General features: G+C 37.6%; 2 protein-coding genes and 1 long non-coding RNA gene across 3 annotated transcripts; all 3 read left to right on the top strand.

Annotated features, from left to right (window-relative positions):
- Positions 1-34,212: 34,212 nt before the first annotated feature.
- LOC149171058 (uncharacterized) lies at positions 34,213-34,854 on the top strand. Its single transcript, XM_089425825.1, has one exon. The coding sequence runs from the start codon at positions 34,213-34,215 to the stop codon at positions 34,852-34,854; it is 642 nt and encodes a 213-aa protein (XP_089281951.1).
- Positions 34,855-46,525: 11,671 nt separating this feature from the next.
- On the top strand, positions 46,526-47,388 carry LOC149171057 (uncharacterized). Its single transcript, XR_016259537.1, has 3 exons — positions 46,526-46,717; positions 46,809-46,872; positions 46,994-47,388. It is a non-coding gene; the product is annotated as an uncharacterized LOC149171057 (long non-coding RNA).
- Positions 47,389-64,100: 16,712 nt separating this feature from the next.
- On the top strand, positions 64,101-64,946 carry LOC149171056 (uncharacterized). Its single transcript, XM_089427422.1, has one exon. The coding sequence runs from the start codon at positions 64,221-64,223 to the stop codon at positions 64,866-64,868; it is 648 nt and encodes a 215-aa protein (XP_089283548.1). The 5' UTR covers positions 64,101-64,220; the 3' UTR covers positions 64,869-64,946.
- Positions 64,947-72,089: the final 7,143 nt, after the last annotated feature.

Genomic DNA, 72,089 nt, shown 5'->3' with positions numbered 1-72,089 from the left:
TCTGCTTTCGACTTGATATAGTCGGGATCAAAAATGACTTGCCTCCTTACAGATTTCCAACGAGGCATCAGAAGATATCCAGCATGTAACCAAGCCTTTCTATACTGCAATAAACGAATTCAGGATGGGCCTACAGGTTTCCACAGCCATATATTGATCTTGATAAAATCCTACAGAGAAACCCAAACCCAACGATCCCAAACAAAAAGTAATAGATGCAATAAAAAACACCCTTGTCCGGAAATGAAATGACCGAACCGAGAAGTAATAGATGCAACGAAAAAAACCCTTGTCCGGAAATGAAATGACCGAACCCATTTAGGGTGACTTGTTCCAAGCATACGAGTGACAAAACCATACACCTTAAATTACCCCACAATAAGATACGAATGGCTCCCTCCCGTTGACAACTTTGATGAACCACGACCTTTATTGTTCCCACGACATTTATTAAAAAACACTGAAATATAGTGCTTGATCCATATACATATGAATCATGATGATATTTATTTAATATTTAGTATACACTATTTACTATTTAGTAATTTACTAGTTATTTTATTAATTTACTACATCAATGATGCTCATAGTTCAATGGTCATTGTTCATGTTATAATTTTTGTTTTTTACTTCAAACAAGTTTGATCATGTTCAAACTTCATATAAGGTAGTTTATGAACTATAAATTTATATGTGTTCAAACTTCAATGTTGACCATATCGTTAATCAAACTTTCCCTCCCTTTGGACCTCAAAGGTGTAGTGAGCAATGAGCACATGAGGGTGAGGTGAGTTTTATATTTCAATACATGATTTATACGTGTCACTCATGTATAATTAAATTAAGTTCCATAGGCTATAACACAATTTACAAGAGATTTAAGTGCTCCAAACTCTCAACAAAGCATGTGAACGCTCGTCACCTACATCTCCAAGTCCAGGTCGATGTGAAGTTGTGAGCATTGCGCTCTAATCTAATGGAATTCCTCACAATACACAACAAGTTGGATTCAAGCGACGAGCAAACTCAACTTCGGTGGTGAACAATAACGAAAAAAGCAAAAAAAAAACCATGTTGTAGGTTTTAAATGCCACTTTTCGTGGGACACGTGTCCTAAGAACCAAAAATGTTAGGGCACGTTTTCGACATGTCCAAAACATGTGTTTCGATTGGAGGACACGAAGAAAACTGTTTTCAATACGTTTTGGGGAGGTTTTTGTGTCGGACACATGAAATACAAAACACGAGACCTGAGGGACGTGTCCTATGACTTATGCTAACAAAAACAATCAGGATAGCAAGATGCACAACTCTGATACCACTATAATATCCCGAACAATGAAATACTGACACATTTAGGTGTTCTAGTTAAAAATAATTGCAAACAAAACACTAAACACAATGGGATTTGGAAATGCAACTTTTATTTATATTAATAACTGAAGGAAATGGTACATGTCCATACAATAAATTTCAAGCCCCTGCAATGGCATGCACAACTGCTTATCAAAAGAGAAGACAAATGCACTGAAGCACAATCGTGGACCCTGGATGGATCCACCAGATAAAATAACACCCACGGAGTTTTCATCCCAGGGATCAAACTGTCCACACCAAGTTCTTAAGAAAAATGCAACAAGATAAATAAACCTGAATTATCCAAATGCTTAGCTTCTATCCCATTTTATAGGCTTGATGGACTCTCTAAAGACCCTATTTCATTACTTTCCCTCGAAAATTGAAGGCAAATACCATCGGTTGATACAATGGGAAAATATCACGGTAAATACCATGGACAGATTTAGTCCATTTTGACCAAATCAAGAAAGGGAATATTACACTTGCATCTATCCAATTTCTATAGTTATCCTTAACCGATAATGGAGGTCTTACATGTACTTTTACAGAAGATTGTGAATAATAAAATACTCTTACAAATTGTTCATACTTTGAATTCTCTAGATCATCCCATCAACATTATTTTCCTACAATCACAATAATATTTTCCAATGCAATAATATTTTCAAAGTAAATATAGATGTTTATGTATTGGAATTGACCTTCCCGAATTTCAATTTTGTAATTAAAAAAAAAAGTTGATGATAGATATTTGGGTTCTTCCTACAAAATAAAGTTGCAATTTATGTTTTGTCACATATCTCTGTTTCTTCCCTCCTTGTATTGCTTTTAGGAGGTAATGTTTTATGATGATTGATTATAGACTTTTTAAAGTCTATGTTTATGCTTCTGGTTTCTACCCTGACTATATGTAATATTGCAACTCACCTAATATTAATACAAATCTTGCTACTTTCGTGCTAAAAGTTGCAATTTATCTCCAACCCTAATCTCATAATTTTTGCATTTAATTTATCTCAAACCCTAATCTCATAATTTTTGCATTTAATCAAGTTGCAAAATTTTAATAAACGGTGTGGAAAATGTAATTGACAATGCGGCCAAATGTCCATGCATACATTTAATTTTTTTTTTTATATAAATTCTTTCAATTTTATGACCATCTCGTTTGATGGCCGTTTTGTTGAATTGTTAGGTTTATTGTCACGATTAATTGACCATCTCGTTTGATGGCCGTTTTGTTGAATTCTTAGGTTTATTGTCCCGATTTGGGGAGGTTTGATGTGCCTATATACAGGAGCGAGGTCTGGATCCCATTGAATCATATGGATTTAGTATAGGGTTTCGTTAGTCGAGTAGTTCAACTCTAACGAAACAATGAAGATATGGACTTGGCAGAGTTGAATCATGAGGGTTGTGTTAATGTTCAAGAAGAGAAGCCTCCATAATAACTATTGGAACCTGACTAAATAACAATGTGGCCATAACCAGGGCTAGACCAGTGAGCGACAAAACACATGCATTGGTTTTCATGTAGAATGTTTGAGGAAAGCAAAGGAATAACGAATAATTAAGTCGATAAGCATATTTATTTCAGAACATGGATTAAGGAATTTTTATTTGTTACCAAATGGATGATTAAGATTTGAGATTGAAGAAATATTCTTAGTAATATACAAGATTCTGCATTTCCCATTGTTTCCATTTCAATCAAATTTATGCATTATTTTTTTCTGCCACTTGACTTGCCTCTCGCCAAATTGTCTTGGGAATGGAATTATTGTCCATTGTTTCATTTTAACCTTAGTTGTTTTATCTCACAGATTTGTTTCCATGCAGGTTTCAATTGATCCGAGATCTATAATGCTATATCATTTGGACTTGTCAATTAAGATAAGTAAATTGTATTTTCACTATTTATGAAACACCTTCTTTATTTATGGAAAAAAATATCTATTTTTTCTAAGTAAATTTTATTTTCTCTTTTTACGAATACTTTATTTATTTATGGAGAAATATATTGATTTTTTCATAATTTAACATTTTATTTAGATGCATTATTAAGCTTATTTTTAAAAATAAATACTTATTAACCTATAACAATTTTTTGTTGGCTTTTTATTCATTGTTGTATTTTTTTAATAACAATGTTTTTTTCACCTTTTTCCATTGACATATTTTATTAATTATAATAGATTTTTTAGTTTAATTATTTAATTGTTGTCATCTTTTTTTTTTTTTCATAAAACTCTTAAATCATACATTGAATGTAACTAAGTTATATGATCACATTCATCCTATAAAAGTTCTCTACTTTTTACACAAGAGGCAATTACTAAAGAGCAATGCTGTATATTACACTTGTTTTAATTATTTTATGATAAAATAATTATTTTAAGCATATAAGTGGTTTAAGGTTTAGAATTTATAGCATTACTCAAAAACCTTGAAGGCATTAAGATTGTGCAAATTACAAAATAAAAAATAAAAATCCAATTGGTATTTTCCATTAAAAACATTAAGCTTGTGCAAATTACAAAATAAACATAAAAAATTAAGAAAAATAAAAAATCCAATTAGTATTTTCCATTTAAAGCATTAAAATTGTAAAAATTACAAAATAAAAATAAAAATTCAAACATGGTATTTTTAAAAAGAAACATATGGATAATCACTAAACTCATTGAAACTACAAAGATAATAATAAAATTAAAATAATTTATAAAATAAAAAATATTAAAAAATATATAAAATAATTATTACAAAGGAGTTGTTTTTATTGGATTTTTTGGACTTCTAGTATTGAAATCTCGGGAAAAATTTGAAGTGAAATGTTGAGTTGTGTTAAAATGGTTTTTCACTATATATATGGATTCGACACCCTCAAAAACCTCTAGGGCACCTGGATTGTGAAGGAGTTACTCATCAAACTTGTAATTTCAATAACTTAAAAAAATCACACTAAAAACAACTCAATTTATTAATATAATTATTAAAAGTTCAATAAAAAACAATTAAGTTAATAAAATGGTTGAATATATTAATGAATCTCATATTATAAAGATGATCCACCTCATTTTCTATTTTTGAATAATAAGGATTGTTACATGGAAATTAGGGGAGATTAATAGTTCATAATTAAAATTTAAAACTTAAATTTTATTAAATAAAAGTCTTAAACAATATTATACATGAACTTTATTAGATTTAAAACATTTAAAATATTATATTAACATTGTTTATATTTTGAAGGTAAAACATTATTATTATCTAATTTTAAGGTCACGGTCAAGCGAGAGACCAAATTGGTATATAAAGAAATAAAAAAATTATTTTAATGTCTATGAGGCTGAAGATAGCCTATAGGACATATTGCTTTTTTATTTGCTTGATGTATTCGGTCGTTTTTCTTGAAGCTTCAAAATAAATGCCCCCAGCTTCTCTACAAACCCCTCACTAAATATATTATCCCAAAAGCTAGCTACCAACATATCTGCATAACTTTCACTGTTGCCTTTGAAGGCCTCACGTTCTAAAATAAAATGTTTTTGTATTTCCACTTTTCAGAAAGAACAAAAAATGCATACTCTTTCCTCCACACTTCCTTTGGCCTTTTCCAGGGCCCTGTTTCACAAGGGAGTTGATGAGAATTATTCCTTAACTAAGCAATAAGAATTTTGGCTCTCTAAGAGATATTGGCCTCTATGCATGTGTTTAGTTGATGACTATGAGTGGGATTAAATACTTCAATATAGTAATTTTTCTTTCTTCCTAGGTCTTTATCCTAAGTACGCTTGTGGAACTTTTCCATAACAAAAGCTTTTATCTATTTGTTGTTTATTTTTTGCATCCAATTTTTTTTTGCTCTTGCGCAATTTATCATTCCTCGCAGCCATTTAACTTGCTAAGTCTACAAAAGCATATGTACTCTACCCCATCTTGTTTTGAACATATGACTTGTAAAGAAAAACACACGCTACTAACCATTATTAAATGCAAAATAAGTAACGAAGAATCAACATTGCAATTTTTCCGAAGGCAAGGGCAGCCTACTTCATTGTGTTCAATGTATGAGATCCAAATTAATATGAAAACGGAATCCAGGACGTTGTTTTTATGTGCTTGGGAGGTATGCTTTGGACTGCGAGTGCTGATTTGATTTCATTGGGCCGTTTGAATGCCCTTTCAACGCCGTTGGCGGTATGTTTTGGACTGCGAGTGCTGATTTGATTTCAGTGGGCTGTTTGAATGCCCTCTCAACGACGTTTACGAATGAAAAATACTTTTAAAAACAACACATTGGATTGTGTTCCCTGGGAAGCTTCCATCATCATGCGGGATTTCCTATGATCCATCCTTTGTCAACTATCCATATATATTTTGTCAGGAATTTTTGGTTATTCCAAACAAAATACAGTGGAAAAATCCTCTGTTTCCACTGTTGAGAATTTTCTGATAAATTCTGAAACAACAAAAAAAATATGAACAGAGAGTAATACTATGTTTTCGGGATTTATGATAATTCAAAAAAAAACACAAGAACAGAGCATAAAATAATACTCTACTTTGCCTCAGGATCAAAAACTGATCAAAACAATACTCTGTTTTAATATAGCGAAAACAGAAAAAAAAAAATCGCTTTGCTGTAACTAGTGTTGCAGCAACGCAGTTTTTTTTTCAGTTGTTGTAACTTGTGTTGCAGCAACGCTATTCGTGGTGTTGCAGCAACGTAAATTTTTTACGTCAAGTATTTTTTGAATTACGGTGTAACAGCAATGGTGATTTGACGTCAAGCTTATTTTTGACTTACGGTGTAACAGCAACAGGCAAAAATAAACTTCTATTTATAAAAAATAAACTAAGTCTTCCTCTCATAGAGGGATTTCCACAACTCCTATTACAAAACATCTTCCTCTTTAACAGAGGGATTTACCAATCTATGCTAAAAAGCATCTTCCTCTTGATAGAGGGATTCACCAAACACTATGCTTAAAAAGCACCTTCCTCTTGACAGAGGGATTCACCAAGGAACACTTCTGTTCCACACAAATAACATTTACCTCTTAACAGAGGAATTCCACCATGCCTGCTTCAGAGGCACTTCAATCTGTCCAAATTGACATTGCTGTGTCTGTCTGATATTTTACACTACTGTGTGTAAAACTTTCAATACATTTATGCTGCTGCATATACAGTTGTCTCAGCACTGTTGTCTCAGCAACTCTTTCTCTCAGCACTGCTGTCTTAGCACTGTGTCTCAGTACTGCTGTTTCAGCATCTCTGTTTCAGCAACTCTATCTCAGCAACTCTATCTCAGCACTGTTGTTTCAGCATCTCTGTCTCACAGCAAACAATCTTAAAACAAAAAACATTCAAATCTGCACTGCTGTGCTTTTCACTATTCTGGAAACATTTTTCTTCACGCTGCTGCGTGCTCTCATCTGCTCTCTATATATTTCCCCTGTTTCTATTTCTATTTCTGTTTCTGCTTCTATTCTTTCTTCACTGCTGTGTCTGCATTTTATAGTGCGGGAAAGGGTCATCACTGCTTTAACTTGCTGATGAAGTTTCTGCTGTACTCTGCTGCTCATAATGAATAAAATCTGATCTTTCTGACATTCTGCTGTGCTTCTTGAGTCGGTTATGTGGAAACCCATAACTGATAAATGTTGCATCGGCTCGAGGCTGGTTCTTTTCTGTTTCAGCCGTTCTGCTCATTAATACAGCTGTTGAGAAGTAATGGTGTAGCACTAGATCTAATCTTTCCTCCTTCGGGAACTCAAAAATAATTAAAGAGTGAAAAGATGGTAATGGCGGTGGCTTAAAAGATTAGGAATAAATGTGGGGCACCGGATCAAGACAAATGAATAAAATAGCTGTTGTTGTTCAACTGTTCACTGCAGTTCTACCGCAGATACGCCGACTCTTTTGTAAGTCCTCTATTGTGGCTCGCTGATGCGATATCGGCGATCACTCATCGGTGATGTCCCGCATCGCTGCTGCTGCACAGCAGTTGGAATTAATATTCCAACACTCCCCTTTTAATTTCAACTGCTAGGCATTCAATCATACCCAAACATTTCATAAAAAACTCAAAATTTTTCTGATCCAATGGTTTGGTCAGAATATCAGCAACCTGCTCCTTCTCTGTTGTCATGGGAGATTTAATTCCATATCTCTTCCTTATAAGAAGATCTTCATCAAAGAATGACTGTTAATACAGTTCAACAATAATGATAAAAAATTACAGGCTCCCCTTTAGTGTATGCATTATCTTCTTTCGGCAGAATCTTCTCAAAAGAAACTTAGATCGGCTGGAGAGCTCAAGGGACTTTCGGACTGTATTTTCTTCCTTCTCCATACTTGTGTAACTTTCTTCTTTTGCATGGGTCTAGCTTGTGTAAAGGCCCATGTCAAGTTACAGTCACGTGCCATATGCCCAATGTTATGACACTTGAAACATTCAACATTGTTCATGAATAAAAATTCATGATTTCTTCTTGCAAAATTGTTTCTTGGAGATTGTCGGAGACTACAACATCTATCTCTATGAAATGCTCTGCAGTCTTTCGCCATATGACCAAAGTTTGAACAAGAATAACAATAACCAAAAAGTGAACTTTGATACCTGGTATATGGAGGTTTCCTTGATGTACTTCCGAAGCCTTTCTACCTTGAAATTCTTTGCTGATAACCATTACCTCTCACATCTTTGTCGTCATCAACATTTCTTCTTGGAGCTAGTTTTCTACTTGGAGTAGGATTTCTTCTATTGCAACCTTGATTTTTCTCCTTGCCTTTGCTGGAACTAGGGGCATCACAATTTCTTTCTGCCTTCTTCACATCTCCTTTGCTTAAGGCATTTTCATTCTTGTTTGTGGGTTCACATACATACCCGAGTCCTGATTTATCATATGGAGATCTGTGATAGCTGAGCATATCATCCAAGGCTTGAGAGCTCTTCAAGATTTTTTTCATCCCTTCAACCTTTTTTCTAAGGAGGACAATCTCTTCTTCCAATCTTTCACACTCATCATTCTTCTTTGTAAGTTGTCTCTCAGTTTCTTCCTTGCTACAAGTAGCTTCAGCTGCTACTATTTTAAGCGAGATGATATCTGTCTTCATTTTGGAGATTTCTTCATCTTTTGCTTGACTGCTCTCCATTATCTTCTCAACTTCTTGTGCCTGCTTCCTGGCTTCTTGTAATTCAGCGTTAAGGGAGGAGACCTCTACCTTGTACTGTCCAATCTCTTCTACAAGTTTGTTCACGCTCTTGTGCCTTTGTTCAAGTTGATTTGACAAGATATCTTCCTGCTTCCTTGCTTTATTCAACTGATTTATCATGGATATGACTTCTTCATGATGCTTCCTTTTGCATTGATCAAGTTCCTTCTTAAGCTTGGCGAGCTCTTCATCCCTTTCTTGTACTTGAAGCTTGATGAGGTCAACCTTCTCATTTTCAGCTTCTATGATGGGTTCAGAATTTCCTTCTTGACTGATTGTCGTGGTCAGTTCTCCCTTTGCATGAAGGTCATGAAGTCTGTCCCATATGTCCCTTGCTGATGAATATGTTCCTATATTCTTCTTTAAAGAATCAGGCAACCCATCCAAAATTGTCTTTGTTGCTTTTGCATTGTGCTCCTTAGATTCTTTATCCATCTTGCTATCATCAATTACTGATTCCCAAATTTCAATCCCTTGAGACTGTAAGATAGTCCTTATTTTTATTTCCCACATATCAAAATTTCCATTAAACCTTGAAGCCTCAAATAGAATTCTTTCAAGTTGATTGTCTTCTATTTTGGGAGTAGAGGGAGACACATTCTTAGCAGGATTGGTGACTTTCTTCTTTGACCTTGCCATTTGACTGAGTATCTTAAAATAACTGATTGTTTCTTCAACAGCAACACAGAAAATTAATCTGAAAAATACCTTGACAGCGTTTTCACTTTGCTAGATAATTTGTTGTAGCAAGAAATCTTCTTTCAGCTTCTTTGATGTCTTCAAAGAGCCTGGACAAGCTCTGATACCATGTCGGGAATTTCTGGTTATTTCAAACAAAATACAGTGGAAAAATCCTCTATTTCCACTGTTGAGAATTTTCTAATAAATTCCGAAACAAAAAAAAAATATGAACAGAGAGTAATACTCTGTTTTCGGGATTTCTGATAATTAAAAAAAAAACACAAGAACAGAGCATAAAATAATACTCTACTTTGCCTCAGGATCAAAAACTGATCAAAATAATACTCTGTTTTAATATAGCGAAAACAGAAAAAAAAATCGCTTTGCTGTAAATGGTGTTGCAGCAAAGCAGTTTTTTTAGTTGCTGTAACTTGTGTTGCATCGACGCTATTCGTGGTGTTGCAGCAACGTAAATTTTTGACGTCAAGTATTTTTTGAATTACGGTGTAACAACAACGGTGATTTGACGTCAAGCTTATTTTTGACTTACGGTGTAATAGCAACAGGCAAAAATAAACTTCTATTTATAAAATAAACTAAGTCTTCCTCTCATAGAGGGATTTCCACAACTCCTATTACAAAACATCTTCCTCTTTAACAGAGGGATTTACCAATCTATGCTAAAAAGCATCTTCCTCTTGATAGAGGGATTCACCAAACACTATGCTTAAAAAGCACCTTCCTCTTGACAAAGGGATTCACCAAGGAACACTTCTGTTCCACACAAATAACATTTACCTCTTAACAGAGGAATTCCACCATGCCTGCTTCAGAGGCACTTCAATCTGTCCAAATTAGCATTGCTGTGTTTGTCTGATATTTTACACTACTGTGTGTAAAACTTTCAATACATTTATGCTGTTGCATATACAGTTGTCTCAGCACTGCTGTCTCAGCAACTCTTTCTCTCAGCACTGCTGTCTCAGCACTGCTGTCTCAACACTGTGTCTCAGTACTGCTGTTTCAGCATCTCTATCTCAGCACTCTGTTTCAGCAACTCTATCTCAGCAACTCTATCTCAGCACTGCTGTTTCAGCATCTGTGTCTCACAGCAAACAATCTTAAAACAAAAAACATTTAAATCTCCACTGCTGTGCTTTTCACTATTCTGGAAACATTTTTCTTCACATTGCTGCATGCTCTCATCTGCTCTCTCTATATTTCCCCTGTTTCTATTTCTATTTCTGTTTCTGCTTCTATTCTTTCTTCACTGTTGTGTCTGCATTTTATAGTGCAGGAAAGGGTCATCATCGCTTTAACTTGCTGATGAAGTTTCTGTTGTACTCTGCTGTTCATAATGAATAAAATCTGATCTTTCTGACATTCTGTTGTGCTTCTTGAGTCGGTTATGTGGAAACCCATAACTGATAAATGCTGCATTGGCTCGAGGCTAGTTCTTTTCTGTTTCAGCCATTCTGCTCATTAATACAGTTGTTGAGAAGTAATGGTGTAGCGCTGGATCTGATCTTTCCTCCTTCGGGAACTCAAAAATAATTAAAGAGTGAAAATATGGTAATGGCGGTGGCTTAAAAGATCAGGAATAAATGTGGGGCGCTGGATCAGGACAAATGAATAAAATAGCTGTTGTTGTTCAACTGTTCACTGCAGTTCTACTGCAGATACGCCGACTCTTTTGTAAGTCCTCTATTGCGGCTCGCTGATGCGATATCGGCGATCACTCATCGGCGATGTCCCGCATCGCTGCTACTGCACAAAAGTTGGAATTAATATTCCAACATATTTGTAGACCATGATGTGGTGGGAAGTAGAAAAAAATAGTAACCTAATTCATTGAATTATGTCTCAAAGGTCCTGAAGGAAGAAGGATCTCTGATACAAAAAAGGTTCATTGCATTATGTCTCAAAGGTCCTGAAGGAAGAAGGGTCTCTGACAAAAAAAAATTTCTCTATTGAAGTATCAGCTGTGTTTCAGTAATAGCATTTGTTTGCCGGGATGGCCGCCTGGCCGCCTGCTCACAAGATTTTCATAATAAGCGAAGAAGAAATCAATATTCGAATGGTGGATTGGCTTCGCCAGGCGCGAAGCGAACCAATAGCAGAACATTGGGTAATGACAGTGATCCCGTAGCTGTTATTGGAACGATCGACAATATGGATAGCAATGAAGAGACGAATGCAGTCAATGAGGTCGAGGTGGAGATGATGCTCATGGGGTTATAAAGTCTCTGGAAGATGAAATTGGGTTGAAGGCTCAAACAGATAATAATTTCGAGTCCACTCATTAAAAACGCAGCACTGATCAGATGGGTTCAAATAAGCAAGGCGGATAAATTGTGGAGGCGAATTCTGAAGTGACGAGTTCGGTGACATCAAATCTAGGAGAGTTCAACTATCATTACGATATTTTTGCAGACCTTGATTTATTCGTAGACCATATTACTCCGGCTGAGTTTTGAATCATGATGAAGTGATTACAAATGATTTTGCACCGCCAAATCACAAAGAATTTGGAATTAGTGGAGCCAATCTAACTTGCGACCACCAATGAGAAAAGATGGTAATTGTAATGTATTGAGAAGTAAGAAACTTTGCCTCGGATTGTATATTAAAAGCATATTCCTTTCAAGAGTGTTTTGAAGCCGTTGTATTTTAACTGGCCTAGTTTTGAAGCTCTCTGTAACATGTAACTCAAAATTGTATCTTATCACAAGATGAAGGCCGATGCGGATGCTTCGTTTTCCCTTAACTGAACTTGTAATTTCCCGTTATTTAATTATTTTTATCCTTTTCAAAAATGTTCTCGCATTTCTGCATACATTTTTTTGAAACGTCGTCGATAAATGATTTAACCGCTCAAAGACTTTTGTAGTCGAACTTATTACTGATTGTCTCAGTTTGACATAGTTCTATTCGGGGAAGATACTATGAAATCACTCTCGATTTCGAACGATTCAATCTACTAATTAGTTAATAGATGTTTTTTATGTTGGAACTACTACACACCTACATGCGAACTCTTAGTTAGAGCATGAGACTACATGCAAGATTCCTTCTACATGATTTACTCCTTGATTTGCTCATTCTTTAACTCCGCAACTGGTTAGTTCTTCAGCATGATTTACTCCTTGATTTGCTCCTTCTTTAACTCTGCAATTGGTTAGTTCTTCTGCATGATTTACTCCTTGATTTGCTCCTTCTTTCACTCCGCAACTGGCTAGTTCTCTCCGGAACTTGTTGTAGGTGTTGAGTCTTCTCATTGATCATCACTATGGTGCATTACCTTGCGATCTTCACCTAGTAATACTATATCATGAGCATTGTAACCTATTTTCTAACGAATCAATCTTTTTTTCTTTCGATTTTCTTTTAGTTTTCTTGCTTTGCAAAGCTGTGTGTTCAACCTTTACTAGCTAGATTCATCTGCAGGTTTTCTAACACATTTACATGGTATCAGATCCCACAGGTTGCTAGATAAAAGGCTCACTAGTGCTTTATTTTGCACGTATTACAGCTTTGAGATCAAAGATCGACAGAAAAATGGAGTTTCACAAAGCATCGATCCTAACACCATACAACTTTCACGAATGGAATGACCAAATGGCTCGATACCTTCATCAAAAAGGGTTGTATAGGATTACCATGGCTACAAAAGTGGAACCCACTTCAAACATAGAGAAATCCAAGTACCTCAACCGTATGGATGAGACCCACGTATCCATATGCATGTGCATCTCTCCAGAGTTGCAGTTTCATCTATCTGTCTGCAATACTCCCAATGAGATTTGGAAAAAGGTTGAAGAACTCTACGGGAAACAGGATGAGATGAAAGGACATATGCTCGAAGTGGAGCTGCTATCATTGGATCCACGGAACTATGACAAAATTCAAGACTTCTTCACCAAATATAATGATCTATTGCTGCAACTTAAGGGTTGTGGAATTGACAAATCCAAGGAGGAGAGTCGTCAAGTTCTCTCTATTATGTCAAAGCTCGGATCGGAATACTCCGTCTTTGTGTCTACATTTCATTCAATAAGGCTCACAACAGGTAAATCCTACACTATGCCTTCTCTCAAAGAATTTATGGAGTCCCTTATTTTTGAATAAGATAAACTCATTGGCATGGGGAAAATCAAACCTCCAAAAGCTCATGCACTTGCTGTGCATGATGGCAGCCATAATTAAAAACACAGATCTGATTCAAATCAGAAAAATCAGCAGCAAAAAGACAAGGGAAAAGCGCATTCCCATCCAAAGAAGGAAGGGTACACCAAGCCCTTCAATGATTCCTCCGGCTCGAGAAATGAGAGAGGGAAGAAAGGAAACAGATGCACCTACTGTCAAAGAGGATTCCATCTAGAATCCTCTTGCATGAAGAAACAAATTGACCAAATGGCAGAAATCCTTCAAAAGCACAACCTTGGGAACCACATCCCTCAGGGCACCAAGTTGAAAACTGAGGATCCGCCACACAGGAAAGGTAACAATTTTCATGCTTTAGTTGCAATTAATTCTTCCCCTGATGCATGGATTATAGATTCTGGTGCATCACATCATATGACTGCTGCAAAAGAAGTCTATTCCTCTTTGGAAGCATGCAAAGGACCTCCCATCCTCATGGGAGATGACTCACCTATTGAGGTCACCGGAAAAGGTAGAGTGGAATTTTTACATGGAAGCTTTGAAGATGTGCTTCATGTTCCAAAACTTTCTGTAAACCTGCTTTCAGTTTATTAGATCACTCATTCAGGCATCGGAAAGAGAGTGGAATTCACTCCAGATGCAGTGAACATATATGACTTACATAGCAGCTCCAAAATTGCAACCGGTGAGGTAAACAATGGAGCAAGACTGTATACATTTTCTGAATTTATTGAATCTGAATCCTCCTTATTGCTTAGAGATGCTAATAATAGTAGTATGCTTTGGCACGAGAGGTTTGGTCACTTAAATTACAGGTATATGAAGCAGCTAAGCAAGGCTTGTCAAATATCAGTTTCTCCAAAGGAGTTTGTGAAGGGTGTGTCCTTGGCAAACATCCTCGAGAAAAGTTTGACACTAGCAAGACTCGTAGAGCATCCTCTCCTCTAGATCTGATCCATAGTGATCTCATGGGGCCTTTTCCTCATACTTCCATCAACAAAGGAAGGTATGTGCTTACATTTATTGATGATTTCTCATGGTATACTTGGGTGTATGTTCTCAAGAACAAATCTGAAGTTTTTGCACACTTTGAAGATTTCAAAGCACTAGTTGAGACATAGTCAGAGAGAAAGATCAAAGCCCTCCATACAGACAATGGGGGGGGAATATCTTAACACAGCACTTCGAAACCTTTGCCTTCAGTCTGGCATACAGTTGTAGTACACAGTTCCATACAATCCGCAACAGAACGGAGTTGCTGAGAGAAAGAACTGATCTCTCAAAGAGATGGCTTCCTGCATGTTGCATGCTAAGTCACTGCCTCATAAGCTATGGGTTGAAGCACTTAATTGTGCTAACTACATCCAGAACAGATCTCCTCATAGGTCTGTCAAGGATCAGACCCCCTTTGAGGCTTGGAGCGGCACTAAACCAGAGGTCACCCACTTCCATGTTTTTGGCTCCTGAGCATGGGCCAGGATCCCCTCTGAAAAGAGGAAAGCTCTTGATCCACAGAGCATTGAGTGCATCTTTGTTGGATACCCTAATGGTGTGAAGGGATACTGACTCCTGATTCCCTCTACAGACAAGCTCATCATTGAGCGAAGTGTCAAATTTGAGGAAAGTCTCTCGCATGCACCTCAATCGCCGCATGCAGACACCTTTTATCTACCTCATGTCCGAGATGATGACTCAGTACACTCAGATGCAGATACAGAGCATGCAGATGCCGAGGTAGAGCATGCAGATGCAGAGACAAAGTCTTCAGATACAAATCTAGTGCATGCAAATGATGATCCACATCCAAGCCCAGATCGGGCTTCCAACAGTGAATCATATTCCCCTATCATAAATCAGAGAACAAGGAGCTTACGTGAGATATATGCACAAGACCACCCAGCTGCTAGAAATGGTCTTGTGGGGGATAATTCTGATCTGCAGAGGACTAGCTCAGAGTTTATTGAGCCTCCTCTTGTCCTCACTGCCACTGAACCATCGCCATCCTGGCATTGTCATTTGGTTCAGTCTTCTGATCCACAGTCTTATGCTGAGGCTGCTAGGCATCCATCTTGGGAATCCGCCATGGAGGAGGAGTATAACTCCCTCCTCGAGAACCAAACCTAGGATCTGGTCCCCCTTCCTTCAGGAAGGAAACTTATCCGATGAAAATGGGTCTACAGGACCAAGAGTGCTGCAGATGGGAAAATCATCAGACGAAAAGCAAGGCTACTAGCCAAAGGCTTCCAACAAGTGCATGGCATTGATTATGACGAGATCTTTGCTCCAGTAGCAAAGATGGATTCCATACGCCTTACACTTGCCATTGCGGCTGCCCAGGGGTGGGAAGTACATCAGATGAATGTGAAGAATGCCTTTCTTCACGGAGACCTATCTAATGAGATCTACATGGAACAACCACATGGTTTCATTCAGGATTCATCTTTGGTCTGCAGACTGAAGAAATCTCTCTACGGCCTTAAGCAGGCCCTGAGAGCTTGGTATGCGAAGATGGATTCTTTTCTCTTATCACAAAAATTTGAAAGATGTAAGTCTGATCTGAATGTTTACATGCTCAGGACACATGATTCTCTTCTTATCTTTGTTTTGTATGTGGATGATCTCTTAATCATTGGCAGCTCGGCTTCAATCATTGTTACAGTCAAGAGGGTCTTGCATGATAGGTTCTTGATGATGGGCATGGGTCCATTACACTTCTTTCTTGGTCTTGAGATCAGCCAGGATGCCACAGGCATCAAACTCTCTGGTTAAGTATGCATGGGATCTCCTCGAGAGATTTCAAATGATTGACTGCAAGCCAACACGGACTCCTTTTCTGTCTCGGGTCCGCCTTGAGGATGGAGGAGACACTCCATTAGTTGACAACACTCTCTACTGACAGCTAGTGGAGAGCTTATTGTACCTCACCCACTCCAGACCAGATCTCTCATATGCAGTAAGGGAAGTTTCCAGATACATGCAGGAGCTGCATGAGCTACACTAGAGTGCTGCCAAGCATGTCCTTCGACATGTGCAAGGCACCATCACCTTCGGGATTCACTATGCAGCAGGCACTACATTGAATCTCCTTGGCTTCACAGATTCTAATTGGGTGGGAGACAACATTGATCGCAAGTCCACCTCCGGATATTCACTCAGTGTAGGATTTGGCCCTATCTGTTGGTCGAGCAAGAAGCAGGCTGCTATTGCTCTCTCTTCAGCTGAGGCCGAGTATAGAGGAGTAGTCAACATCACCATTCAAGCTCTGTGGCTACAACACTTCCTCACTGAGTTGGGCGTCCAGTTCCACCAACCCATTGTCATTTGGTGTGATAACCAGAGCACTCTCAAATTTTGCAGGGATCAAGTACAGCGGCAGCGGATGAAACACATAGAGATCCATATGCGCTACATTAGATACTTAGTACATGATCGGGTCATTTATTTGCAATTTTGTCCTTCAGCAGAATAGACTGCAGACATCTTCACCAAGACATTCACTGAGCAAAAGTTTCACTCTCTGCGCGATCGTCTTGGAGTGAAGGACACAGTTACTTAGCAACTATCTTTTCTTCCTCTTTTCTTTTGATTACATTGTATTTTGAGGGGGGGGTTTTCCCATGAGGTTTTCCCTCTTTCCTCAATTTTAGTACAAGTTGCATTGTATTTTGGGTGACCTTTGGCCTTAGTTTCCAAGGCCCATTTTCTATTTTTCCCCATAGTGGTGTTCAGGGGGGGTGTTGGAACTACTACACACCTACATGCAGACTCTTAGTTAGAGCATGGGACTACATGCAAGATTCCTTCTGCATGATTTACTCCTTGATTTGCTCCTTCTTTAACTCTGCAACTGGTTAGTTCTTCAACATGATTTACTCCCTAATTTGCTCCTTCTTTAACTCCGCAACTGGTTAGTTCTTCTACATGATTTACTCCCTGATTTGCTCCTTCTTTCACTCCGCAACTGGCTAGTTCTCTCTAGAACTTGTTGTAGGTGTTGAGTCTTCTCATTGATCACCACTATGGTGCATTACCTTGAGATCTTCACCCAGTAATGCTATATCATGAGCATTGTAACCTATTTTCTAACGAATCATTTTTTTGTTCTTTCGATTTTCTTTTAGCGTTTTTGCTCTGCAAAGTTGTGTGTTCAAACTTTACTAGCTAGATTCATCTGTGCAGGTTTTCTAACACATTTACATTCTAAAATATTGTGGCCACTTCGTATGAGTTTAATTACTATTCCAATACCATTAAAGAATGAATAAATTTTAATATATACCTCAGTGTATCACACAGAGATTTATGTATGTTTATTTTATCCCATTTTCATTATGGATTTTGAAAATATTTTGGAATTTAAATTATATTTTGGAAGGAAAATTCAGATGTCCATGAAATATTTTGGAATTTGATAAGTATTTAGAAATTTAATAAAACAACGATTGAACTAAACACTTAACATTATCGAAAAATTATATTTTAGAGATCTCTTTATTTAATCATGCATCGAATGAATAACCATGGACTCGAACCAATTAATGTGGAGTCAATTTCAAAGGGTTGATATATTCATATCGTAAGTGTCGTTAAAAGCATAGTTACATACAAAGGAACAATTTTACTATTCTCTTTTCTATATCACACTGATACAACATATTTTTATAACCAATTTCAAATATAAATAGGGAGGGTGAGAGATTCCCTCAACATCCATCTACAAATCTGCAACTAATTCTAATATGATTATGGAAGAATTATCTTTCAACACTCCCCCTTAATTCTTAAATGCATAATTACAATACATATTATAACATTAAAAAAGAAAAAATGATCTTTGTCTCAGTGGTCTTCATCAGCAACTCTACCCACTCTGCAATCATCTCGACTCAACGCTTTATTTCTCTGCATCTTCAAGCTTACCTTACAACTCATTTAAAGTACAACTACTTTTGACCATCGATGATAACAATTGTCAAGTGATGAACCATCCTTTGGACCATCTGTCAGATATTTCACTTCCAGCTATCCATCAATTGTTAAGCAAATGGTCTAAATATTGAATGTGTTCAAATGATAATCTAACAACTTGATGTGCTTCACACACATGGATCTTATTATGTAACTTTTAGACATTGTTCACGGGTCTACGAGTGCCAAGAACAACAAACCATAACAATATAAACACAATCAAACTAGTGATATGTTCAAGTTTTTTGAGTGCCAAAAACCATGAATTCAAATTATGCAACATTGTTCATTAACTGTTCATTAGTCGATTCTTAATTAATTCTGCACCTTTTACAGACATAATAAAAAATTACACAAATCACACAACAAAATCAATAAAAAAGAAACTATCCATAACATCTTAGAGATAATCAACTTTTCTCCTCCACTTCCCTGTCAAAATATGGAGTCCTTTATGTTCCATGAAACATGCAATGCACAAGGCCAAACCATTCTAAATGGCGTACTCAATCCAAAACACATGAAAAACATATGTATATACATTATAAAACACATTTCATTTCACACCCTACACTTTTTGTCTAACAGATTTGTTTCACAGACCAAAGAACGCATCCGAAATGCACGCCTTTAGAGGATCTCCATTTTCACTCAAATAAACCAAAGAAGGCAACCGAAATGCACCCCTTTACGGGGATCTTCATTTTCAGCCCACAAACTACCTTGCTGATTTTAATGTCTGATCTTTGTGTAATTATCAAATTTCCTGTGGAGTAAAAGGAAATTGTGGCTGAGTTTTGCGCTCATGGTGACTGATAACGTTTTAGAAAATATTTAGGAAATTTAATTTTCGCGGAGGGGCAGAGGTTTTTTACTTTTGGGAAGCTACTTTTGGAGCAAAAGGAAGTATTTAGGAAATTTAATTTTCATGAAGGGGCAGAGGTTTTTGACTTTTGCGAAGCTACTTTTAGAGTGAAAGGAAGTATTTAGGAAATTTAATTTTCGCGGAGGGGCAGAGGTTTTTTACTTTTGCGAAGCTACTTTTGGAGCAAAAGGAAGTTTGTCATCCAATGGAGGATCAAATAACTCTGAATTTACTGGAAACTCCTTCGATTCACTGCTACCATCCATTTGCGTCCCTTCATCGGTCCTTGGAGTGAAAGGAAGTTTGTCGTCCAATGGAAGATCCAGTAACTCTGAATTTCCTTCCAGTATTCGAACCACAGTTCTCATTGAAGACCTCAATGCCAGTTTCTTTGAATACACCACAACATTATTTTTATCAATCAATACACTTCTTCCATATCCTCTGTCCTTTTCAATTTCAGTCCTCTCAATCAATTCCTCTATCTTCCCCTTCCTCGCCTTGCTGAAAGTAATAGATGGAAAATACCAGTTATCTGAATCCCCAAAGTTATCCATGTTCTTTCTCCCTATGATAATTTCCAACAACACCATCCTGTAGCTGAACACATCACTCTTATAAAGTCTCTCGTGATCCGGAACCAATTGAAACTGAAAGGTTATAAATATAATTGTGTCCTCCTCCAAGAATAGCAGGTAGATTCAACAAAGGTTATAAATATACTTGTGTCCTCCTCCAAGAATAGCAGGCAGATTCAACATCTTCTTGACTGCACTTAATCAAGCTAACATCTTGCACACAACCCACAACAATTCATATGCTGCTACAATATTTTTACAAACATAATAGCGCATAGAAAACATATAAAATTCTCACATTTACTAATCTACTTATTTATAGAGAAGGATTAGAAATCATGGCAATACATCTTCCTGGCTCTCCCCATTTGGAGTTAAGCTAGAGCATTTAGAGTTAAGCTAGAGGTAGCTCTGATACCATGTTAAAAATAGAAGTACAGACACAAAGGAACAATTTTATTTTTCTTCTTTCTAAATCACACAAATACAACACATATTTATAATGCTCGTAAAATCCACTAATTCCAAATATAAATAGGGAGGTTGAGATATTCTCTTAACATCCACATACAAATATGCAACTAATTCTAAACGTTTTTAAATTTTCTTATTTATTTAGTGATTGTATATTTATGAAATTTGTATTTATTGTTTTAATATTTTATGGTGGTACATTTATTTTTTTATTTATAATTTTTTTGTTTAAAGATATGAAAAATTTAGAAAATTTATTTTAAATATTTTAGGTGTATTTATTTTTAATTATTCTTTTTTATCTATATGAAATTTGAATTTTTTACTCAGCCCACGGGGCTTTCGATTGATGGTGAATGGGTGCACTATTAAGGCACTCCTTGCACTCCTTGTGTCACGCCCCTACACCTGCGGTAGTCTTTCAACTGCTTATAGCGAGGTGCGACACCACCGAACACTTTCTTTTCACCAATACTTATGTTCGTGGACTACGCCTTAATTCACTTTCTCCTACTTAGTTTTTGTTTCGCAACCAAGTATTATTATGTTTATCCTTTATACCAATGAACACCCATACTCATTCATTATCAACAGCAATTATAAACGAAGAAGACAATTGCACAGTATAAAGGGAGGGGCAACTCCCTACAATATGAGGATGCCCGAACCAATATATAATATAAACTTCGCTTTTACAATGTACAAGCTAAATCTTGGGAAACCCCAAATTTACACTTAGTCAATTTTCACAACTTCGGCAAACTCGGTTGCCCACCTTGTCGGCACCTCTGTACGGTCGCCGCACGACTCTCCAACCCGTCATTCACCTCGCCGCACGTCTTTGCCAGTTCGCTCTTCGTTTCTTCGTAAATGCCCAAACCGTGTATCCCTGCCCACACGTAGTCTCGCTTGCTAACTCTTGACAAATGACCAAATCGTATGAACAACACGTAGTACCGCCTGCCCAACTCTACGACCTCCGGTTCCAACCTTCGTTCAACTTCGTGCACACTTGCACGGTGGGTGGGCGCTCACCCGAGTCGCCAAGACAGCCACTCCAAGTCGTCGCACAATGCGAGTGCCACACACCCGTGCACGCCCTTCTCCAACCACCGGGCGCACCCTCGTCCGCACCTTCGCCCAACACCAAGTATGACTTTCCTTCACCGTGCGTTCACCCAAGACCGGCGCATGAGATGTGCGCCTCCCCTCTTGAACTGCGCACTAGAAAACTGCGCACTTCTTCCTTAGAGCGAAGATGTGTGTGATCGAATGATGGTGGAATGACTCCACGCATCCACCAATATATACACAAGCGTGGGAGAAGTCTGGCTGCCCAGCCGACTCACCCAACACCCTAAACGCCATCGCAAATGCTCTCCACATGCATGTCGGTGCCTCCTACACATAGGTCGGCCTCCACGCATGTTAACTCATGTACCACGCATATAAACATGCTTTCTCAGTCATATATGCGCATAAGTGTCATCGCATACTTCAAAGGAGCTCACATAACGTTTAACTGCAGTCGCACACTTCGTCACATGACCATCGCATTGTCGCCACCGCAGCTCGCCCATGTGCGCGTGCCCGAGTCGTGCAGCCCAACTCGCCGTGCACGCCCGCACGCCCGTGCCCAGTTCACCCGCGCACCCGAGGACCTTACATCCTCCTCCACCTGAAATCGTTGTCGTCCTCGACAACATACCATCCTGGTAGCCATCCACCAAGATCATCAATATCCATGATGTCAACTCCTCCACATACTGCAAACAGCCCTGCAACATATGTAGAACTACCATCTCCACCATGTCTCACCTCGGCAACCATCTGTCACCAAGATAACCATACCAAGGTATACACCTCATCGGTATGTCATCCATCAGAGATCATCTCAATCCATGACCATCGATCACTCTGTCACAATCTCCACATGCTGCTCTCCACCATGGAAGGCTGGTCCCTCCATCTAAGCTACATTCCCACTGCAACATCTAGTGTCGACCTCATCATGTGTCATCATGTGAACTGCTACCATGATACTCCAACACAATGCTAACACATCTCTGTACACGCTGCAGCCCAATGTTTGAACTAGTTGGGTAGCTAATCAAACCGTCACGCTCAAACCATGAGAGTGAACATCCTCATGCCACCATCAGTTGTTTCTCAAAACATCCTGCCACATCCTCAACTCGATCAAGAATCCATCTCCATATAAGTGTAAGCCATGCTCAGGTCCATGAAGTAGTCCTCATCCCATCTGCAACATGTTGTTCACGATGTTTAGTGTCAATGTGCTACATGTAATTAGCCACATCTATCCCAACATCATCATCCATGTGTGTATCTCCTCCATATGAGGAGATCATCTCATCAATCTCCAACTCTCGATGTGCCACATCCAGGTCCATGAAGCAACCTCCATCATATCTGCAATTTGTCATTCCTCAAGTCTGCCATAGAAACAAGTATCTACTTGTGTCATCTATCCATGTGCTACCCATGATGATAGATCAATCAGCTCCCATGTCAAAAGATGGTTGAGTCTCGGCTCAACCCATGCCCAAGTGTTGCCACCAAGGCATCATCATCATCGTAACTCCATCACTCCAAAGTGTCTCATATCGATCCTCCACATCAAGTCACTCTTTCAAGCCATTCCCATACATGTACTCAAAAGTATGCACCCCATCCTGCATCAAAGTCTCTGACCTCAGCTCCTCAATGCATCAAATCCTCTAAGTCCACCATGTATGAAGTCCCCAAAAGTCACAACAATCTCATGTCATCATGAGCTCCATAAGTCATCCCCAACCAACACCCTAGCAAGCATACAAGTCTCGGACCAAAGCTCTCTGCAAGATGCCTCATCTCTCCATGTAGTAGGAATGCTTCATAGTCTGCTCATAACTCCATCCAAGTCTGTGGTCTTGTTGTACAAGAGTGCACAACCTCTCCATCGGCTCATAAGTAATAACTCTCCATGTCACACTAGAAAATCCATCTGCACAACATCCCTGCCTTGGCACTCCTCATTGGATGTCCATAAGTGACACCTCTACAAGTGCTCTTGCATAATGTCCTTGCATCAGACTGCCATGCTCCATGTCTCCAACCTGATGTCCATGACTAAGTTACCCATGTAGTCCAACCAAGTAGACCCACCACAACAATCGGTCATCCACATCCAAGTCTACAATCTTCGGTCTAGTGAACTCGTTCACCCAACCATATCATCATCATCACGAGTCCCTTCCATCATAGCTCCCCCACTGAAGGTTCCACCAAGACTTGCTCTTGGTCTCGGCCATAAGAAGTCCACCCAAGCAACTCAAGTGTGTGCCCTTCAATCTGTCCATGAGTCATGCCGGGCACTTAGCCAAAGTGGCTAAAGCATGACCCAATCCTCCACAACGATCATCATGTGCCTCCCTTGTCACGGGCCTTTGTACCTTCTACCATAAGGTCACAAACAACCCCAACAAGTCCTACAACAATCAAAAATCCTTGCTTTTCATCATGATCATGAGGCTCCTCCATATGAGTATCTTCATCCATCCATGTCTGCAAACTGCACGATCCTGGTCCAACTTGATCAATCTCAAGTTCATCCTCCATCATGGTCATGTCTGCAACATCTTCAACTATCACGGCTTCCTCTTCCTTGTTTGCACAATCTGCAACTTCATCTTGCTCCATTGTCCAACCAAGTTGAAGAAGTTCGTCTTCAACATTTTTTTCCAAGACTTCAAGTTCCTTCCGAATCTGGGGATTCTCCTCTTTCAACCTCTTCAACCTGTACAAGGTAAGCAAGAGCTTCCCTTCGCATTCTTCCAAACCTGCCATGTCTTGTCGTTCAGCTTGGCCCAAGCACTAAGCTTCACCCCTGCTAAACCTGTTTTACCATTCACCAGCTTCACCAAGTCCCTTGCAACCATGAACCGGCCCTTGTTCCACTTGTATGTGAAACTAGCTTCCTTCACCTGCAAGTACCTGCTTCCACTGTCACTTCGTCACGAGCAACCTTGCTCACCAGCTCCAACCGAGCTCTGATACCAACTGTCATGCCCCTACACCTGCGGTAGTCTTTCAATCGCTTATAGCGAGGTGCGGCACCACCAAACACTTTCTTTTCACCAATAGTTATGTTCGTGGACTACGCCTTAATTCACTTTCTCCTAATTAGTTTGTGTTTTGCAACCAAGTATTATTATGTTTATCCTTTATACCAATGAACACCTATACTCATTCATTATCAACAACAATTATAAACAAAGAAGACAATTGCACAGTATAAAGGGAGGGGAAACTCCCTACAATATGAGGCTTCCCGAATCAATATATAATATAAACTTCGCTTTTACAATGTACAAGATAAATCTTGGGAAACCCCAAATTTACACTTAGTCAATTTTCATAACTTCGGCAAACTTGGTTGCCCACCTCGTCGGCACCTCCGCACGGTCGCCGCATGACTCTCCAACCCGTCGTTCACCTCATCGCACGTCTTCGCTGGTTCGCTCTTCGTTTGGTCGCAAACGCCCAAACCGTGTATTCCTGCCCACATGGAAAACTCGGTTGCCCACCTCGTCGGCACCTCCGCACAGTCACCGCACGACTCTCCAACCCGTCGTTCACCTCGTCGCACGTCTTCGCCGGTTCGCTCTTTGTTTGGTCGCAAATGCCCAAACCGTGTATCCCTACCCACATGTAGTCTCGCTTGCCAACTCTTGACAAACGCCCAAATCGTATGAACAGCACATAGTACCGCTTGCCCAACTCTACGACCTCCGGTTCCAACCTTTGTTCACCTTTGTGCACACTTGCACGGTGGGCGGGCACTCACCCGAGTTTCCAAGACACCCATGCCAAGTCGTCGCACAATGCAGGCGCCACACACCCGTGCGCGCCCTTCTCCAACCACCGGGCGCACCCTCGCCGGCACCTTTGCCCAACACCAAGTACGACTTTCCTTCACCATGCGTTCACCCAAGACCGGTGCATGAGATGTGCGCCTCCCCTCTTGAACTGCGCACTAGAAAACTGCGCACTTCTTCCTTAGAGCGAAGATGTGTGTGATCGAATGATGGTGGAATGACTCCACGCATCCACCAATATATACACAAGCGTGGGTGAAGTCTAGCTACCCATCCTACTCACCCAACACCCCAAACACCATCGCAAATGCTCTCCACATGCACGCCGGCTCCTCCTACACATAGGTCGGCCTCCACGCATGTTAACTCATGCACCACGCATATAAACATGCTTGCTCACTCATATATGCACATAAGTGTCATCGCATACTTCAAAGGAGCTCACATAATGTTTAACCGCAGTTGCATACTTCGTCGCATGACCGTCGCATTGTCGCCACCGCAGCTCGCCCGTGTACGTGCGCCCGGGTCGTGCAGCCCAACTAGCCGTGCACGCCCGCGTGCCCGTGCCCGTTCACCCGCGCACCCGAGGACCTTACATCCTCCTCCACCTGAAATCGTTGTCGTCCTCAACAACATACCATCTTGGTAGCCATCCACCAAGATCATCAATATCCATGATGTCAACTCCTCCACATACTGCAAACAGCCCTGCAACATATGTAGAACTACCATCTCCACCATGTCTCACCTCGGCAACCATCCGTCACCAAGATAACCATACCAAGGTATACACCTCATCGGTATGTCATCCATCATAGATCATCTCAATCCATGACCATCGATCACTCTGTCACAGTCTCCACATGCTGCTCTCCACCATGGAAGGCTGGTCCCTCCATCTAAGCTACATGCCCACTGCAACATCTCGTGTCGACCTCATCATGTGTCATCATGTGAACTGATGCCATGATACTCCAACACAATGCTAACACATCTCTGTACACGCTGTAGCCCCATGTTTGAACTAGTTGGGTAGCTAATCCAACCGTCACGCTCAAACCATGAGAGTGAACATCCTCATGCCACCATCAGTTGTTTCTCAAAACATCCTGCCACATCCTCAACTCGATCAAGAATCCATCTCCATATAAGTGTAAGCCATGCTCAGGTCCATGAAGTAGTCCTCATCCCATCTGCAACATGTTGTCCATGATGTTTAGTGTCAATGTGCTACATGAAATTAGCCACATCTATCCCAACATCATCATCCATGTGTGTATCTCCTCCATATGAAGAGATCATCTCATCAATCTCCAACTCTCGGTGTGCCACGTCCAGGTCCATGAAGCAACCTCCATCATATCTGCAATGTGTCATTCCTCAAGTCTGCCATAGAAACAAGTATCTACTTGTCTCATCTATCCATGTGCTGCCCATGATCATAGATCAATCAGCTCCCATGTCAAAAAATGGTTGAGTCTCGGCTCAACCAATGCCCAAGTGTTTCCACCAAGGCATCATCATCATCGTAACTCCATCACTCCAAAGTGTCTCATATCGATCCTCCACATCAAGTCACTCTTTCAAGCCATTCCCATACATGTACTCAAAAGTATGCACCCCATCCTGCATCAAAGTCTCTGACCACAGCTCCTCAATGCATCAAATCCTCTAAGTCCACCATGTATGAAGTCCCCAAAAGTCACAACAATCTCATGTCATCATGAGCTCCATAAGTCATCCCCAACCAACACCCTAGCAAGCATACAAGTCTCGGCCCAAAGCTCTCTGCAAGATGCCTCAGCTCTCCATGTAGTAGGAATGCTCCATAGTCTTCTCATAACTCCATCCAAGTTTATGGTCTTGTTGTACATGAGTGCACAACCTCTCCATCGGCTCATAAGTAATAAGTCTCCATGTCACACTAGCAAATCCATCTGCACAACATCCCTGCCTTAGCACTCCTCATTGGATGTCCATAAGTGACACCTCTACAAGTGCTCTTGCATAATGTCCTTGCATCAGACTGCCATGCTCCATGTCTCCAACCTGATGTCCATGACTAAGTTGCCCATGTAGTCCAACCAAGTAGACCCACCACAACAATTAGTCATCCTCATCCAAGTCTGCAATCTTCGGTCTAGTGAACTTGGTCACCCAACCATATCATCATCATCACGAGTCCCTTCCATCATAGCTCCCCGACTGAAGGTTCCACCAAGACTTGCTCTTGGTCTCGGCCATGAGAAGTCCACCAAAGCAACTCAAGTGTGTGCCCTTCAATCTGTCCATGAGTCATGCCGGGCACTTAGCCAAAGTGGCTAAAGCATGACCCAATCCTCGACAATGATCATCATGTTCCTCCCTTGTCACGGGCCTTTGTACCTTCTACCATAAGGTCACAAACAACCCCAACAAGTCCTGCAACAATCAACAATCCTTGCTTTTCATCATGATCATGAGGCTCCTCCATATGAGTATCCTCATCCATCCATGTCTGTAAACTGCACGATCCTGGTCCAACTTGATCAATCTCAAGTTCATCCTCCATCATGGTTATGTCTGCAACATCTTCAACTATCACGGCTTCCTCTTCCTTGTTTGCACAATCTGCAACTTCATCTTGCTCCATTGTCCAACCAAGTTGAAGAAGTTCGTCTTCAACATTTTTTTCCAAGACTTCAAGTTCCTTCTGAATCTGGGGATTCTCCTCTTTCAACCTCTTCAAACTGTACAAGGTAAGCAAGAGCTTCCCTTCACATTCTTCCAAGCCTGCCATGTCTTGTCGTTCAGCTTGGCCCAAGCACTAAGCTTCACCCCTGCTAAACCTGTTTTACCATTCACCAGCTTCACCAAGTCCCCTGCAACCATGAACTGGCCCTTGTTCCACTTGTATGTGAAACTAGGTTCCTTCACCTGCAAGTACTTGCTTCCACTGTCACTTCGTCACGAGCAACCTTGCTTACCAGCTCCAACCGAGCTCTGATACCAGCTGTCACACCCCTACACCTGCGGTAGTCTTTCAACCGCTTATAGCGAGGTGCGGCACCACCAAACACTTTCTTTTCACCAATACTTATGTTCGTGGACTACACCTTAATTCACTTTCTCCTACTTAGTTTGTGTTTCGCAACCAAGTATTATTATGTTTATCCTTTATACCAATGAACACCCATACTCATTCATTATCAACAACAATCATAAACGAAGACAATTGCACAGTATAAAGGGAGGGGAAACTCCCTACAATATGAGGCTGCCCGAATCAATATATAATATAAACTTTGCTTTTACAATGTACAAGTTAAATCTTGGGAAACCCCAAATTTACACTTAGTCAATTTTCACAACTTCAGCAAACTCGGTTGCCCACCTCGTCGGCACCTCCGCACAGTCGCCGCATGACTCTCCAACCCGTCGTTCACCTCGTCGCACGTCTTCACCGGTTTGCTCTTCGTTTGGTCGCAAACGCCCAAATCGTGTATCCCTGCCCACACGGCAAACTCGGTTGCCCACCTCGTCGGCACCTCCGCACGGTCGCCGCACGACTCTCCAACGCATCGTTCACCTCGTCACACGTCTTTGCCGGTTTGCTCTTTGTTTGGTCGCAAACGCCCAAACCGTGTATCCCTGCCAACACGCAGTCTTATTTGCCAACTCTTAACAAATGCCCAAATCGTATGAACAGCAAGTAGTACCGCATGCCCAACTCTACGACCTCCGGTTCCAACCTTCGTTCACCTTCGTGCACACTTGCACGGTGGGCGGGCGCTCACCCGAGTCGCCAAGACACCCACGCCAAGTCATCGCACAATGCGGGCACCACACACCCGTGCACGCCCTTCTCCAACCACGGGCGCACCCTCGCCTGCACCTTCGCCCAACATTAAGTACGACTTTCCTTCATCATGCGTTCACCCAAGACCAGCGCATGAGATGTGCGCCTCCCCTCTTGAACTACGCACTAGAGAACTGCGCACTTCTTCCTTAGAGTGAAGATGTGTGTGATCGAATGATGGTGGAATGACTCCACGCATCCACCAATATATACACAAGCGTGGGTGAAGTCTGGCTGCCCAGCCGACTCACCCAACGCCCCAAACGCCATCGCAAATGCTCTCCACACGCACGTCGGCTCCTCCTACACATAGGTCGGCCTCCACGCATGTTAACTCATGCACCACGCATATAAACATGCTTGCTCACTCATATATGTGCATAAGTGTCATCGCATACTTCAAAGGAGCTCGCATAACGTTTAACCGCAGTCGCACACTTCGTCGGATGACCGTCACATTGTCGCCACCACAACTTGCCCGTGTGCGCGCGCCCGGGTCGTGCAGCCCAACTTGCTGTGCACGCCTGCGCGCCCGGTTCACCCACGCACCCGAGGACCTTACACCTTGTGACAGGTCACTGGTTCAAATCCCCCTTGGGTACTTATCAAAAAAGAAAAAAAAATTACTTATAATGAGTGATACTTTTATAGTGCACCATTCATGGTCAATCAAAGTCCAGTGGACATAGGTGCATTTACTATGTTAATTTTTTTTAGTCCAGTGGACATAGGTGCGCTTACTATGTTAATTTTAATTTATTTTTTTTTATTCTTTGACAATTGCCTATTACCTATGCTTGTTTTAAATATATTTTCTTCTTCATTTTGTTTATTTTAATGGCTATAATAACAATGTAATCTTGGGCTTTTTTTTTTGTCTTCCATGAAGTTGTTTATGTTCTAAAATTATAGATTTATATATATCAGGTTTATGATCTTAGATTTTTTTTGGTACATTTACTTTGTTACTCTCTTTAACTTTTCATTTATTTTTTTAGTGTATTCTTCGTTTAGGTTATAAGAGGTTTAGAATATTTGCATTTCCTTTGTTACTTTATCTGTTAATTATTTATTTTTTATTATATTCTTGGATGAGAGCCTCTTTCTTTTAGATATATTTGTTTTTCCTATATATACATATATATTATGGTTCATTTTCTAATTCTAATTTAATGGTTGTAATAACAAGATTATCATGGCCACACTTTCTTATTTTCCATGTTAATAATATGGAATTTTTAATATCCACCACATTGTTTGTGTTTTCCTTTGTGGTTGTCATATAAAAGGTTTATAACTTTTACCTTAGAATTTTTTTCTTTGGTACATTACTTTTTTACTTTATTAACTTTTCATTTTTTTTAAATACCTTCTTCTATTAGGGTTATATCAAAAAGCTTAGGACATTTATCTTGGAAATTTTTGGTACATTTGCTTTGTTACTTTCTTTCTTTTTTAGTGTATTCTTGGATGAGGGCCTCTTCTTTTACGTAGATTTTTTTCTTTATTTCATCTATTTTATATTTATTTTTTTAGTTTATGGTTTATTCTTCATTTTTGTTTCAATACCTAAAATAACAATGTTATCAAGCCCACACTTGCTTGTTTTCAATGGTAATGTTTCCTTCTTTATATCAGCATGACTTTCGTCATTTTCCTTTAAACCTATATATTCCTAGGGACGATTCTATATAGGCTACCCTAAGCATGCTCTCATGTGGAAACAACCTTAAATGAGCTGTCATAGCTTTACATCTATCATAATGCTTTTCTTCAAAGTCAATGTTTTAATATGGCCACAAGCTAGAATAAAACGTTGTCCATGTGATATTCCTCCCTCTAGTGATGCTTAGTGATTCCATAACCCATGGAATTTTTACATTGCAATTCATGTTTTTAATAAAACTATTTTTCAAATTTCTCAATATAGCTTGACATTCCAAATCTGAGCTTTATTTTGACTAGAAAATTGTGTTGTTATAAAAAATAGATAACATTAATCAATTTGCTGATCAAACCGACGTTGGGGGCCACCACACTTCAAGTATTTCAATAGAATAAGAGAATTTAAATCCAACCATATATATATTTGTTTCCTTTTAGGTCATTTTACACCATTAATTTGAAATCACATTCATATTTTTTCTGACCTTAATTTTTTTCTCTCTACTCATCCATACACAAGAAACGTGGTACTCACTTACGAATTATGCTACAACATTTTGCACAGGTTACACCCAAAAATCCATGGAGTCTTGAATCTTTACTGCATTCAAGGTAGGTCCTTATCACTCCGGCGTCATTGGCAACAACGTCTTCTTTCTCTTAACCTGCAAGTTGATGACGTGCCAGTTGGACCCCTAATCATATTCGTTACCATATATTTACATAAACATCAGGGCCCGTCCCCCGCCGAAGTCAGAAAAAACACAATCACTTCACGTTTGTATCTGTATTTCATATTAACCTGCAAGTTGATGACGTGCCAGTTGGACCCCTAATCATATTCGTTACCATATATTTACATAAACATGAAGGCCCATCCCCTGCCGAAGTCAGAAAAAACACAATCACTTCACGTTTGTATCTGTATTTCATATGGGCTCGCCGAGACTAACGAACACTCTCAACTCGGTGGAAAAGTCACTAAGATTTTGCAAATGGGATGGCTATACATCACCTCACTAATGCAACCCTCCTATTTGAAATTTAAAATTCAAAATTTAAATTTTGAAAGCCTGTGTAGAGCGCTTCATGAATACCTTGGAGGCCAACTTTCTGGCCATGTATTTTTGGTTGTTGATGTCGATTTTGCACGCCTGTGTAGAGTGCTTCATGAATACCTTGGAGGCCAACCTTCTGGCAGTGTATTTTTGGTTGTTGATGTCGAGAATATGTTTGCTTCAAAATAAACCATATAAAGCCAATCTCAGTCAACGTTATTGTTGTTTTACGAATGTCTGGTTGTTGTAGTCCTTCATAAACCATTTCTACTTTCCGAACTCGAGCTAGATTGAAGTGCGAAGCACCATTTTTATTCACGCATAAACGCATCGGGAAGGGAGAAGAGATTACCATCCCTTACTTTGATGTCCTCGTTCCCTTACTGCAGTGCCAAGGTAAGTGCAAGAGTTGGGGCTTTATGAGCTAGATTGAAGTGGGAAGCACCATTTTTATTCACGCATAAACGCATGGGAAAGGAGAAGAGATTACCATCCTTACTTTGATGTCCTCGTTCCCTTACTGCAGTGCCAAGGTAAGTGCAAGAGTTGGGGCTTTGTGTGCAATTGTAGGAGATGCAATTACGGAGCACTCTTTCGGGAATAATATTAAATATAAATTAGATTAAATTATTATTATTATAATAAGCTATTTTATATATAAACAAATAAAATAGAAAAATTCAATTATATAAATTTGATAATATTAATTAAATATATATATGTATATATATATATATATATATATATATTTAAATCAATAATAAAATTTCTTATATGTGGATGTCATTTTGTTTTGGTCTATTTATTTGTTATTTATAATTTTTTGTTTAATTAATCTTTGTAGAAATAAATTTGAACACAAGAATTTTGTTCAATTCGTTGGTGTTTGTTTAAGACTGCCTCATCTTAATTCTTGTCTGGAAGGTTTTTGTGATTACTTAGACAGGTTATAGCCCTACGACAAGTCTGAAGACCTAGCTGCCGAACTCTGGCCGCAGGCCAGCCTCGGCCCCCTCGCTGCAAGATTGGAGCCTGCCTGCTTCTCCCTTACGTGAATCAGAGCTCACCATATCTGGGATATTGGCAAAATCCGCCTGCTTGAACTGGATAGTTTGGGCTGTTGGGAGCAAGCCAGCGTGACCCCGCGGATGCCATGGAATCCAGCGGGGGCTCTGCCCCACCTCCTCCTGAAATATCAGCATTCAAAGCTCTAATAGCCGCAAGTCAGAAACGCCCCCTCACGGCAAGCCAGCAGAAGTTCGTCAAGAAACTTGGATCGATTCCTACGGTTGCCCTTCCTGAAGAAGAAACATGCAAGGCAGCACTGAACCTAGCAGAAAGAGGATTAATAGGCCAGTTCACGGGTCTCTGGCCTTCTCCAAAAGCGATCGAGAACTGGACCCAAAGAAATTGGTCTCCTCTGATTAAAGACGGGGTCAAGAGCTATTTTGTGGGCAAAGGGTTCTTCGTATTTGTCTTTGAGAACCCGGAAGACAGAAGTCTTATCTTCAGAAATGGCCCTTACTTCATGGGACCACAAGGCCTGTATCTTAACAAATGGTCTCCTGACTTCGACCCCTCACAGGATGTTCCCTCCTCTGTCCCAGTGTGGGTGCGCCTTCCCCACCTGCCCCTGCACTGTTGGAATCAAAAAACCCTCCAGATCATTGGTAATGCGCTTGGAAAATACATAGACCAGGCAGCAAGGAAAGACCAGTACACATGCGCCCGAATCTGCGTAGAGGTTGACCTAGAAGAGGGTTTGCCTGAAGCAATAAAGCTCTCTGTTGCTGGGTGGACTCACATACAGGAACTGGATTATGAACAGCTCCCTTTCAAATGCAGACATTGCCATGAGCACGGCCATTTTGCGAAGCATTGCAAGAAAAAAGCAGAAGACCAAATAGACAAAGCAAAAGAGGACCAATGGACTGAAGTTAGAAAGACTGTTCAACAAAAAAAAGGAAACGGAAAAGGGCACACCTCCGGAGCTCCAGGCAGCTTAAAGAGCAACCAAGATATGGATACATTCCCGAAAAACACTGAGAAAGATCAGACCGACAATCAAGAAATGGATGCAATCAGGACTAACAACAAAAAAGATCAGACCGTCATAACAGGCAAGACACAAGAAAAAAAGGCAAATACAGAAGATCCACCACCAAACCAAGAAGGGGGAGAAGCTACTCAAAACGTTGTGCAAGGTAGCCCCTCCAATCCATCATATGCAGAAGTAACAAGGAAAAAGCCAATAGACAGTGCGGGTTCTTCAGAGGATGAAGCCTTTGAACGCCCCTCTAAAAGAGCAGGTAGGAAATCCCGCAAAGAAATAAGGGAAGAGGAAGCTGAGAGACTCAAAGTCCAAGGCAGCCAGTCCACCATAGAAATGTCCATTGGAAGAAATACAAGACCAAGGCCTTCAAAGGGAGGCCCAATCCCCCTCCTCAAGTAAATCATGAAGCTCGTCTCTTGGAACTGTAGAGGTTTGGGGAACCCCTCCAAAGCTGAAGCAGTCATGGATCTCCTGAAAATAGAATCGGCAGACATTCTAATGCTTCAAGAGACGAAGATAGAAGCCCAAGCGCTTCTAGATATTAGCAAGTCAAAGTGGAAGAAAAGTGCAGGCAAAGCAGTAAATTCAAGGGGCTCATCCGGAGGACTGGCAACCCTCTGGTCAAAAGAATCTTTTTCACTCAATAAATCTCACGAAACCCAGCACTGGATATTCACGGAGCTCACACAATATTCAAGTAAGCTGTCTTTCTCTTTATTTAATCTCTATGTCCCTGTTTCTTATACTGAAAAAAGAGAATGCTGGACCTCTCTTTCAGCATTTTTAGTCCAGCATACCCCAAGCAACATAATACTAGCAGGTGATCTCAATATAGTATTGAAAACAAAAGAGAAAAGGGGCGGCTCCACCAACAGAGACCCTATGCTGGCCTTTGTGGAAGAGCTAGCGCAGCATTGGGACCTCTTAGATTTTAAGCCCATTCACGGTCTATATACCTGGTCCAACAACAGAAATGGGACTGAGCATATCTCTGCTCGCTTGGATCGATTTTTGGTACAAGGATCTCTGATCATGGATAAATAGATAATCAAAACAAAAATCTTACCCAAGTTAGCTTCTGATCACAAGCCGATCCAACTGCTCCTTGAAGATGAAGAGAACCTAGGCCCTTTGCCATTCCACTTCAGCCCTTTATGGATTGAGAGAGAAGGATTTTTTGATACTGTTAAAGAAGCCTGGGCCAAGTCATTCTCAGGGTCCCCAAGCTTTGTTTGGGAACAAAAACTAAAAGCCACCAAACAAGTACTGAAGGATTGGATAAGGAAACCAGTTCCTACTCCAAACAGCGTAAGGAAAGAGGCAGTAAGCACATTGGAGACTTTACAAACGGAATTAGAGAGCAAAGAGATCACAGCTGAACTTTTGGAACAAGAAACCAAGGCTCAAGCTGCTACATTCAGATCATTCAGAAAAGAAGAAGAATACTGGCGAATCAAATCAAGGAGTCTGTGGTTAAAGGCAGGTGATCGGAACACCTCCTTTTTCCACAGACAGTACAGAGCCAGGCTGAACAAGAATCACATCTATGAAATAAGGACAGCAGAGGACCAAGTTAGCAAAGGCTTTGCCCAAGTTAAAGCTGCTGCAGATAGCCATTTTCAAAATCTTTTTAGTGGAGGAGCACAGGCTTCCGAGGAGGAAATAGCAGAATTTCTTTCCAACATCCCTCATCTAATCACTCCAAAAGAAAACGCTGCCCTCAACGGAGAAGTAACAGAGGAGGAAATCATTAAAATTATATGGTCCATGGAATCAGATAAGGCGTCGGGCCCAGATGGATTCACGATACACTTCTACAAAGTCTGCTGGAACATCATCAATAGAGATCTCCAAAAAATGATAAAGGGGTTCATGAGAAAAGAAAAGATCGGTGGAGGCACCAACTCTACGTACCTAGCATTAATCCCCAAAGAATCTAACCCAGAAACATTCTCCAGATTTAGACCCATATCGCTGTGTAATGCATCCTACAAAATTCTGGCAAAATTGCTAGCAAGCAGAATCAAGCCATTGCTCAAGAAGCTAATCTCTGGTCCTCAAGGCGGCTTTGTGGAGGGCAGACACATTCTTGACAATGTTATCCAAGTCCAGGAGACAATCCACACCAGCGTGAAGCGAAATGAGAAAGGTATCTTGATTAAACTAGACATGGCAAATGCGTTTGATAGAGTCAATCGCTCTTTTCTCATTAAGGTACTCCTCTCCTTTGGATTCTCGCCTCATTTTGTTCAGCTTATAAATGCGTGCATAAAAAACCCCTGGATCGCCCCCCTGGTCAATGGTCGCCCCTCTAATTTCTTCCAGGCCCGGAGAGGCATTAGGCAAGGATGCCCCCTCTCCCCCTTCCTGTACATTATAATGGCAGACTCCCTCAGCAGAAGGCTCACTGCTGAAAGAATTCTTGGCACTCTTCCTGGACTCAAATCATCCTCTGATGCAGAACCCCAGAACCATGCTCTATTTGCCGATGACTCTCTTCTCCTTGGAGGTGCGTCACCCAGAATCACCAAAGGCTTCGATACAATCTTGAAAGGCTACTGCAGGGTCACAGGTGCTCTCATCAATGAAAAAAAGAGCGAAATTTACAGCTGGAACACAGGACAGCAAGAAACTAACAGCATAGCGGAAATCATGGGATTTAGAGGTCATGCCAATTGGGATCGAATTAAATACCTTGGCCTTCCAATTATCAATGGCGCCAACAGGAGAACGCTCTGGACAGAAATAATATGCAAAATCAAATCCAAGATAGAAGCGATGGGAGGCTACTGGCTTACCAAAGGAGGGAAAACAGTCCTAATCAAAACCCAGCTTTCTGCGTTTCCAATTTATCAAGCCGCCTTCATGCTGGCCCCCAGGAATGTCACGGAGCAAATATCAAAATTGCTACGGGATTTTTTATGGCAAGGCGGGAGAGGGAATGAGAACAAAAGCCATTTAGTGCGCTGGGATACAGTCAGACGGCCGACAGCAGAGGGGGGCCTTCAAATCCGAGACCCCACCCTCGTAAACCTGGCGTTGGGTGGGAAATTACTGTGGAAAATGGCCAGCGATCCAAATCACCAGATCAGCAAAACGATGATGGCAAAATACTCCCGAAATTCCACATTCAGAGGCTTGCAGTTCGACTCCTCTGCCATCGGCACGCAGATATGGAAGCTATGCTGTAAAAATGGCGAATTTTTTAACCAGCATCTATACAGAGTGCCTGGAAACAACCAGAGCCAACATCTGGAGCGACAGAATAATGGGGAATGACCCGTTGGAAGAAAATGAAGCCATAAAGGATATCAGAGAAAGGCTGATGCATGCAGGTAAAATCAGACTTTTTGACATCTCGAATTGGGACAGCAGAGGTGAATGGGCCAGTTGGGATATCAATGGTATCCCAGACTGGCTAATACCACAAAAAATTCGCCTTATTGAATTGCTGGAAGGATCCTCTCCTGACCATCGGCATATAAGAGACAGCTGGGCCTGGGGAACGACTGGAACATACACCACAGCAGCTGGATACAAAGCTCTCCAGAGCCCAAGAAACAGCAGTCATGCACCAGCCTTTTGGAAGGCTGTTTGGGACAATCTAGCTCTGCCCAAAGTGAACTTCTTCTTCTGGACGTTGGTGCACAACAAAATTCTCACTGGCGACAATCTAGAGAAAAGGAATATTTCAGGACCACACAGGTGCGAGTTATGCAGAAGCAACTCTGAAACAGCCCAGCATTTATTCCTAGAGTGCAATTTTGCCAAGGAAGTGTGGGAGCACACCCTCTTGGACCTGCAGATTCCACCGTTTCCCCAAATTACAGTAGCAGAACTGTTTGCCTCCTGGAATAATATCTATCCTCATAGCATTCCCAACAAATCCATCTAGAAAAAAATCTGGACAGCAATTCCAAAATTCGTTTGTTGGCAGATGTGGTTGGCTCGTAATGATCAAATCTTTAATGGAAACAGAAATACTCCTCTTCAAGCTACAGCCAAAGCCAAAGCACTACTCTTGGAAGCAGCGCAACAACAGTATCATAAAGAAGATCCCCTGCTCCTTCCTGAAGAAAGGAGATGGCTCTGCCCACTTGAGCCTTCTCCTCGAAAGCTCCATCTAGCCCCTCAAACAGCTAATCCGAAGTGGAGAATAAGAGAAACTGAGGAAAATTTCACAAATTGGTGGAAATACAAAAATCTCACCACCATCTTCTTTGACGGAGCATCCAAAGGAAACCCCGGGAACGCTGGAGCTGGAGGGGTCATCTACTCTCCGGATGGCATCTCAAGAGACAACTTTTATTGGGGACTAGGACAGAATTCTAACAATCAGGCAGAGATCTATGGCCTACTCAAAGCTTGTCTAATTGCAAGAGAAAAGGGAGTCAAAGATTTCCAAGCCTTTGGCGATTCAGAGATCCTAATCAGAAAGTTAAATGCTGAAGATCTTTTCAACAATGCAAGACTCAACAAACTTCTGGGAAGACTGAAAAGAATCATCCAAGAGTTCACCTCATATAAATTCTATCACATTCTTAGAAACCTGAATGGCGAAGCTGATCAAATGGCGAACAAAGGATGCCCGCTTATGAAAGGACAGTTGTTTATTAATGACGAAAACTTCCACCAACCCCCCTGAAAAGTCTGTAAATCACAAGCAGAATAAGCTTGCTGTTCTCTATGTAATCGGGGCTGCCTCGGCAAAGACCCCACCCCTCTTATTCGAATAAATAAAATCCTACAACCGTTACAGTTAAAAAAAAAATAAAAAAAAATTTGTTTAATCATATGAAAAAAATAAGGAATTTTTTTTAGGTGTATTTTTTTTTAATTATTTTCTCTACTTGAAATTTGAAATTGTCACTTATAATAAGTAACACTTTAATAGTGCACCATTTATGGTTAATCCAAAGGCCAATGGGCATGAGTTCATTTACTATGTTAATTTTTTTTTTTTTAACTTTATTTTTGGAAAAGTACCTGTGCTTCTTTTAAACAGTTTTTCTTCTTCACTTTATTTATTTTATATTATAATTTAATGGATATAATAACAATGTTATAGTGGACAATTTTAATTTTTTGTTTGTCTTTCAAGTTAATGTTGTCTTTTTATCTACATGAAGTTGTTTATGTTCTCAAATTATGGATGTATATATATGAGGTTTATGATCTTAGCTTTTTTTGGTACAATTACTTTGTTACTTTCTTGATTTTTCATTTTTCTTTTAAGTGTATTCTTGGATTAGATTATAAGAGGTTTATAATATTTTCATTTTCTTTGTTACTTTATTTGTTATTTTATTTGTTTTATTATATTCTTGGATGAGAGCCTCTATTTCGTTTAGGTATATTTTCTTCTTTCTATATACACATTTATATTATGGTTTATTTTCTAATTCTATTTTAATGGTTGTAATAACAAGGTTATCATGACCACACTTTCTTATTTTCCATGTTAATAATGTGGCCTTTTTATATCCACTTGATTGTTTGTGTTTTCAATTGTGGTTGTCATATAGAAAGTTTATAACTTTTACCTTAGATTTTTTTCTTTGGTACATTTACTTTGTTACTTTTTTAAAGTTTCATTTTTTTTTTAAATGGCTTCTTCAATTAGGGTTATATAAAAAGGCTTAGGTCATTTATCTTGGAAATTTTTGGTGCATTTACATTGTTACTTTCTTTCTTTTTTAGTGTATTGTTGGATGAGGGCCTCTTCTTTTAGGTGGATTTTCTTCTTTATTTCCTCTATTTTATATTTGTAATTTTTTTATGGTTTATTCTTCATTTTTGTTTTAATAGCTAAAATAACAATGTTATCACAACCACACTTTCTTGTTTTCCATGGTAATGTTTTATTCCTCCTATCAACATGACTTTCATCATGTTCCTTTGTGCCTATACCCTCGTAGGATAATTCTAGATGGGCTAACCTAAGATTTCTCTCATGTGGAAACAACCTTAAATGAGTTGTCATAGCTTTACATATATCATAATGCATTTCTTTAAAGTCAATGTTTTAATATGGCAACAAGCTACAATAAGACATTGCCCATGTTGTAGCCCTCCCTCTATCACTATGAATAGAGTCCCCCTTTAAGGAAATCACCATCTTTTATTATAGGTAGCTCTAGATATGTAGGAAGTGACAATGATGAAGGTTGAGGATGATCACCACCTTTTACTTTGTTGTTATTATGGCACTTAAGCCATCATCTTATCACCTCGTCATTGTTTTGATCATAAGAGGCCAACATTCCATGATATCTCATTGAAGCATTCCATTAAAAAATTCTTATACTCCATGGACATACCTAGTGGTTCCATGACCAATGGAATTTTTACATTGCAATTCATGCATTTAATAAAACTATTTTTAAAATTTCTCATTATAGCTTGGCATTCCAAATCTGAGCTTTATTTTGACTAGAAAATTGTGTTGTTATAAAAAAATGTATAACATTAGTGTCCTCAAAGGAAGACAATCCAATAAATATTAATTAGGAGTTAGGTATTGGAAGTAATGCTTCCACGTGTTGCTCTAAGTTGTCATTGTGAGTTCCCAAGCGTTTATCTAGAAGTTTTTGTTCCCTATATATTAGTTGTAGTCATGATCTAGATGTGTCAAAGTTGGTGATTTATGTCCTATATATGTGTAACTGTTGTGATAAATAAAGATATAAAAGTGTTTTTGGTATTGTGTGTAATTGCTATCTAATCTCCCTTTATTTTCTAACACGGTTTCTAGGAAAATGTGATAAAGCCTTGAGATTATTTCTGTGTAAATAGATAGTGTAAGAGAGTGTTTCATATATTGTCTTGTGTGAGTAAATTTTATTTTATTTTATAAATTTGTTCAATGTGTGTTTGAGCAAGTTTGGATCTTGGGCTAGAAAAATAATACTTGTTGTTTTATTTCCTCGTAGCTTATAAAAACTTGTCAATAGTAACGTCCATAATGGTGGCTTGATCCATCTAAATTCGAAGTAGTTGGTCCTTGTTCCTACATGTTTGTTCCATTTGGAGTTGGCGACAAATGTGAAGTGAAATCCCACTATTTTTCATAGATCAGAGTGACACAACATACTTTTGGGCTTTCGCTTTGCAAAGATCATCCTCAACAGCCGAGAGCAAGACAAACAGGTTTCAGGATGAATTCCCGGGCCAATTGTTGAGGGGATCGTTGTGGCTACAACCACTGTCATTAGAGTGGCATCCCACCATATCATTATTTTGCAAGATGAATGATAATTGTCCCAATCTTCCACTAGAGTCTAGATCAATGCACTCTGGCTATTTCTTGGGTTGTAATTCTTTTAGGCGTTGAGGTTGTTTTGCTTAAAGTGTTTCCTATCATTTCATGTGGCACATGGAGTGGTGTAAAAGCTTGTTCATAACCATGGATCTGACATAGAGATTGATGTTATTAACAGAGACGGGTGACAAGGTGCTTTTTATGCCATAGTGATATCAAAAGATATGGAAAAAAAAATTGCGTTGAGATAGAGGTCGTCTCCTACTCACCTCTGGAAGGTTGTTGCTTAGAAAATCACAAAAGGTTAGCCACTGCAGATGGCTTCCCATTCTTTGTGGATAAAGCATTTGATCTAGTATATGAGCGCTGGAATGAGCAACGCGAATGACAAAAATGAGGGGGTTTTTAATAAGTGCAGACACATGCCAACAATATCATGAGGAAGTTGTGAGGCTTAATGAGGTGATTGTTATTATACAATAGAGATGAAGTTTTATAGATGCAAGAATGCATTGGCCTTGGTCGAGCGAGGGACCTTCTACATTGACCAATCCTTTCGGAAATTACAGGAGCTCATCATTCCATGGATGGATTCTGAGATCGACAAACGTTTTTATGATTGGTAGGACGTACATCAACTACATTGCATAAGGTTCAACTATTCACGAATGAATTGCTAAGAGACTTAAGCTATTTTAATATGTGTGTTTGTTTGTATGTTTGTAGTGTGAGTTGAAGTAGTTTTCTATTTCTTTCAATTATGGTTATAAAAGGGGTGGGTGGTTCTTAAACTGGAAGCCCCAGTTTAAGAAACATCAAATATTGTGTGTTAGTAAGGTCAAATTGTTTGATCAACTTTTGAACACATTCAATATCCAAAGCTCCATCCTAGCAACTAATGGATAACTGAAAGAAAAATATCTGACAGATGGTGGTTGGTCCATAGGATGGTTCATTACTTGACGAATCTTATTGCGGAAACCCCGACTAGCCGAGGTGTTAATATTGATGATCTTGCAATGTTCATCAATGATGGTCAGAGGTGGTTACATTTTAAATGGAGGTCAAGTAACAACTTGAAGATGTGGTGGTAAAAGAACAGTGTTTGCAATATTCGAGAGTGGATGTGAGTGTTGATGAAGACCAGTCACACATAGATTATACTTGTTGTTTTAATTTGTGTTTTCAGTGTTTCCATATAAGCATTAAGGGAGGGTATTGGAAGTAATGCTTCAATTTGTTGTTGTAAGTAGTCATTGTGAGTTCCCAAGAGTCAAACTAGAAGTTGTTGTTCCATATGTATGAGTTGTAGTCATGATCTAGATGCGTCAAAGTTAATGATTTATGTCATATATATGTGTAACTGTCATGATCAATAAAGATGTCAAAGTGTGTTTGGCGTTGTGTGTAACTACTATTTGATCTCTCTCTATTTTCTAACATCATTTTCAACAATCATCTCAAATCCATTTTACATTTGAACCCATCATTCATATCAACTAGAATTTTGTTTGAAAATTATGCCATCATCTCTAGGTTGTTACTTTCTTTAACCTTATCGAAATATCTTATAATGAGGAAAAGTATAAAAGAAAAATAGTACACAAAATAATTACTAAATTATCTTTTCCCACAAATTCTAACTATTTTTCGGTCATATCTGTATTTCTTTGCCCTTGTAAATAAGATTCCAAATTCCTTTATCCTCAATTCCTTAATTATATAAACCTCATCATATGTAAAATGTAATAATAAACCTTTATATTCACATAAAGTTACTCATATTCATGAAGTTGTATAATTTCATAATCTCATAGCTACAATCCTTAGAAAAATACTCTCATGTGTTGGTATTCTTTAGTTTTAAGAAGTTGTTAAAATCATTTCACTAAATTATATCTTAACAATTCTTATATAAATACATTACTAATTAATCAAATCTCCCACTATATTAAATTATATATTAACTAATATCATACAAAACATTATTAGTTAAATAAATAAAACACCAAAACATTATCAATTATACCTTGACAAATGTCTCATGAAAACATATAAATTATACCCTACAAAATGTAAAAAGAAAATTGGCAAGTGAGAAAATATTGCAAGAGATCAATAAGAATGTACCAATTCACCGTATAAGTAACTTTTGTTCCTTTCTCTTTATTTTTGTTTCAATATTTTACTTAATCATATATCTTTCAATATTTTATTTAATGATATGTCTTTTATATATGTATAACCAAATAATCATTTCATATTAACATAATAATCATTATTATTATAATGATAATACCATAATTTTTATTTTTATTTTATATATAATAATTAAAATAATATATATATATATATATATATATATATATATATATATATATATATATATATATATATATATATATATATATATATATATATTTTGATCAAATCTGTTAACACTATTATATCAAATACAATTATTTCATAAATATCACACACATGTTAAAATAACCTTTATAAAATAAAATTTATTTAACTAAACATTTTCGAAATAAGTTAACTTTCACTCAATCAAAAAATATATATATATAAAATAAAATTGTTACAACCATGGTTATTATGTGGTAAATACATTTTATTTATTAACTTGTAATTTTTTTAATTCACTTATTTATTTATTTACATAGACATATTTTTTTCTTTAAATATGTATATATATTTCTTTTTATTGATTTTATATTAAAATTAATTTTCTCATTTGCAAAGATTCCTTTGATTGATATTATTAATACATTCCATTAAAAATACATCAAAAATAAACAAAAACATGAAAAAATCATAACTTGAATATTTTAATTGTGTTATATTTATTTTTGGTGATAAACAACTCCACCTTAGACTGAAATTTCAAATGCCAATACATTTTTATTGAAACTTAGGCTGCGTTATACCTTCACTCAACATTAAAAGGGAGGAAACGAGCATTTCCAACCTGGTTGGGCTGCGTGGAAAATTATTAGTGTCATAAATAATTTGGTACAGCCTTGATTTGGATTTGTGCAGGTTATATGCGTGTCTTCCTAATGGACCCACGTCGTATTATTCCTCATCAATACGATGGCTTGAGTTCCGCAATAAATGGGCAAGGACAAAGGATATATATGATATGTAATGTAACGAGCTAGAAGGTACAATTGAGAATTTCTGCAGGAAAAGTTTTTGGCCATAAACAATTTCGGTAATAATTTAAACGCTGGTAAATATAAACAGCGAGAGATAGTGAGACCAAACAACCATATCAACAAGTTTAACGAATCTGCAATCGGGATAAGCGTTGCCCCTTGTATTCTATCGTCTAGATCCAAAATTCGCTAACATCAAATACAGATTCCCCACTATCAGTAATTAGCTTAGGGCTCCAAGTTTAAAGTTCATATCGACTTTTATTCATTCATAAATACGCCAGTTTCTCTCGTGAACTACCGGTACTTACTCGGGCTATTAATCTATAGTGGTTTTCAAGTTTTTATTTTTTTTAATTTTTGGTTTGGTCATAATTTGATTAGTTGTTTTTAAGTGAAATTCAAGTGTGAATTTTTGGAGTTTTTTAATTTATTTTTGGTTTGGTAATAATTTGATTAGTTGTTTTTAAGTGAGATAGTTTGAAAAAAATTTTGGTTTATTTTCTGATCTAATTAACTTAGAATCCAGTAGAGATTTATTGAAATCACAAATTTGATAAATGAAAAATATACAATAAAAACGCTCCAAATTTTTTTCACTATACCTAATCTATATATGCAATCAAAACAACCAGTTTAAACAAAATAAATCAATATTTTATTACAAAATTTTCCATAAAATTATGACCAAAATTTCACCACAAAATATTTCCACCAAATTCCTACCAAAAAAACCACCAAAAACATTAAAAAAATCTGGCTTAAAAACCACTCATCAAATTAAGCTAAACAGCCTTGAACTTAGCGTCCAATGTGCGAGCACACGTCTTAGCGAAGATGAAGCTACCGAACTCCAACTCAAACATGCTATCGTTACGGTTATTCCTGTACATGTTGCTTCTTCCACGAAATCGCCGTTTGAAAACCTCACTTAATCTCAAAGTTTCCAGGGAACTTACTCATAGCAAAATTATCACTTTCGAGGGTTGGAATATCAAATATCTGTTCAGTATAAAATCAAAATTTTAAGAAAGAGTGTTTGTTTTTTCATGCTTATCATTTTATGTTTTAAAGAAATATAATTATCAAATTATCTGTGTTGTTATATGCATATTTTTTAATATAAATTTTAAAAATATAATAAAAAAATTGTAAATTAAATACTAATAATATTAGACATTTTATGACAATAAATGTTGTTATATTTTAAGAATATGATTTTTAAAAATTAATGTTTCATAAAGAACTTTTGACACTTATATTTACAGATAAATTCAAAATTGCCAAACTCTAAAATGCACTAATAACCTCAAACAACATTAAAGAACAACAACCAATTCTTCTTAAAAAGGTTGAAATGAATTGTGACAATAACACTATGCAACAATTAAATTATAGGAAGGAAAAAAAATGTGTTATAGATACGATTCCCTTAAAAAATAATCATTTCGAAATCATCAAAATATTTTCTATTTAAGGATTTTACTCATTTATTTCCCATGAAATGGCTACCAATGTTTCAACTTCTACGACTAAGGACAAATGTTTTCACATAAAGACCAAACTTCAAAATTTATCTGCGTAAGAAGAATAATTTAATTAAAAAATATATATATGAAATATGAGTATATTGTTAATTACAATTTACTAAGTATTTATATGCCCTATATCTAATATGGCATCATAATGGAATAAATATACAAAAAAAAAAAAAAAATGTAATTAAATACGTACTGTTTAAAATAGAACATTCACCATGACTGTAATTTAAATACCGAACTATCACCATGTGAGCAAATATAATTTTATACAGAACTGGAAATGTTTGTTCCGATGTGATTTTGGTTATAGTATGGTTTTTATATTAAATGTGGATCCTATTCAGTGCGAACCTTCATACCCTCCACGACTATATTCACAAGCTGAAGAAAGGCAATGGGCTTTCTAACGAGCCACTTGTCCCGGCGATACATAAAAGACTTTATCAGTCTTACCATTTAAATCTAGCATACATAATATATGTCTGACTCTCTGAGCGATAATAACTCTTACAATTTGATCTCTCACGCGGCATTGATATCCTGGCTGTCATATCGGCCTGGGTGGAGGCTTCTCCTTGCTATAGTCTTTATGGTGGTACCACTCCTTCGTTGGTCTCGGGACTGGTTCCAGATCGACGACCTCCGTTTGGTGTTTGGATCAGACGGCGGAGAGAAACCTGGCGTTCTATGCCTCGGTAGATACGATGTTGTTCGTCATTCTCTCCTTTCCTGAGCATGGAAACCGCGGCTCCGAAGGGTTTTCTCCATGCCCAGGTGTGAGCAGGTTCTTTTTTTCATAGCTGGTGCGGTAATGTATTGTAATACTGATTCATTGCTGTCAATCCATGGCTCCTGACTGTCTCTGGCCTCCATGGGAGGCGTTCAGCCCCTAGCTCAGCACTCTATAGAGACGAGGGGCTTACACCAAAGGCACCGATCAGGTAATGTTTTAAGGTTCTTTGATTTTTAATTTGCATTGTTTCTCTGTTGTTGCCATACCAAGACCCCTAACTGTCTCTGGTCTTTTGGCAGGTGTATTGGCCTCTGGTTCGACAATCTACGGAGACGAGGGTTCGCGCAAGTAATTTCGAAACAGGTAATTATTGTTTGTTTTGTTTTTGACTCAAAAGCAACCCTTCTTTACTTTCCGTTTGTTTCTGTGATTCACCCTTTTTAATTCGGGTTACTCCTCCCAACTGGGATGGAGGGTTTTACAGGGTTTATTGTTTGGCGCGATTCGATGGTGGGAACTCTTGCTCGGTCCTCTGATCGTGCTACAGTCTCCTCCGGGTACATGAGTTTACTTATATTTCTTAAAGGGGTCCTTTCTTGTTTAGAGGTCTTGGCTGCAATATGGCCTCTATTTGGACACTACTGTGTTTGTTAATGTATTTAACCGATTGTATTTAGAACCATGCCGGCCCTTAAGGGCAGCAGGCTATTGTATCTTTGCGAGGGTTCTTTGAAGTCCTCTGTGCAGTCTATGGTTTAGAACAGTTTCAGTTATCTTCATGCTAGATGCGTCTTTTGTTGTATTTGCCAAAGGTAGGGTTCAAACCTTGGTGCGACTTACTCGGTTGTAGCATTTGTCTAGACAATTGGTGGTGTTATTCGAGATTCCACTATTTTCAAATTGTGGTTATCATATTTACTGTTCAAATGCTTTCTGTGAGTGTTACGGTTCAATAGTTCTTCATCTTCACTCCTTTTATTACAGTTCAATAGTGTTATTTTTCTGATTAAATTGCATTGAAAGGGATAAGGGTATTTTCCCCAATCCGCGAGAGTAGCATGGTGATATTCCTTGTTTACTAGTCATATTCTGTATTTCCCTTTTACTATATCTATTGTTTTCTCTCCGCTTATCAAAATGTGAACGCTATTTTCGTTATGTTTAAGTATATGTGCTTGTTTTGCTCTGTCCCTGTTACGCAGGGTTTGGCCTTCCTAGCAAGGGTTTTTAGCATTCTAAATTTCGCAAGAAAAAATAGACCTGGGTAGCAGTCTGTTTATCTTTACTTTCCTAGAATTTATTTTCAATGCTAAGATATACTTATTTCAAACTTAGTTGTTTTTTCTTTAATAAAGACTACCAATTCTGATAGTGCCTTTACCAGCACACTAAGTAATTTACTTTTCAGCTAATTACATGAAAGATATTTACAGTCTATTATTATAAATTTCCCAGATTAACGCGTCAATCCTACAATTTAATAGCAATTGATATGCATATATATTTATGTAAAAATACATATCAGTTCCTAATTACTTCACAAGAGAATTCCACTTATTGATTCACAATGTCTCCCAGATTTAGTTTGCAACTAAGCCTTGTCGCTCACTATTTTACCTTCCAACCTTGAGACTACTACCTCTTGTAGTCTCCCCCTGAGCTATTCCTGTACACATGAACCTTTTTCTTCTTTTCTATTACGAGATCTTAATATCTCACAGCTATCTGGTCCAAACCAGACGTAGCTATTGAACTCTGCCTAACATCTCAACACAAACTTTCTTTTCTTCTCTTCCTCGGTCTCAGATACCCCTATCCTCTTAATCTTTTTTGAGTAAATACTCAAGAAATTAGTTAGGGAAGATAACTATCTCCCTAACTACTTAACAAGTAAAAGCAATATTTACAAATAACTGCTAATTCACTTCTGCATAATTAATCCAAGAAATAGTTTTATAATTAAAGTAATAACAAATTGTTTGGTTTGCAGTAAATTAAATATTTACATCATTTGGGGATATCACATCTCCCTCGCCTAAGATGTAACATCGTCCCAATGTTTTCCATCTGAAAATAAATTGAGAAAGGTTTCTCTCATAGTTTGCTCATCTTCCCAAGTAGCTTCCTCCGGTCCATAGTGCTGCCATTGCACTTTAACCTGGGTGATAACTCATTTCCGCAGCGTTACTTCTCTCTGATCGAGTATAACCAGTGGCTCGATCAAGAACTCGCCTTCTTTTTCGACCTATAAATAGCAATAAAACCCTTTAAATCGTCAACCAACTTGTTTAATAAATCTAAATTAAAAAAAAATGTTTATTATATACTTTACCAGAATGTCTTTCCAATTGATTATGTGGTTAGCATCATAGATGTATTTCTTAAGTAGAGAAACGTGAAAGACATTGTGCACACGAATATGGCTGGGTAAGGCAAGTTGGTAAGCCACTGGTCCAATTCGGGCTATAATTTAGAAAGAGCTGCAGAATCGTGGTGCTAGTTTAGCACATTCAGTCCACTGTAAAGTGCTTTTCTTAACTCAAACCCGAATGTAAACATGGTCCCCCACCTGGAATTCCTGGAATCTTCTCTTCCGATCAACAAAGTTCTTTTTCTGGCCCTAAGCAACTTTCAAATTAACTCCTACCTTTTTCACCGTCTCCTTCATTTCCTCTAACGTATTTGGTCCTAGCATCAACTTGTCTTCTGGGCCATTCCAACTCAAGGGTGTCTTGCACTTACACCTATATAACACCTCAAAGGGACTCATCTGTAAAGATGTATGGTATACATTGTTATAGGCAAACTCTACCAAGTGTAGGTAGTCCTCCCATTTAAATGGTTGTTGCATTACGTAAGTTTCGCAACATGTCTTCTACTACTTGATTTACTCGCTTCGTCTATCCATCCATTTGAGGATGATACACAGTGCTGAAGTTTAGTGTGCCCAATCTTTCAAAAATGGCTTTCCAGAATTTTGATGTGAATTTCACATCATGGTCGGAAATAATCATTTTATGCATTCCATATAATTTAAAAATGTTAGCAATTTGTACCGGTTTATAAGTTGAATGAACTGGTATGAAATGCACAGATTTGCTCAGTTTGTCCATTACCACCATGATTGAGTCATTTTTCCTTTTAGACATAGGTAGCCTAGTGATGAAATCGATGGATATGGTTTCCCATTTCCATTCAAGAATAGGTAGTGGGTAGAGTAACCTTGTTGGGTGTTTGTGCTCGTCTTTACTTGTTGGCATTCCAGACAACGAACTAAATATTCTGCCACCTCATTCTTCATGCCAGGTTAGAAAAATTCCTTCATAAGGGAAGAAATCATTTTCTGGTATCCCGGGTGTCTGACATAAGGACTCTTATGATATTCATCTAAAATTAAATCTTTAAGAAGTTTCTGGTTAGGCACATATAACCTTTTCCTATAAATCAACAATCCCTCTGTGTTTACCTCATATCTCAATTGTTGTTGATGGATGCTCAGAATTTTTGCTTGCTGCCATAAATGTTTATATACAAAATCTTGCATGTCTGTTTCACAAATTTGTTCATAAAAATTAGTTTATGATTTACTAAAACAAATCTCATACAAGAAATTTACCTTTTGACTTAAGGCATCTGCAACCCGGTTCTCTCTTCCCTTCAAATGTTTGATTTCAAAATAGAATTCGCTTAGGAAGTCAGCCCAATGAGCTTGCCTAGCATTTAAAGTGGGTTGTTTGAAATAGTTTGTTAGACTATGATCATCAGTCATTAACAAAATTTCTTACCCATCAAGTAATTTCACATCTTTAAGGCATGGATAACCGCTGTTAGATCTAATTCCTATGCCGAGTACCTTTGTTCGTATTCTTTAAGCTTCCTTGACTCATAGGAAACAACCCTTCTTTCTTGCATTAATACGCCACCTACACCTTCCTTCATAGCATTCCTACAAACCACGTATTTTTTATTGGGATCCGTAATGCTCAAAATGAGTGTTGTGGTGAGTAGATATTTGAGTTGATCAAAGCTCTTTTGACAGTGAGAGGTCCACTTAAAGGTTTTTCTTTTCTTTCGCAGAGAGGTAATAGGATATGCCACCCTAGAAAAACTTTCCACAAATCGTCTATAATATCCAGCTAGACCCATGAACGATCTTATGTCAGCTACATCTTTCAGTACAGACCACTCCATGATAGTCCTTATTTTCTCTGGATCCACTGCGATTTCATTCTTGGTGATGACATGTCCCAAGTACTGGATTTGATCCTTAAAGAAACCACATTTACTGTACTTAGCGTACAACGGTTGTTCTCTTAGGACTTGCAGAACAATACGGAGATGCTCATTATGTTCTATGTTTTGAGAGTAGATCAGTATGTCATCAATAAATATTAACATGAATTTGTCTAAGAACTGATGAAATATACTTTTCATGAGGCACATGAAGGTCGCTGGGGCATTAGTTAGTCCAAATGGAAACACTACAAATTCATAATGTCCATAACGAGTCTTGAACATAGTTTTTGCTATATCTTCTTCTTTTATTCTGATTTGATGATAGCCCAAGCAGAGATCGATCTTTGAAAATACGGTGGCACCCTTCACCTGATCAAATAACTCATCTATACGTGGAAGGGGGTATTTGTTCTTAACAGTCAGCGTATTTAACTAACGGTAATCCATGCACGTTCACAGGGTTCTGTCCTTCTTAACAAATAGTACTGGAGCTCCCCAAGGGGACACACTGGGACGGATATACTTTTTATCAAGCAATTCTGGAAGCTATATTTTTAATTATGTTAGCTCTGGTATTCTCATTCGGTAAGGGGCTCGGGAGACTGTGGCAGCTCTTGAAATTGTCTCAATAGTGAAATCTATGTCCCTTTTCGGGGGTAGGCTCAAATCTCCTCCGGAAACACATCCAGAAAATTTTGTACCACAGGTATATTATCTAATGAAACGGTTTTATCTTTAGAGTCATCATACCCTACTTGTATTTCATAAACTCGGTAGCCTTTTATGATGCACTTTGCTAATTGGGACGCTGTTATATGTCTCAATTGCTGAGGTTTTTGAATACTTTGAATTTCCTGCCTTTCCTCTTTCTCATCCGAGTAATTAATAGTTTTTTTTTTATAGTTAATGAGGGACCAATGTTTTTCCAACTAGTCCATTCCTATAAGGATGTTGTATGACCCCAGGGATAACACATTCAGATATGCCATGATAGGTTGATTAGCTAATATTAGTGGGAAATTACTTACTTTGGCCAGAACTCTCATTTTTTCTCTTGTTGCTAGTTGTACTAACCAAGTATTTTTAAACTTAATAACTTACAATTTACATTGTTCCACTATATTGGGGCTAATATAACTCAAAGTGGCTCCGGGATCAATTAAAATAGATATTATTTGGTCAAAAACTTTACCTTCAAATTCAACCATGGGTGGCTTAAATTCTCCCTGATGGTCTTCAAGGGCAGCATTAATTTTAGGAATGGTTATTGCCACCTCTCCAACAGTAGATGCTTCTTGTATTTGTGAAATTTGATCATCTCCTTTGTGGTGTGGGTAGGTTTTGGCATAGTGCGAGCCTCCACATCCCCAACACTGTACAGGTGGTCTGTTAGTTAATTCTGCTTCAGTTCTACCAAATTGCTCATTCATCCTAGTTTCGCCTGGTACTTTAAATTTGGGCTGATTCATATTCATATTACAGTTAGTTTGACCCTTATACAATCCTTTGTTTCTTGTTCCCTTGTTCCCCTTGTTGTTGGGAACAAATTTATTTCCCTTTTTGTCAGTCTACCTCTTTCCCATATCTCCCTTTCGTTTGTTTTGTTGGTAGCAGATTTATGCCTTACGAATGACTTTGTCAATGGTTTTTGGGTTTCAAACTCCAGTCGTTCTTTCATGAACAGCGGGAGATTGTTGATAAACTGCTGCACCTTTGATTTTCCTTCACGTATGTAAGGAACATACCGAAGTAATGACGTAAACTTTCTTATGAATTCATCCATGGACATTTGGCCCAGGTGGAGATCATGAAACTCTTTTTCTTTTTCGTCATAAAATATTTTCGTTAGATATTTTTCTTTAAAATATCTTTGAAAATTTTCCCAGATTATGCTTTGTTCATTTTCTCCGCGAACTGTTTTTACTTCCTCCCACCACAAGGTGGCTTTCCCTTGTAGCTGGAAAATGGCCAAATGAGCTTTTAGATTATGGTCATACTCGTACATATGGAAATATTTGTTCATATTGATGAGCCATGCTTCTGCTGGCTCTTCCTGTTCACCATCAAAGAGAGGAAGCTTTATTTTTTGAAACTCCCCTTGAAGTTCCATTTTCTGCCTTTTCTGTGTCTTGTGATCTGACACATTATCTGATTCTTCTTGATGATTTTCTTCACCACCTTCTGTTTCCACATTCTAAGTTCGAAACTCTTGTTCCCCTATCATCTTTCCGTGTTCTGGGCTAGGGACTAGTGGTCGATGATTCTGTCTATCAGATACACTCTTCATACTATTTTCTTGCTCATGTATCAGTGTTTCGTTATCTTCCCATAATCGGGTCATCTCATTCTTCAATTCTTGTAAACTCTCCATGATATCTATATTGGTGTTTCGCAGCTCATCGCCCAGATGCACCCATACCTTAGGATTGCCTTCCTCAAATGATGCTAGTCCTGCTCCCATTATGGACCTCTGTGGTAGATTTCCAATTCTCCTCATGTTGTCTGCTTCCCTACTTCCTCTCTGTGCACATCACCGATGTTGTTATTTTCTTTGTTCCAGAGGTCTCAGTTTTGCAACCTGAGTGCCTTGATACACATCCACAAGTTAAATATACAACAATAAAAACAAATGTAATTAAATACGTACTGTAATTAAAATAGAACATTTACCATGACTGTAATTTAAATACCGAACTATTACTATGTGAGCAAATATAATTTTATACATAACTAGAAATGTTTGTTCCAATGTGAATGGAAGAGTGGAATGAAAATTAGACATTTTTCTAAAGTTTCAGAAAAATCTCCAACGAAGTTTCCATCCCATTATGCTCCAAATATAACCTATGTGAAGCAACATGTTTAATAAGCATACACATTGTTTATATTTAATTTATATGATAGTTAAAACTTTGTACTTTCAAATGTTAAATTTTATAGTGAAAAAAGATAATAAAAGTATTGAGTATTGTAATAATGTTGCTTCATTTTGATAAACCTTTTTATAAGGAGAGTCTTCATCTTCAAGTTGCAATTATATTTCATTGGAAATCAAACATTTTCAAGGATCTTACAAAAGCCTCATGTACATCTTGATGCACAAGTCCCTAAAACACACATATGATCTGATTTGAAAATATGAAATTTAACGTCTTCTCAAGTCAAAACTCAACATAATAAAGGTATTTTGGCTTCAATCCACCACTTGACATGTCTAAGAAGATTCCATACACATTTATAATTATTTTGCAAAAGAAACACAAGTCCTATACAAAGATTAGGAAGAGTAACTTATTAACTCTCATAACTCAGTCACTCTTCTTTACATTGTATTTCTCCATATCCCATATATTACATTCCAATCAATATTATATAATTTACATCTATTTAAAGATATTCTCATTAATGCATCTAGTGTATCCAATCCTAGCCTTGATTTTCTAATGCCCTTGAGTATGTGTTGTTTAAAAAATCCCCTTGCATAATCCACTATACTTACAAGAATATTATTTATAGCTTGCCATAATTTCATCATATCAGGATAAGTTTTGTGCCATTATTTTATGTCATTAAGTGCCTTCCATGCTTCTTTTATGGAGAACCCCTAGCAAGCCAAATTTAATGAATCAATGAAAAGGGTCTATATCTCTTTTACATACTTTTTCATTAAATAAAGGTACAAATCCATCATCCTTTGATATGGTTGGTTGAAAATATTGAAAAAGTTGAAATTTTTTAAAAGCTAACTCTTTGAACTTTTCTTATGAATATGATTCTCTTCTCAACAATTGCAAGGAATGAACAATTTTTTTGCATTAAAATGATGAACATATGGAAATATTTTATTCAAAGAGTCTATGAGATACTTACCATAACCTTATATGAGTTGTTGACAACTCTCTTCTGCAACTCAAATATGAGGTTTCATGGTTTATTTCCTTTCATCGATATAGTCAATTTTTATAACTATGATACATATGTATTATAACTCATTTTTACCTATGACTACCCTTTAATTTTTAATTTCAATATATTCATATTAAGAACCATTTAAAATTTTTGAAATATACTTTCTACACTTTAGAAATGTTTCTTTTCTAAAAAAACATGTAGACAGTGTACTTATAGTTACTTCAAGAGCTAATCCAATATTTGTAATGTCTACATTAGTTTTTTGAAAATTAGTTTTCAATTGGTTCAATACACCTACATCCAACATATAAAAATAAAATTGAATGGAGTAACTTCGTATCTTATCGTACTATGATGATGTTTTCCTTTCATTTTTTGGAAAAGATAAAATTGTTGGCATAAGGGTTACAAGCCTTATACTGACTTCTCCCCTAGATAATCATCTCACTTAATATATTTTTAAAACATCAAGAACATCAATTTTCATGACTTTTAGCAAATCATTAATTTCATTACTTCTATTTCGTGAGCTTTCAACCCATGAATACACTTTGTTCGCGTTTTTTTCGAACATATAATAGTTTGGGTACTTTCTTAGAAGCATCTACTATTAATAGAAACTTACTATGAGCTACAAAATGAATTGTAATAAGATTTGGAATGTTGTTTTTCAAAAATGAAACAAATCCATTTTCATGTCCAATTATTGTTGAAGTTTCATCTATAGAAACAACTATCAAATAATTATACTTAAGTTATCTATCAATTATTAATTGATTAACACTATCATTAATTGTTTTCCCTTTTCATACATGAAATTCGTAAATTGCATAAAATGTGAGATAGGTGACCAAAGACCCATTGAGTCTAAATAGATTGCATAAATAATAAGGTGTTTATATAAGTTTCAATTAGTGCTTTCACCAACCATTAATGATAATAAAGGACTTTCTAGAAGAAAATAATTATCTTGAGATCCAACTCTTTGTAGCATGACCTCATTTGGGACATGCACTAAGAAACAAGGAGTAGATTTTTCTAATAACACTAATATGTGTTTTACAAGGAATGAGTTGAAAGAAGGAAAGGAAATTAAGCACACATAGAGAAGCATAGTAGAGAGAACAATACTATAGTGAGAGACCAAATTCTATTGATAAGTAAAATAGGATAATATTGTAGAAAAAAATTGGTTATAGTGGTGGTAGTTATCTATGAAGGGACATGGATGGTGGTTACATGCATTTTAAAAAGAATGGTATTTTGAAGTAAAGAACAAACCGGGGCCTATAAAACCATAACCCTAGAAGATGAAGTTCCAAAAGGGTTTTGGGCCCCAACATGGTTAGTTGGTACATCAACTTCTCAAAGGCATAAATTTTGCATTAAATATCCATATGGGGCACATCGTATCTAACTAGAGTGAAATATCAAAATATTAGAAATTTTGGCTAGGACCAAGGCATGCCATGCAACCCCTCATCCCCCAAATCACCAAAATACATTATTTGGGTCCTCACAATGGCCTTGGAATTTTGGGACGTGAAGAACCATAGAAAACTATCAAAAATGTATATAATCATTAATCGTGAGGAAGGGTTGGATGGCCACCTATATCCACCTAGATTATCATCCAAGGCCCTCAATCATTAAACTTTCCCTAATTGACTCCATTGCCCAACAAGAGAAATGCACTAGTCTAAGAGGTGTTTATCGTTATAATTGATCTTTCTTCTTTAATTTTATGGTAAATGTGGTTAGGATTATCTTAAAGTCTAGATTTTATCGAAATTTCATGTCCATATCTTATTACCCTATTTGAATGAATTACATTTAATTACATAATAAAAGGTGTAATATAGCATTAACTGCATATGTTAACATTAAAATTAGGGCCAACATGTTGGTATTTATTTTCATGTGCATATTCAACCATTTACAACTATTTTTTACATAAACCTCTCTGGCCTCTTTCAAGCCATATTGATCCTTTCATGATCTCATCCTTTATATGCTATTTTAGTCGAAATATGTGATATTCATTGTGTTTCTTCTATTATTCCTTTGCATCACAAGGAAATATTTTAGTGGACAATCTCACCAATAACTAATGCTTTTGAAACATATCCCTGTGGAACAATCAATTTAGATTTCCAATTTGATGTTAGTACACATGAAACTCATAAAGAGGGGATAAAAAAGCATTAAGAATGAATTGGCTAGTGATACATACTAAACCCAACAGTGAACATGGCTTCTCTAGTGATTTCCCATGGTAAAAATCCAATTTGGGGTAAAATGAGTTCATTTTCACATTGGATTTTGGAGTTCTAACCTTGTTGCAATAAAAATCCCTGCCTATCAATTTTTCAACTATAAATCCTAGGAAATATAGGACATCATTTTTAACACCATATATTCTAGGTAAAATAACTACACCTACTCTTTCTTCTCATGTATTCTGTTTTTAGTTCTACCCACAACTTTATCTCAACGGGACATCAATTTCCTTTGAGAGCTTGACTAATCTTGTGTTGATTCTATAGAGTGATTAAGGAGTTGTTCATTGCTCTATTTTAAATTGAAAAGTGATGATCACTCTATTAAGGTAGACCCAGAGATATTTTATCATAACCCTTAGATCTCATGTTATTTTTTCATAATTTTTTAAGTTTTATTTTAAAGGACATAAGTAATAATTTTTATCATTATTTTTGTAGAAATAGCAACCAAAACAATCAAGTGGAAGGAGAAGGAACATGAAGTGGATGACCTAGTTGCTCTTTGACATAAACCAAAACTAGATGTGCTTTCATATTGTGGAGTTCTCAATTTTTCCACACACAAAACATGAATGGAAAAGTTCCCTTATTGCATAGGCTAATTGGGATGTGGGATCCCAATAAACAATAGTTCAAAATGTAAAATCAAACATTTACACTCATTATTGAGGATATTTATTTATTTACTAGACTATCAAGGAAAGGGGCCTTTATAGTAGTATCAGGTGGCCAAGGACGGGGAGAGGAGATTAAGGATAATTAGATTATATAATATTGTCAACAACAAGCTCAAAAAAGATTTATAGAGCTCCAAATAAAGTAGGTGATGGATGTGACTCTCCATACCATCATGTTTTCCACCACTCAAGTAATAGGATCTATAGGCCCCCACCAAGAATCTAAGGTTCAAGTAGATATAGTAGTGCCGTATCTAAAATAAAGCATTTTCAATTAGAGTTTCATTCAATTGAAAAACTTGAAATGCCATCTAAGAAAACATTGCAGAGAGAAATAAAATCAATTCAATTACAAGAGTATACTAGTATATTTATTTTTCAAGTGAGGACTAGTTATGAGGCTATGAGTATCAACATTATTCAATGGCCCATCTAAGCCATGCATGACCCGATGGACCAACTTGATGGCTTATTTAAGTGTTGGAGAAATTTTCCATTAGTTTAATTAGGACTCCTTTGATTGGTTAAAGGACCAATATGTTATGATTGAAAATCATGAATATTTTGGGATTAACTTCCACTACAACCAGGAACTGGCAATACCACATCATGAGTAGTGGGGTGACTTTAGTATGCAATTTTTTTGGATATTTTTAAATTTTATAGCTTTTTGGTGTTTTTTGCATATGTAATTTACTTTGGATTATGTAATGTTTCCAATGTTTAATTATTGCGTATATGTGTCTAGTATTAGATTGCCTGGATAATCATTATGTCATTGTCACATTGCACCCATTCAGAGAGACATGGAGGACGATACTAAGGGTGAAAGTAAAAATGAGCTATGGGAGGTTATGAGAAAGTTATAAGGTATCATCATGGTGTAACCCCAAGAGTGGATTGAAAAGGTTCATTGATACCTACGATGATAGATAATTGATGTACCCCGCTGTCTTGGTTGCCTCTTAAGACATGTAGCTTGATTTGTTGTATGTTATTATTAGCATGAGGACTAATGCCCATTGTATCCCCTCCTAGAAGTTTTTCTTGTATTCCTAATGGGAGATATAGTATCTGCATCTTGTGTATGGGCTGGAAGCTTGGATCTAAGTGCCTAGTCTTGGCAATGGACTAATTTTGGTAAATGGTGTAGCATCTCTCTCTGTCTCTCTCTCTCTCTCTCTCTCTCTATATATATATATATATATATATATATATATATAGTTTTGTGGCTACTTATGGTGAAAAATGATTTGATTGTTGACCCATATGTTTTTTGACGTACATGCATGCATTTTTAATGATGTTGATTTAATGAGATAAATGCTAACCCAAAACATAATTGGCTAAGGAATTATCTAACATACAATAACCCCTTGGTATGTGTTGATAGATAATGTAATCAAATGATTGTTTAAGGAGATGTACTCACAAGTACCGATGAAGTAACATAAGATTTCTCATGGGAGATAAATGGTTCAATTGTGATACCAAAATTTTGGATTCTATCATAACAAAAAAATGGAATATTAAAAGGGAAATAGCCTTTATTAAGAGATTCATGACTACATTGTATTATGGGGGAATAATCCTTGGCCCACTATTACTTGTTAATTGCAGGGCAGAGGATTATTTCCCCATAACTCACCAATTTGTTAGTGGGTTAGAACATCACCCAAATGGTGAAATAAATATTATTGGTACTATGGTTGACTCCATCCATGAAGCCTCTGCAAACCACTATGGATGCTAACATTTTCCAATCAAATATTAGGTACGGTAAGAAAATAATCTATGTAGTCTATGCATATAAAGAAAAGCGAACACACCATACCACAACATAAGACAATATGCACAAAGAACCACATATCTTTGCGACTTAAACATAGTGCTTCTTAACATAGATCCCATTACAAGACTTCAACAATGGATTTCCCACAATAATCCACTATTTTGTATACCCCTTTTTGCAACACATGTTTAACAATATATATTCCATGCCATATGGATTAAATTTTCACACTACTAACTTATCATGGTCTTGATAATAGAGAAAAATCAAGTATCCTTCTCCTAATACTTGAGGGAGAATAGATTTATCATATTGATCCTTATCTCATTGGCCAACATAGAATCCCAATGTTTTCATTAAGTTGTCCGAAATACAAGATAAATTATTCCTCGACAGAGGTATTATTGGTTTTCCATTGTGTGAGTCTTCTTCCTCTCTAATATTTATAGAGTCATCATTAGTGCTACACAAAGAAAAAATTTAAAGGAAATCAAGTGGAGTATACCTTTCTAGTTAAATTATTTCCCGAACTGATCTACTCAATACCAAATTATGTGTCTCTTCTCCTTATAATTCATATTCTTCTATAAACCTTGATTCACCATCCTTCACTTCAAACTCTACATTATTTGGTTCTTTCTTCCTTGTTGGGACTTCCTATTTGAGAACATATTTGATTTCTCTAAATACAACATCTTGACTATACACAATCTTCCTAATTTATGGGTTCAAACCTTATATCCTTTCAAACCATCTTTACAGCCAATAACGATACACTTATCAACTTTATTATCCAACTTGCTCCTATTTTCCTTTGGAATGTGTACATGAGCATCACATGTAAATATTTTGATATGTTTAAGAGGTGGTTTCTTACTAGGCCATATCTAATGTGAAGTCTTATCATCCAACACTAATCAGGGTGATCTATTTACCAAGTAACAGGTAGTATCCATTTCCCCTTCCTAGAATCCTTGTCCTAATTGAACACCACTGAACATGATCCTTTATTTTTCTATTAATATTTTCTTCATCCTTTCAACAAATTGTCCTACCTTGCCATGTTACTCTTCTTACAGATTCATCAAATTCATTCCCATAAAATTTTCCAACGTTATCTATCCTAAGTTTTGTAATTCTCTTCTATGACTAATTTTCCACAAGTGATCTAGATGGATATTGGTGACCACCATCTATTTCACTAATCCAACAATTATGTATCTTCTACGCAATTTTTTTGGGTTCTTTTGGGACTGAAACTTCTAGGTTCATTTTAAGGCCCTAAATAATTTTTCTTGGCCATTCAAGGGGCTAAGGGTCCCATGGCATGTCCTAGACCCATCCAAAAGTTGTCACGCTTGGATAGGTCTTTCCAATCAGTTGCTCTGTGCCTTAAACAAAGAATGTATGCAAAATTTGTAACTCCACTTCAACTTATAGGGTTAAAATTTTAGACCTCTATGGTTCTTTCTTTATGTTAAAATGTCATTCTTTCATGCTCTTGTGAAAGTGTTTTGTGTAACTCCCATATTTCTCTCTCTCTTTCTCTCTCTGGAGATAACTACCACCATTCCGTCTAGTTTATACTCTACAATATTATGCTATTTTATTTATTAATAAAAGTTTGGTTCTCACTACATTACTGTGCTCTCTTCTATATTTATCTATGGGTATGTTTCATTTCCTTTCCCAATTTTCACTTTGTTCATTGTACAACACATATCAGTGATATCAGAGAAATATGTTGTTTGTAATTTCTTGGTGCATGTCCTCAATGAGGTTAGGATACAAATATTTTTGCCTTGAGCTAGTTTCTCATGGGAATGATCACACTCTTGTTAACCCAAGTGGACTCCCATAGAAAAAGAAAAGGGATATGATGAAGTAAGAGATCCTACCAAGTTGTTGCTCAAGGAAATACTCATGCAATAGAGAAATGAGATGATGAAAAATTGCACCCAGATGCATTAAACATTGCTAATAGCAGTGAAAGAATCTTCAACAAGTGGTAGTTTTTGAGGTACAAAATTATTCAAAATACAGGTTAATGTAGATATCCCCTTAATTGAAACCTAAATAAATACAGAAATGAATAACTCCAAAATTCATTGCTTTCCATCAACTTAAAACTTTTAAAATTCATTATCTTCCATTAAATCAAACATATATATATATAATTGTATAACCTTCGATATCTAATCCTTCAAAATTTAATAACTCTTTCTATTTTTATAAGTACTCAAATTTCTTATATCTTAAACATTTACAATTTATCATAAATTTTAAGAATTAGATTCCTAACATTCCAAAGTGTAATGAATCTTTCTATTTTTCTAAATATTTAAATTTCTTATATCTTAAATATTTACAGTTTATCATAAGTTTTAAGAATTAGATTCCTAACATTCCAAAGTGTAAGAATAAATTAAAAAGTTAACACAAAGCTATATAGCATATTTTTCAATATACAAATTCTTAAGATTGTTGGTATGGTGTGGGTGAAGATAAATATAAATACAAATATGTAATAATTAAATTTCTAACTTCGTAAATTTGAGAACAATGAAACAGAAGTTAAAAACCAGTTAACCTGAAGGTTTATAACATATTTTTCAATCTATAAATTGTTAATATTGTTTGTTTGGCTCGGGTGAAGATAAATATAAATACATAAAGTATTCTTTTTATTTACGGGGTACATATAAATTGTTAATATTGTTTGTATGGCTCGGGTGAAGATAAATATAAATACATGAAATATTATTTTTATTTACAGGGTACATATAAATTGTTAATATTGTTTGTATGGCTCGAGTGAAGATAAATTTAAATACATAAAGTATTCTTTTTATTTCCAGGGTACATGTTACTATTGGAGTGCCATTTTTAGTTTGATTATCTATTTCCAAAATATTTTGGAATTAGCAGTAAAGTTAAATTTAGTGGATTAGCGATGTTCTTACAACACTGTTGTGTATAAATGAATTCATTATCAAAGAAATTAGATGGCACATGCAAAGAAATAAAGATATGAGTAATTATAAAAAAGAAATTGATGGGTATATTTTAATATTAAAATATTATTAAATTGGTATAGTTATTATATAAGTAAATGTGTTAGATTTAAGATTTTTGTGATTTATAGTGTAGAAAAAAGTTTTTCAGATTAATCACATTGTTAAGATTTGGTCTACATTTCGAACCAACCAATATTGTTTATCCTGAGAACTAGGTGAGAAATCAATAGATCATAAAGAATAAATAGTAAGGATGCAACATTGCCCAAAGTTAGTCGTTAAAAACCAACTGTTGGTGAATTAGTTAATAGGTAAAGAAATTAATTGTCATGGAATTAATGGTAAGGAGTTATTTCATTAAAATATTCTATGTTTAGTTGAGAATAGTTGTTAAGGAATAATTAAAAATAAAATATTGAATTTTAATATTATGGAATTAATGTAAAGTAGTTATATATTAATAATTTATATCATCTTATTTGTAGAATTGAGGCTTCTGTGATACATAACAATTATAAGAAGAGTTTCGGCGTAAATCACATGTAGAAAACCTTTGCCGACAGGTTTCTTATAATCATCTTATTTGTTAGAGGTTGACTTATTAGAAAACTAGCTCTTATGAATTTAAAATTTTTATCCCAATATAATCTCATAATTATTAATTTATTAAAATCAAATTTATATTATTCGATAGAGAGATGATTAAGTTCTCCAAAAAGGAAGCCCTGATAAATTAAATCAAATTAGAGTTAAAAGTTAACTAAAAAATAATACTAGAAATTTTATATTGTTATGCCATATAAATGTGGTTGAGATTTTTTTCTTTAATTATTAATTTTAGTTTAATTATTATTTTTTATAAATTTATTTATTTATATAATTAGTATAATAATTTTATTATTTTACTAAATAAATATGAAAAATAAACCTAAATTAAAAAAATAAAAGTGGTTTAGTATTTGAAATTTAAAACAACTTTTTCTATCAAACATCCTTCATTTATCATAAAATTTGGATTAAAAAGAAAGATTAAACCACCAAAATTAAATTCAAATGAAAAATACCTATCAACCTAACAACAATATTTCAATAATATTTCTTATACCCACATTAATTTTAAAAAGCACTCGAGTATGGATATCGGTAATTACGGAAAAAGTCAGATATCACGACAAAAGTATATGACAGCATTGACATTGTACTTTTACTTTTCTGAACTCGCTTGCGCACTGTCATTTGGACCACGCGTTGGATTGCAGTTTCCACGAAGTACACAAAAAGGATGCCAAAGTTGTCGCCATCTTTGTGCAGGTTCATGCGAAAGGGAAACGCACCGCGTCTTGCATCGTATCTAGGAGGTTTAGATCTGCATGACTGAAAAGAGTGGTCAGTTTGAATGAAAATGAACTTGGGTAGCCGTCGTGATATTGCCCACGCGTTTGTTCGACGCGGCTCCTACGAATGCCGTTTTACGTCAACTTCAGTCCTTCGGCCACTGCATTGGCTTTACACGGCTTCTACGGATGCCATTTCAACAAAGCCGGAAAAAGGAAAATGCTTTTGAACACAGAGCGTTGGGTTAGGTTGGATTTGTTGGGGAAACTTCCACCTCCGCTTCTTGGCGGGATCTCTTGTGATTCTTCCGCTGCCAGCGAGCTATATATCGTGGACCAGTTTTGGGCTCACAAATTGCCTCTTTCAACAGCTACCAATCCCTAAGGAATTGAGATAATATAAACAAGACTCTGTATTGTTGTATCTGTTGTTTTTTAATCACAGTATTTCTTTGCGAAATATGGCAGCCTCCAAGCGAGGGAGAGATGAGTATTGGAATGGGGGTTTGGCTTTCAAAGACGCGAAGCGAATCAATGGCGGATTAACCTTAGCGAATGGCAGTGATCTCATGCCGTTGCCCGACAAGATCGATAGTCTGCATGCCAATATTTGTAGTCCAGAAGAGAGGAACGTTGGTATCGTTGGGGATATAAATTTTCTGGAAAATGATACTGGGTTGAAGACCCAATCAGATCATAATATCGACTCCAGCGTTGAGGAGGAGGGCAGTGCTGATCAGATGGGTTCAAGAAAGGAAGGCGAATTAACTGCAGACAGGAGCTCTCAAGTGACCTTGGTGACTTCTGATATAGGAGACTTCACATGTTACGACGATGGTCGCGCAGAGTTTGATTTTTTCATAGACCAGTTTACTCCGGAAGAACTTGGAATCATCATGAACTATGCCGATGGAGATTCAATTCCTGATATTATGTATTTGGATGCCGTGCATAGCTATGTTGAGACCAGGGAAGTTTTCTATGGGTCTCTGTGGGAGGATGATATTTGGCAGTTGAATGAACATCCAGTCATTCAAAACGATTTTGCATTGCCACAGCCAGAAGAATTTGGAATTAATGGAATCGAGGTTCATGACGTTTGGAAGTAGACCATTCGGCGTGTCAACGCCAATTAGAAACGATTGTAATTGAGAAAAAACTTTGCCTCTCTTTGCAAGTTAAAAACATCATCAGTCCCAAGCTACTTCCATTGATCTGTCTTAGGCTTGAAGCATTTGTCACTCAAAATTGTATCTTAGTGCGCGGAAACTTTCGTTTTCATTCTCCTGAACATATGGTTTCGTGTTGTTTAATAATATCTAAGATTTGACAAAACAAGTTTCTCAAGATGTTCGATAAAATATTTAACTGCAACGTAAGGACTTTTCATTGACTATCAGTAATCTAACGGAACAGGATCGTCTCATTTTGATCCAAAAAAATGCACCGACGCCTCCAATCGTCAGATATGTTTTAGAATATTGGGTTTGGTTGATTACATTCGGAACTATCACTAAATAAGCTTATAAAGACTACTATGATACTTAAAGATGTCAATACCCTCCAATGTTCAAAATTAGTCTTTCTCGAGGCATATTGTCACGCCCCAGGGGTAGTCTTTCAACCGCTTTTGGCGAGGTGCCGCACCACCGAACACTTTCTTTTCACCAATACTTATGTTCATGGACTACTTCTAACCATATGTTCTACTTAGTTCGCGTTTCTCAACCAATTAATTATTATGTTTCCTTTATACCAATGAACACCCATAAACATTCATTATCATCAACAATTATACAAGAGGACACAATTGCACAGTATAAAGGGAGGGGCAACTCCTTGAACAATGAATCTGCCCGAATATATTATACAATATTTCAATGTTACAAAGCTTACAAGTATACTTGGGAAACACCAAGTTTCATACTTAGCCAAAATTACAACTTCTCACACCTCCGTGTGATAACCAAGATTCTTTGCCCAAGTCAGGCGGTCGTGCCCTCACATGAGTTGTGTTCCGCACTTCACAACCGAACGTTGTGCATGATGGGCGGGCGACTCCACCAAGTCACCAAGACACCCTTCTCTCCTTTGCACGGTGGTCACACCAACCTCCACTGCGTTCTGTTTGCACGACGGGCGGGCGCTCACCCGAGCCACCCAAGATACCCGTGCCAAGTCTCGGCGCCTTCACCCGCGCCCTCAACTGATAATTGGAACCTGTGCGATATCGCCGTGTATGCCTCCCCAAGAGTGGGCGCATTACGACCTGTGCCTTTTCCTACGACCTGCTCCACCCTTCGCACTTTTCCCTCACTATCATATGTTTCTCCCTCGCATTACTCCATGAATGATCGAGTTCGAATGATGCCTTTCGCTCTAAACTTCATTGTGTATATATATGGTGCATTGGGCAAGTCGTGCTACCCAAGCCAACTTGCCAATGCCCTCACATATCGTTTGATCGCTTTGTTTTATGCTGGTCGGCCAACACTTCTACGCACAATCCGCCACAATATGTGAGGTCGGCCCGTGGGTTGAGCCATCGCTCCCCACACTATAAACCTCTTTCGCTCGTCCTCTAATGCGCATTATAACATGTTGTCACTTCGCACATTTCAGCCATGAGCTCGCACTTCGCATGTTTTCCACTTCACTCGTTTGCCAATCAAACCGTCACACATCGGGTGGGCGTGCTAAGGAACCATAGGTCCTTACATCCTCCTCCACCTGAAGTCATTGTCGTCCTTGAAAAAATCCCATCCTGGTAGCCATCCACCAAGATCGACATCAACAACTGTCTCATCCTTGGTCCATGATATCGACTCCTCCACATACTGCAAACATCCTTGCAACATATGTAGAACTTCCATCTCCATCATGTATCATCCCATCCTGTGAACTGTCCTCCTTGCGTGCCTGATGCTAACATCTCTCCGTCGAACACCAGCTCGGATCATCCTGATGTCAACACACCTATATACACTTCTGGACCCCATGTTTGAACTAGTTGGGTAGCTAATCCAACTGTTACGCTCAAGCCATGAGAGTGAACATCCTTATGCCTTCACCAGTCTATCTCAGATTCTGCCACATCCTGGACTCACCAAGAATCTCTCCCATGCTCAGGTCCATGGAAACTCCATCCCATCTGCAACATGTCATGATGGTTAATGTCAAACCATCCCTGCACCATTTGTCATACTTTTTCAACCTGTTTTAAGGACTCACTGCCATGAGCAGCTAAAAATAAGCCCCATCTTCTATGTCATCTAAGAAGATATAGAGGGAGTAGAGCCTGAAGGCCCACCCTCACTAATAATCTCAATCCATCTGTCTGGATTCTCTATCTCCATCCTCTGTAGATAAGTGACCCGATCCTCCTCTCGGACATTCGGCCTCACATAAGCCTCCTCCTCCTCATCATCATCCTCAAGTTCTTCTAGCCTTCTTGACAAATCCGAGATACTATCAGAAAGTGTCTTGATGACCAATGACTGCTCGGTAAGCTTTGTCTCAATCATAGACAACCGCTTACTCATATCTTCCATTCACTTCTCATCCTCCATTTGCATCACTGCCAGTTTACAATTAGGCCTTGTCACACCAATGGTTGGAACACCAATGGGTACATCTTCCCTTCCATCGTAAATGTACAACTTCTTCAAATGTGGAACAATCATAGCATCAAATTGTTTCAAAAATTCCATCCCCAGTACAGCATCATAGTCATCAATTTGCACTATAGTGAAGTCGAATTTCCCGGTCCACTCACCTAGTGTTGTGTCCACTCTTTCAGCTACACCAAGAACACAATCAGGAGGAAAATTCACTATCTTCATTTGTGCCTTCACCGGTACAAATTTCAGCCCAATCCTTCTCGCAGTATCTTCACTCATGAAGTTGTGAGTAGCCCCACTATCCACCATAGTGAGTATATCAGCACTCCCAATCTTCATCCGAACATACTCCAAACTGTTCCTCTCAGGATCTCTCCGAGAGACCACCTCTGTAGCAGCAGCAGCACCAAGTATCTGCATCATCCCCACAGAAGCTTCTTCATTCTTCGTATTAGATTGTGCAATAGCGGCCACTTTCGGTCTTGAAGGACAATTCTTCACCGTATGTGGTTCAACACATATCCAACACTTCAAGGCTTTCTTTGTCTTCGACTTATCATCCAATTTCGAAGCATCATCCTTCTTCTTCTCTTTCGGCTTATCAGACTTCTTCTTCCTATCATCAGAAGTCTCATCATAATGCTCCACCAACCTGTCCACAACAGCAAAATCTTCCTCAAGTGTCTTAATCTTCTGCCTCTTCACTTCATTGCGTGCCCAAGGCTTCAATCCAATAATGAAGTTGAACACCTTGTCCCTGTCCCCCATGTCAGGAAGTTCCAGAACTGCACTTGCAAACTCTTGCTGATATGTTTGTAGGTTCCCTGTCTGCTTTATGAACTTAATATTCATCCTTGCTTCCCATGTTTCATCCTGAGGACTGGAATGGGTCCGCAAAGCCTTCTTCATGTCATCCCATGAAGTTATGTCGCCAGCACTACCATTGGCAATCTGATCCATCCTCCTTCGCCACCACATCTTAGCATCCTTCGTCAAGAACTGAGCAGCTACCTTCACCTTTGTCTCATCATCGGATAGACCCAAGTGCTCCAAGTATTGCTCCATGTCCCATAGAAAGTTGCCAAGAGTCTTCGCACTCCTTGTACCATCATAAGATTCTGGTTCTTTGACTTTCACATGAGGCACTCCTCTACTTGAGTTATGCCTCACGGCCTTCTTCAACACTGCAATCTTATCTCTGGCTTCATCAAGAGATTTCTACAAGTTCATGATCTTTGCCAAACCTCGATCTCTTGCCTCCTCAATCTCCTTGACCTTCACTTCAAGTTGTGTACACATAAGATCTGTGTACTCGTGTTGAGTCCGGAGTTCATCGAGCTCTTCTCTCATCTTTGAATTGGCCTCTTGATCCTTCTCGACCAAGTCCATCTTCTTAGTCTAGTAAGCCTATAAGTCCTCCATTCTTTCCAACAATTTTTCAATGAATGCCATAGTAGCATCCTTCACACCATGACTAGATCCAACCTGAGATTCACCTTCCATTGCTAACAGTTTCCTTCTTTGCGATTTAGTTTCAACCATCCAACAACTTCACCAAGTTGCCTGCAACCATGAACCAACCCTTGTTCCACTTGTATGTGAACCAACTTCCTTCACCTCCAAGTACCTGCTTCACTATTACCAACTTCCAAGTGTCCTGCAAGACTCCTCCAAGTCTTCAGACTAGCTCTGATACCAACTGTCACACCCCCAAGCTGGCGGTAGTCTTTCAACCGCTCTTGGCGAGGTGCGGCACCACTAAACACTTTCTTTTCACCAATACTTATGTTCATGGACTACGTTTAACCATATGTTCTACTTAGTTCGTGTTTCTCAACCAAGTAACTATTATGTTTCCTTTATACCAATGAACACCCATACACATTCATTATCATTAGCGATTATACAAGAGAGCACAATTGCACAGTATAAAGGGAGGGGCAACTCCTTGAACAATGAGTCTGCCCGAATATATTATACAATCTTTCAATGTTACAAAGCTTACAAGTATACTTGGGAAACACCAAGTTTCATACTTAGCAAAACTTACAACTTCTCACACCTTCGTGTGATAACCAAGATTCTTTGCCCAAGTCGGGTGGGCGCGCCCTCACATGAGCTGCCTTCCGCACTTCACAACCGAACCTTGTGCACAATGGGCGGGCGACTCCACTAAGTCACCAAGACACCCTTGTCTCCTTTGCACGGCGGTCACACCAACCTCCACCTCGTTATGTTTGCACGATGGGCGGGCACTCACCCGAGCCACCCAAGATACCCGTGCCAAGTCTCGGTGCTTTAACCCACGCCCTCAACTGATAACCGGAACCTGTGCGATATAACCGTGTATGCCTGCCCAAGAGTGGGTGCATTATGACCTGTGCCTTTTCCTATGACCTGCTCCACCCTTCGCATTTTTCCCTTTCTATCATATGTTTCTCCCTCGCATTACTCCATGAATGATCGAGTTCGAATGATGCCTTTCACTCTAAACTTCATCGTGTATATATATGGTGCATTGGCAAATTGTGCTAACCAAGCTGACTTGCCAACGCCCTCACATATCATTTGATTGCTTTGTTTTATGCTGGTCAGCCAACACTTCTACGCACAATCCCACAATATGTGAGGTCAGCCCGTGGGTTGAGCCATCACTCCCCACGCTATAAACCTCCTTCGCTCGTCCTCTAATGCGCATTATAACGTGTTGTCACTTCACACATTTCGGCCATGAGCTCGCACTTCGCATGTTTTCCACTTCACTCGTTTGCCAATCAAACTGTCACACATCGGGTGGGCGTGCCAAGGAACCGTAGGTCCTTACACATATGGTCGAAGTTGATAAGAATATGTTGAGTACTCAACTACAACTAGCTAAAAATATCAATCCTCACAGTTATTTGATTTTGTCTACTAGCTATTTTATCTTTAGTAATAAAATATCAAAATAATCTAATAAAAATACACTAACTATATATATATATATATAAATTAGAATTTTTTCTATATAAAATTGATAATCTCAAAATTAACAATGGGAAATTTGAGAATGCTTTATAATATGAGTGTGTCTCTTCTTTAAAAATCATCTTCCTTTTAAACTAGCCTTTGCACGGTACTATCTATCATGCATACTATGATGAAATATGATGAATAAGACTTAACATTACATTACCATGATTTTTTTTTTTTTTGAAGGAATTTCCAAAGTTTATTTTGAACATTAGAAATAATCTACATTATTGTTTAGCTTTATATCTATTGATTTTTCACAAACTTAATGTTTATTTCATAAGAATTTTGTGATTTTTCTTACATATTTTCCAATATTATAAAAGAAAAGAATACATAACTTGATATGAAAATTAATATTTTTTAATTTCTTATAATGTTTTGATTTAATATCCGATTAGATCATGACTTAGAGAAAAAAAGTGATTATAATATAAAGTTCTTTTGTCTCCCTTTAACCATTACCTAATTTCTCTAAAAAGACTATATGACCTTTAATGGTAATGTGGTAGTTGTAGAGATTTTGTATAAATGGGAGGGGTCCCAGGGATTTTGACCATTGTAAATGTGCATAGAGGAAGGAAGCTTCTACCACTAAATGGGGTATAAGTCTAACTATAACATAATAATGATTTATAGATAAAAGAAAAATCTTTGAATTAAAAAATATAAAATGCATCCATACAAGAATAATCACAAGATGTGGAGAAACCATTAAGGTAGGGTAACACCATCACATACTTCTTATATAAGGAATCATTACATAATTTATTCTTGCTACAATATCATACCACCTAGCCTTAAAAATCTCTCTCTCTCTCTCTCTCTCTCACACACACACACATACACACATACATACATATATACATACATATCTATATGGCAACTCGAGAATCAGTAACTTTAGAGGATTGTTCTAGGCAACGCCCAAGATTAAATCACCACAATTGCCATTATTCATCTCAATATTAAGATATTAATTTTTTCTTAACACTTTGAACATATAGGAATTACTCGTCACAATTTTCAATGTGTTCAAATTTTTGCCACATACGCTAACATGTTCTAGGAATAGAACCTGGGTGGAGATAGAATTAAACCCACTAGCTACCACTCAATCTATTTTCCTTTGGATGTATATTTAGTTTATCATAAGTATGATTTTGGATTTATTCTCACTGTTTCTTATTATTACGTTATTTCCTCTAACTACAGAGAGGGCATATTCCATGATTATGACAATATTATAGTAATTATGCCTTTGGGTCCCTCGATAAGTACTCAATATTATACTCCCAAAGTATTTTACATTTCATTTTCCTTGACATATTTAATCCTTGAAATGTGGGAAAAATCAATATAATGTGATCCACTAAGTAATGTAGTTAATTGGTATCAAGAATAAGCATCCATCCATCCTTGTGAAATGTCAACACGCAGTCCAACCACTTTCTTGCCATCTGAATCTTGAATATAATTTGTCCTTTGGTTCCATGTTGTTAACATGTTTTTGGTTCCATATGGGTCGAAAGTAAGTTTTCTAATTCTCAAAACATTTCCTTGATTATTTTTTTTTCTCAACTTGTTGTGGATGGTCATATGTAACAACCTTTGTTATTAGTTTTTGCGATTTGTATTTCGAACATGCGGCTCCTTTGAATAATATAACTTATTATATTTTTCTTCATATTTGTCCTA

The sequence above is a fragment of the Pinus tabuliformis genome, chromosome 4_2 (genome assembly GCF_031772625.1).
Source record: "Pinus tabuliformis cultivar Carrire ecotype Pingquan chromosome 4_2, CPIR1, whole genome shotgun sequence".
NCBI classification, from domain to species: Eukaryota; Viridiplantae; Streptophyta; class Pinopsida; order Pinales; family Pinaceae; genus Pinus; species Pinus tabuliformis.
The sequence above is the reverse complement of the archived record's forward strand: the minus strand, read 5'-3'. Positions and strand labels throughout refer to the sequence as shown.

Bases quoted from the DNA above. Each gene is read 5' to 3' on its own strand.
- LOC149171058 (XM_089425825.1), top strand. From the start codon at position 34,213: ATGAAGCTCGTCTCTTGGAACTGTAGAGGTTTGGGGAACCCCTCCAAA.
- LOC149171056 (XM_089427422.1), top strand. From the start codon at position 64,221: ATGGCAGCCTCCAAGCGAGGGAGAGATGAGTATTGGAATGGGGGTTTG.